This window comes from Somniosus microcephalus, chromosome 8, assembly GCF_052327205.1.
Source record: "Somniosus microcephalus isolate GS21.2 chromosome 8, FLI_Smic_1.0, whole genome shotgun sequence".
NCBI classification, from domain to species: Eukaryota; Metazoa; Chordata; class Chondrichthyes; order Squaliformes; family Somniosidae; genus Somniosus; species Somniosus microcephalus.
In genome coordinates, this window is record NC_140994.1 from 168508726 (window position 1) to 168580814 (window position 72089).

Sequence of the window (72089 nt, forward strand, 5' to 3'; positions counted from 1 at the left end):
TATCTGTAGAGGTTCAGCAAGTGTGCTCCTTTGTGCAGGCTGCCATCTTGACTACTGCCTTGTGGGTAGCCTAGTGCCTCATGGGTAATGTAGTCTTAATATACATACAGCTGGGTAGTGTAGTCTTATATACATACAGCTATATACAGCTCTACACAGCTCTACGGCTCCACCTAGTGTCCACTATAGAATGACATGTTATTGATCATTACACTCAGAGTCTTTGATGGTTGGCTTTTCCGTTGTGGGGGTAGGACCTGGGTGCATAGCTGTGCTGTGGCGGTCACTCTCACACTCCCTGCATCTCAACGCTATCCTACAGTCTCTTGCAGTGTGGGAAACGGAGGCGCAACACCTAAAACACATCCCATTATTATCTTTGAGGTAGGCTCTGCGTTCATCTATGGTCTTGTTTCTGAAGCCTCTACATTTTGCCAGCAGATGAGGCTTATGATGGATGGGGCAGTGTTTTCCGGGATCGTCTTCATTCTTTGCTGCATCTATGCTGATGTCGGTCTTTGCAGTGACATCTGTCTTATGCACAGATATAGGCATTCTTGTGCCTATGTACTTTGACATGGGCTTCTCATGCTTTGAGGGTCCACTACAGTAGCTGGACAGGGCAAAGCTTGGATCATTTCTAATTCTGGCTTCTCTGCAGATAAAGTTCACAAAGAAGGAAAATGCGGGAAACCACATGTGGTTGTCTTCTTTGAATTTTGAGCCTACGTTGATCCATTTTTCTTGGAGAGGGTGGGGCAACTTCTCCACTATTGGGTTGATGCCACGAGCAGTATCTAAATAGGGAGCCCAGGTAAGTATCCATCTGTTTTGGCTGCCAGTAGCTCCATTAAAAGGTCTCCGAGTTCTCTAAGCTTAAGGTAGTCTCTGTTACCTATTTTAGGAAAGTTTTCCAGCTTACTGAAGAGGGCCTTCTCTATCACCTCAGGAGCGCAGTAACACTCCCTGAGTCTTGCCCAGACCATTCTAAGGGCTGTGCTTGGGTCATTTGTGTACACAAACCGGATCCTACGGGCATGTTCTGACGATTCTTTGCCCAGCCATGATGACAATAAATCCAACTCCTCACTAGCACTCAGGCTCAAGCCACCAGTGGCATTAAGGAAGGATGACTGCCATGCTCTAAAACTCTCTGGCTTGTCGTCAAATTTTGTGAGGCCTGTCCTTACAAGTTCTCTACGTGCCAAATATTGGGCAATGCCTGTCATATTAGGAGTCTGTGCATGGGTTGCCAGAGTATGATCGCATCGGAAGGGCTGCGATTGGATGGGAGACTGCCATGCCGGATGACCTGTTCTAGCCTTTAAAAAGGGTTCTTTTTTGATGTGTGGAATTTTGGCATGAGTACCTTCCAAGTGGTTGGGAGCGGCGGATTGAGGCACAGGTTTCTTCGGGAGCACTGCAAACTCTCCTTCGTGTGACCAGTCGTCAATAACAAGGAAGGGGTCGTCATCAGTGTAGCGTGAATGATCCACCTGAGTGACCTCATGTTGGGCTGGTGATGGAGATTCTGTGTTCTCGTGCAACGGTTCAAAGTTTGGGAAGGAGGAGATGTCTGTGCGTATCCTAGCCTGCTCCTGGACATAGTCGCTTGTCCGCCTCTCAGTGCTTTGAGGTGATGCAGGACGAGCAATGCTGCGGTGCTCTCCCAACTCTGCTTCTAGTGCCGCTTCCCATATCTCCGCCTCAGCAGTAGCGGCAGCTGCTTCTTTCTCAATGTATAGTGCCTCCAGCGTGGCATCCAATGTAGCAGCCTTTGCTTGTAGTCAGACCTTCTCTTTCTCCAATGTAGCAGCCTCTGCTTGTAGTCGGACCTTCTCCTTCTTCACAGCCAGTTCCTGTTTAGCAAAGGTCACGCGAGCCTGTGCCGCTTTAGCTTTAGCCCAGGCTCTAGCTGCTGCTACACTGGCTGTTGATGATCTAGATGAGCATGTACTTCTTGAGCTGGTCACAGATCTCTGCTCGTCTTGGAAGCTCTTGCCGGCCATTGTTGCACCGTGCTGCACTGCGAATGTTGCTTGTTGCGCCAGCTGATGGCTTGCCTTTTTACTGTACTGTCCTCCCTACGTGTATGTGTCTGTACGCAGTTAGACAGCCAGCCAAACTCCTTTCAATAACGACATGGGAGTCAGGATGTAGCGGCCAATCTCTGGTGTTTAATAATGGCACACTTGCACGAGGTCAATGAAACAATACAAATCAGTTGCATTGGGTTGGAGTAAAACTGAGAAAGAAAAAAGAAAGAAATGCACCTTGTTACATACATGAGATATAACTAACATCTAAACATGAATATGTAATGAAACCATTCAACTCACAGGCAATGCTTTCGAAGGCGTAACAATGTAAGAATACAGCGGATTAACTTGCAGCATGCTCCATGCTGATATGACCTCTTTGTTTGCTATCACTATACTACTTCCTGTTGAGTGACCCTACTGGCCATTTCCATTTACTGCCACCTACTGGCGGCAACAAAACAAAACTCCTGCAATTATAAGGCAGAACACATTTTATTGCTGATAATTGTAGAGCCCATCCGCATGAATTCAAGTTGGTTTCGGGAAATATTTTCACCATTTATTTGCCACCAAATGTAACTTCTCTCATACAACCCATGGACCAGGGCATTATCCAAAATCTCAAGTGTCATTACAAGAAAGACTTCCTACGTAAACTGATAAGCCAAGATGACAATATTCACGCATTTCAGAAGGAATATAATCTTAAAGATGCCATCTTTAATGCTGCATGTTCCTGGAACTTGGTGAAAGGTCACACTATGAGACAAGCATGGCGTAAATTGTGGCCTTCTGTAATGTTTGCTGAAGGTTCTTCTTCAGAGGAGGAATTTCATGGGTTCAATATTCGTCCCAAGAGGAGTACAATAATGGAAATGGCTGGCATGGTGAAAAATGTAGGCCCAGCAAAGCCTCTACGTCACCTCAGTGAAAGTGATATTGAGCAGTGGGTTGATGCAGATAGAGAAGTTGCTGTTGTGCATATGCTAAGTGATGATGAAATAATGGAGAATGTTTTGAATCCAAAGAAAGAAAATGAAAGTGAGATGGAAAGTGAAGAGGATGAGATTTCTGAAGAGAAGAAGATTTCTTGGGCTAAAGCTGCAGAAGATTTTGCTTCATTCCTCAAATTTGCTGAAAGGCATCCTTGCTATTCTGCCCAAGAAGTTATGCACCCCCATATTCTGCATTCCACCTTTCTACCAAAAAGGCAAGAGTCCACTAAGCAAGCAGACATCCGGGACATGTTTAGGAAAGCTTCCAAAAGAGTTGAAGCGGTGGAAATGCCTGAAGAATCTGTTGAAGTGCATGATCCTGATGACCCAGCTGACACGAATATTCCTGATGAACCAGTTGACTTGGAATAAGTGTATAGTCAACCACAGTACTTTATACTGTACTATACAGTCGTTTGTAAGTTTTGTTTTACTGTTAAGTAATTAAAGAGTTATGGATTACCCTCAACTGGCAATACTGTACTTAATCAAGCATCTACCACCATCCATTTAACACAACATTCTGTAGGTGAGTACCCAATCACTGTATACTGCACATTTTTTGATTTTTTGATTTTTCTTTGTTAAAAATAGCCTCGATAGATAACCCTCTCCGTCACCCGGAAATTTTGATAAACCGGCAACATGCCGGTCTCGTCGGTGCCGGATAAAAAAGAGTTTCCTGTACAGACTTTGGTTCTGTCTTCACAAAGGAGGACACAAATAACCTTCCAGAGATTTCGGGGATAGGGTCTAATGAGAGGGAGGAATTGACTGAAATCAGTATTTTTAGGGTAATGATGTTAGGGAAATTGACGGGATTGAAGGCCGATAAATCCCCAGGGCCTGATAATCTACATCCTAGGGTACTTAAGCAAGTGGCCCTAGAAATAGTAGATGCATTGCTGGTCATCTTCCAAAATTCTATAGACTCTGGAACAGTTCCTATGGATTGGAGGGTAGCTAATGTAACCCCACTATTTAAAAAAGGTGGTAGAGAGAAAACGGGGAATTATAGACCAGTAAGCCTGACATCGGTAGTGGGGAAAATACTAGAGTCCATTATAAAAGATGTAATAACAGAGCACTTGGAAAACAGTGACAGGATCGGACAAAGTCAACATGGATTTACAAAAGGTAAATCATGCTTGACTAATCTACTGGAATTTTTTGAGGATGTAACTGGTAGAATAGATAAGGGAGAACCAGTGGATGTGGTGTATTTGGACTTTCAGCAGGCTTTCGATAAGGTCCCGCATAAGAGATTGGCGTGCAACGTTAAAGCACATGGGATTGGGGGTAAGGTACTGACTTGGATAGAGAACTGGTTGGCAGACAGGAAGCAAAGAGTTGGAATAAACGGGACTTTTTCCGAGTGGCAGGCAGTGGCTAGTGGGGTCCGGTGCTAGGACCCCAGCTATTCACAATATAAATTAATGATCTAGATGAGGGAACTAGATGTAATATCTCCACGTTTGCAGATGACACAAAGCTGGGTGGGCGTGTGTGCTGTGAGGAGTATGCCGAGAAACTCCAGTATGATTTGGACAGGTTGGGTGATTGGGCAGATGCATGGCAGATGCAGTATAATGTGGATAAATGCGAGGTTATCCACTTTGGTGGCAAAAACAGGGGGACAGATTATTATCTGAACGGCAATAGATTGGGAAAAGGGGAAGTGCAACGAGACCTGGGTGTCCTTGTGCACCAGTCGCTAAAGGTAAGCATGCAGGTGCAGCAGGCGGTTAAGAAGGCAAATGGTATGTTGGCCTTCATAGCGAGAGGATTCGAGTACAGGAACAAGGATGTCTTGCTGCAGTTGTACAGGGCCTTGGTGAGACCACACCTTGAGTATTGTGTGCAGTTTTGGTCGCCTTATCTGAAGAAGTTTGTTCTTGCCGTGGAGGGAGTGCAGCGAAGATTCACCAGACTGATACCTGGGATGGCAGGAATGACGTATGAAGAGAGATTGAGTCGATTAGACTTCACTAGAGTTTAGAAGAATGAGAGGGGATCTCATTGAAACATATAAAATTCTAACAGGACTAGACAGACTAGATGCAGGAAGAATGTTCCCGATGGCGGGGGAGTCCAGAACCAGGGGTCACAGTCTAAGGATAAGTGGTAAGCCATTTAGGACTGAGATGAGGAGGAATGTCTTCACCCAGAGAGTGGTGAACCTGTGGAATTCTCTACCACAAAAGACAGTTGAGGCCAACTTATTAAATATATTCAAGAAGGAGTTAGATATATTTCTTAAGGCTAAAGGGATCAAGGAATATGGGGAGAAAGTAGGGACAGGGTACTGAATTTGGATGATCAGCCATGATCTCATTAAATGGCGGAACAGTCTTGAGGGGCTGAATGGCCTACTCCTACACCTATCTTCTATGTTTCTATGTTTCTAGGAGAGTGCCAGTTCAAACTGTCACAGGACAAGAGAGTGCCAGTTCAAACTGTCACAGGACAAGAGAGTGCTTCCTTTAAAACAATCTTTAAAATCATGGTCTCTTCTGCCATTTGACCCTTATTAATACAAAGTCCAATTTTGTGAATCCTACAGAGGGGTCAATAACCAGGGGACATGGTTTCAAGGCAAGGGGCAGGAGGTTTAGAGGGGATTTGAGGAAAAACTTTTTCACCCAGAGGGTGGTTGGAATCTGGAACTCACTGCCTGAAAGGGTGGTAGCGGCAGGAACCCTCACAACATTCAAGAAGCATTTAGATGAGCACTTGAAGTGCCATAGCTTACAAGGCTACAGACCAAGTGCTGGAAAATGGGATTAGAATAGACAGGGCTTGATGGCCGGCATGGGCACAATGGGCCGAAGGGCCTCATTCTGTGCTGTATAACTCTACGACTCTAAGAGAGTGCCAGTTCAAACTGAAGGAAGACAGAATGGCCCCAGGACAGAGTTGAGTGCTGGTACTGTGCCTTTGGGCTCTTGGAGTTGCTCAGATCGGTGGCAGAGGCTGTGGCTTATTTTCTGTCCAGCTATCGATTGTGTCCACCTCCTGGCTCTTCATTTCCATGGAAATACCTCCGGCAGTGCTTTCTCCAGTGCTCTGCCCTTTGATTAACTTTTGGGCTCACTTGACCGCCACATCTGTCTCCGATTATTACCAGGACATTTCTATCCTCATCTTCCACACGTACGTAACTTGAGTTCCCGGGTCCATTCACGTGCACCTTTTGGCTGCCACTCCGGACCCGAACCCATCACTTCTATTTCCCCTTTTCTCTCCCCTTTTTTCTTCTTTTTCTTTACCCATCTTAGACCCCTCTCTCTTGTTGTCATGCCTCCTTTCACTTTTCCCCTTTCGGGTACTCTGCTCTTCCAAATTGCTACCCCAGCCTTTCAGCACTCCTCAAACTTCCTACTCTCCTGCTGCTGTCCCAGGCTTGAATCCCTCTTAGATAATCCTACAGCTTCCCTCTGTGCCTCTCTTGGCATTGTCTAAAGGTCCCATCGATGCACTCGTCGCTGCCTCCTTACGAGGAACAACCCCAACTGCCCCATCCTACTCTCACTGACCTTCCCACCCAGTGCACAAGCTGAGGGATAATCTTGCCAATCTCCTTCTTGCCCCATTCACCCCTCCCAGTACTGACCCCATGGACTCTGGCAGCAGATCGGCTATCACCACCCCTCCCTCCAGAATGTCCGTTCACTTGTGAACAAGGCCCTTGCCATCCATAAGCTTATTGTGGATGATTGTATCTACATCATGGCCTTGACGGAAACCTGCCTGAGGGGTGATGCTTTGTTGCCTGGCTAGACCTTCCACCACTTGCCCCGCCCAAATTGCCATGGTGGCGGTGTGGCTCTTAGCACCAAATCACACCTTGGTCTGTCCACCTACTCCTCTGGCACCTTCTCCTCCTTTGAGCACCTCATATTATTCCACCCCTCTCACCTCTCATTTAAAATGCTCATTCTCTACTGACCACCCAAGTACCAAGCCATGTTTTTCACCAAGATATCTTCACTGCTTTCCTCTCTCAGGCTCTGCACCGAGCGACTTCTCCTCCTCAGTGATTTCAAACTCCATCACAACTTATCATGTCCTCTCCAATTTATTGCCCTCCTATCCAAACTTAATTATTAACCCCCCTATGCACATTCATGGCCACCCCCTTGACCTTGCCATCTCACATGGCCTCACTACTCCCATCGTGGCAATCACAGATAAGGCCATTTCTAATCACTTCCTTCTATCCCTCTCCACCCATATCGCCCTCCCAACCCCACTTTCTTCTGTGTCTGCCACTGGAAAGAAACTCTCTCCCAAGTCACTTATAATGGCACTTTCAAATTCATAACTGTCTCACCTTTGGCCCTCCATTTACCATGACATTTCTGCAGCTACCGACCTGCTCAATCACACCCTAACCTCCACCTTTGATGCCCTTGCCCCTTAAAACCAATACTCTCTCTCAACCTGGCTGTTCCCCTGGTAGAGTGCTCATCTCCACTCCCTTAAGTCCAAGGGACACAGACTTGAATATCTATGGCAGACAACTGGTTTAACCATTCATTGCCTGATCTGGCTGGACCACATAAAGCGCTCCCGGATTCTGCTCTCCTCTGCAAAACCACTCACTATTCCAGGATCATCCTGGAATGTAAAGAAAACCTCCGGCTTCTCTTCTCCACTACAAACTAGCCTTTAAACCCCTCTCCCATGCCTCCTCCACCCTCACCTCCAACAACAAGTGTGAGGAACTCATGGACTTCTTTGTCATAAAGATTGAAACAATCCATTCAGATTCCTCTGCCACTTACCTCCCTTCCACCTGTCCAAACTTCTCCTAAGGTTCCCCCCTGCCCTGGCCCTGAACTTGCATTTTTGTCTCATTTTTCTCCAATCTCCCCTCATGCGCTCCATGAGACCCACCTCCTGCTCCCTCAACCTATTCCCAGAACTAGCTGCACTTCTGGCCAAGCTGTTCCAGTATAGCTACAACACTGGCATCTACCCGACAAAGTGGAAAATTGCACAGGTATGTCCTGCCCACAAAAAGCAGGACAAATCCAATCCAGCCAATTACCGCCCCATCAGTCTATTCTCAATCATCAGCAAAGGGATGGAAGGGGTAGTCGACAGAGCTATCAAGCGGCACTTACTCACCAATAACCTGCTCACTGATGTTCAGTTTGGGTTCCCCCAGAACCACTCGGCTCCACACCTCATTACAGCCTTGGTCCAAACCTGGACAAAAGAGCTGAATTCCGGTGGTGAGGTGAGAGTGGCTGCCCTTCATATCAAGGCAGCATTTGACCGAGTGTGGCATCAAGGAGCCTGAGTAAAATTGAAGTCAGTGTGATAAGGGGGAAAACTCTCCACTGGCTGGAGTCATAACTAGCACAAAGGAAGCTAGTTGTGGTTGTTGGAGGCCAATTATTTCAGCCCCAGGACATTGCTGCAGGAGTTCCTCAGGGCAGTGTCCTAGGCCCAAATATCTTCAGCTGCTTCATCAATGACCTTCCCTCAATCATAAAGTCAGAAATGGGGATGTTCGCTGATGATTACACAGTGTTCAGTTCCATTCATAACTCCTCAGATAATGAAGCAGTCCATGCCCACATACAGCAAGACCTAGACAACATTTAGGCTTGGGCTGATAAGTGGCAAGTAACATTCGTGCCACACAAGTGTCAGGAAATGACCGTCTCCAACAAGAGATAGTGTAACCACCTCCCCTTGACATTCAATGGCATTACCATCATCGAATCCCCTACCAGCAACATCCTGGGTGTCACCATTGACCAGAAACTTAACTGGACCAGCCACATAAATACTGTGGCAACAAGAGCAGGTCAGAGGTTAGGTATTCTGCAGCGAGTGTCTCACCACCTGACTCCCTAAAGTCTTTCCACCAACTACAAGACACAAGCCAGGTGTGTGATGGAATGCTCCCCACTTGCCTGAATGAGTGCATCTCCAACAACACTCAAGAAGCGTGACATCATCCAGAACAAAGGAGATCACTTGACTGGCTTCCCATCCATCACCTTAAACATTCACTCCCTCCACTACAAGATGCACTGCAGCAACTCACTAAAGCTTCTTCGACAGTACCTCCCAAACCTACGACTTCTACCACCTAGAAGCACAAGGGCAGCAGGCGCATGGGAACACCACCACCTCCGTTACCCTTCAAGTCACACACCATCCTGACTTTAAATCATATTGCTGCTCCTTCATCGTCGCTGGGTCAAAATCCTGGAACACCCTACCGAACAGCACTATGGGAGTACCTTCACCACACCACTGCAGCGGTTCTAGAAGGTGGCTCACCACCACCTTCTCAAGGGCAATTAGAGATGGGCATTAAATGCTGGCCTTACCAGCAATGCCCACATCCCTTGAATGAATAATTTAAAAAAATCACACCAAACTGCTGACCAGTGATCACCCAACTTCCCTTCCTGTACCCCATGTTAGCTGATATTATTAACGGTTCACTCTCCTCAGGTAATGTCCCCCTTCCCTTCAAACCTGCTGTTATCACCCCTCTCCTCAAAATACCCACCATTGACCCCCCGTCCTAGCAAACTACCGCCCCACCTCGAACCTCCCTTTCCTCTCCAAAGCCCTTGAATGTGTTGTCGCCTCACAAATCCGTGCCCATCTTTTCCGCAACTCGATGTTTGATTCACTCCAATCAAGTTCCCGCCCCGGCACAGCACTGAATCGGCCTTTATCAAAGTCACAGAGTGGCATCCTATGTGACTGTGACCGTGGTAAACGATCCTTCCTCGTCCTGTTCGACCAGTCTTCAGACTTTGACATGGTTGACCACACCATCCTCCTCCAATGACTCTCCTCCGTCATCCAGCTGGGTAGGTCTGCCCTCGCCTAATTCCATTCTTATCTATCAAGTCATAGTCAGAGAACACCTGCAATGGCTTCTCTTCCCACTCTCGCACAGTTATCTCTGGAGTGCCTGAAGGATCTATCCTTGGCCCTCTCCTATTTCTCACCTACATGCTGCCCCTCAACGACATCATCCAACAACACGTCAGCTTCCACATGTATGCTGATGACACCCAGCTCTAACTCAGCACCATCTCTCTCGACGCTTCAATATCTATGATTTGTCACACTGCTTGACAGCCAGTACTGGATGAGCAGAAATTTCTTCCAGCTAAATATTAGGAAGGCCAAAGCCATTGTATTCAGTCCCTGCCACAAACTCTGTTCCTTATCACTGACTCCATCCCTCTCCCTGGCAACTGGCTGATGCTGAACTAGACTGTTCACAACCTTGGTGTCATACTTGATACCGAAATGAGTTTCCGACCACAAATCCGCTCGTTCACCAAGAACGCCTACTTCCACCTCCGTAACATCGTCCGACTACGCCCCGCCTCAGCTCATCTGCTGCTGAAACACTCATCCATGCCTTTGATACTTCTAGACTTGACTATTCCAGTGCTCTCCTGGCCGGCCACCTATCTTCCACCCTACATACACTTGAGCTCCATCAAAACTCTGCTGCCCATATCCTAACTCACACCAAGCCCCATTCACCCATTACCCCTGTGCTCGCTGATCTACATTAGCTTCTGGTTTGGCAATGCCTCAATTTTCAAACTCTTATCCTTGTTTTTAATTCTCTCCATGGCCTCGCTCCTTGCTATCGCTATAACCTCCTCCAGCCCTACAAGCTTTTGAAATCTCTGTGCTCCTCCAATTCTGGCCTCTTGTGCATCCCCGATTTTAATCACTCCACCACTGGTGGCCCTGCCTTCAGCTGCCTAGGCCCTAAGGCCTGGAATTTTCTCCCTAAACCCCTCCGCCTTTCTCTCCTCCTTTAAGACACTCCTTAAAACATACCTCTGAGTTAACATCTCCTTATGTGGTTCATTAATAGCTCCTGTAAATCACCTTGGGATGTTTTACTACATTAGGAGCACTGTATAAATGCAAGTTGTTGTTGATATCACAAACCATTACAGAAAAATGTCCCCATTCAATCCATGTGAATAACCTAGGGTATTGCAGTTTGGCTCTTATAATTGCTCATTACACACATCGGGCTGGATTTTGCAGGGGCCAGCAGGCACGATTGGCGATGGGTCGGGTGGGAAAGTGTATTTTTTCCCCCAGCATGTCAGGACCCTGCTGTGAACCTGCAGCCATGCTCCTTTTCCTAATGTCAGGTCTGTCAGTGCTGAGCAGACCTGACATGCAGTGGCGGGTTCACAGCAGGGGACCCGATTCAGGTAATTAGTGGCTTATTTAGAGCTTCTTAAGAATGAATTTCAGTTCACCTTCTGCATTTGACAGCTCGCCCACGGGGTCCACGCTGGTCATGGACCATGTCTATCAAGCTGAGGCGGGAGTTCAGTGGCCATTGAATCAGCTGTTGAGTTGACAGCTTCAAATGTACAGTAAAAGCTCCCACCTTACAGAAATATCTTCCCTCTGCCACAAACTCTTCCTCACTGCATTTCCACAACATATTCACCATGCCACAAGTCTTTACACAAGTCTTTACACAAATCTTCATCCTGTCTGACCTAATTACCTCTCCCACCATTGACAGATCGCTTCTGTCATCTCTACTTCACCTGCCATCTATTCCATCTTCAAGGGTGCCCTTTATACTCTTTCACCTTTGTCCTCAGAATCCCACCATGATCAGCCCCAACACCAGCAGCATCAGGCACACCAGCAGCACCAACAACAACACCAACCTTCTCTGCAATCAACTGATACTGCACAGGACACAGGGCATCAGCACCCGGCCACATTGCTGCCCGGGAAGCCAGGGATGGCCTCACCATGGTTAGATTTACTTCACTTGACACTGTACACCCTGGCTGCCACATGATGTGCCAGGTTGGCACCACGCCACACCAACATCATACAGCATCCCTACAATGCCCAAGCCATTACGTTCACACTCATCACCATTACGGGGGGTGGGGTAACGTTATGTCTCACCATTCACTGCAACTCTTGAAGTCACACAAATCTGTTCAAGAATGCAAAGTGTTGAAAATAAAGGATTCAATATATGATACCACATTAACAGAAACTGTATATGAACATTGATGAAACACCTAAGTGGCTACCCTTGTGTGTTGTTAGTTAGTATGATTGCACTAAGATGAGGGTGAATGTGAGGGGTGGCTCGTGAGATGGGGATGAGATAATATAGATAGAGAGGGATGGGTGGAGGTCCAAGGTAGGTTGGTGTGAGTAAGGATGTGCAGGAGTAGGATAGGGAAGGCAGAGTGGTGGGGATGTGATCAGAGGCACAGCAGGATGAGTTTGAGTGCAGCTTTGTACTAACTTTTCGTGATCTACTGAGATCATTGAAACATTTGCGGCACTGCACCCAGGTCCTCCTGACCACATCCCTGCTCGTGCCCTCCTCTGCAATGTGCAACCAGGCTGTGTTGGTCTCCTGGGGAGGTCTTGTGAAGGAATAGCCATGATTCAGAGAAATGCACGATACTATGAACAGATTTCTAATATTATTAATAAAAGTCATACTGGATTTAAAAGACACAAGTCTCAGCAGACAAGGCTGTGAACAGAAAACAGGCTCCTGAGATAAAGATCAGTTGATAACAAAGTTGTAAAACACCACAGGCTTTGAAATGGGAAAGAGATATTGACCGAGAAACTAAGGCTCTATTGAAAAGCAAAGACTTGCTTCCGAGGAGGTAACACAATGAGAAGACCCAGTTTAAGTGTTAAGAGCTAACACATTGAAACAGAAACACAAACATTAAAAGAGGCATGTGCCTTTGAAACATGACATCAAGTAAAAGTAACATCAAATAAGACAGGAACCATAACATTAAATATGCAACCAATTGAGATAGCTAGAAAACAAGTAAACACACAGTTAAAGTGGTTTTGATTTAGATATAGTAAAAACCATACCAACAAGACTTTGAAGATATGACTTCAATAGAGACATCAAGCAATTGCATTGTTTTTGTATTAAACTTGGAGCAGAACGGGGTCACAGTGTCTGCAAAAAACTGGTAAAGCCAATATTAAGAATTGAATGGAAAGCATTTTGTAAGAATGACATCAAACAAAAACCATTGCTGTCATTGTTTTTATGATGGCTTTTGGAACACCTAAAGGTAGAGAAATAATTATGCATGCAATAATTGAATTGATAGTAAGAATAGAAAGCATTTGAAAGAGGTCTCAATAAAGACAATTAGCTAACATCAGCAGAGAACATCAAAGGAGAAACCACTGCCAAAAGGGTATAAAAATAAGACCTTTTCAACAGAAGGTCAGAACACGCTGAACGGGCAAAGCATTTCTCAACTTTCCAGAGGCATCTCTGTAAGTCTTTAACTATGAGTCTCGGGAAGTCAGATTGATTTTGGTGGATGTTCTGGATTTAGAAATAAGTAAGAAATAAGAAATGTAATGAAGTAAAGATTTGAGAATAAGGATCACTGAGAAATAAGAAATGTAAGCTAATTGTATTTTGAATTGTTAATGTTGCGACTGATTCAACAGATGTTAACTGAATGTCAGCTCTTAAATAAAACTATATGGCCTAGAAATTCAGTATAGCCACTTTTGGGGCGGTAAAGTCGGGTGGGCGCTAAAGTTTGCGCCCGCCGGAAAGTGGAGGCCACTTCGCCGATATTCAGTAGCTTTGGCCAAGGAGTTTGCTCGAGCGCTAAAACTGGCGTTGCACCCCTATCTTTAGGCGCTAAGCCGGCGGTGCAGACTGATACCGCCGAGGCCGGGCGCAGCGCAGGTGCGGTCATGTTTTGATTGACAGCAGACACCCTGGCGCCGGCCAGCTCTTAAAGGGGGAAGGGTCGACTTGGCCTGCTGCCACGCCCTGGATACTGCAGCCCTCCAGCTAGGCCTAAACACTGCTGCTGGAGAGAAATAGCGCCAGCAAGGATGCAGAGGGCCCGTGAGCGAGCGCAGCGCTTCTCTGCCCATGATTTGAAGGTGCTGGTTAGGGCTTTGGAGAAGAGAAGAGATATCTTGTTCCCGGACAGTGGCAAGAAGGCTCCCAAGAGGCTGTACAGGAGAGCCTGGAGGGAAATCGGCCAGAGGGTCACAGCCAACAGCCAACAGTGATGTCCCCAGGACTGGTGACCAATGTCGGAAAAAGTTTAACGACCTCACTCGGTTGGTCAGGGTGAGTACCCTTTCCAGTGTCCTCCTCATCCTTGCATGTGCACCTCACATTATGGGCAAAGGGACCTCAAAGGCCTAATGGCTAGCCCTCCTCCAGCAGCTATGGCACTGGCATGAACATCAATAGCACTTTCTGCACTTTACACACTGGCCAAGCTATTCAACCATGGGAGGCAGTGCACACAACAACAGGGCACCACACTGGCCAAGCTATTCCACCATGGGAGGCAGTGCACACAGCAACAGGGCACCACACTGTACTTAGAAGCCGTCCTTTCTCTTGCAGGCCAAGCTGGCCGAGAATCTGAAGAGCCGGACTGTCACCGGGGGAGGCCGTGCCCAGTTCCAGGAGCTCAGTGACCTGGAGGAGCATGTGGGTCGACTCATGGGTGCCCGGGTGATTGGCCCCGTTGCAATTGGAGATGCCGACCCTGTGCTGGGCCCCAATGGTAAGGACATGACCGTTTGGACCTCTCTCGTTCCCCTTGCGCTTCAGATCTACATCCTTTGCCACTGTCCGACCAATGCGCATAATGCCACCACTCATGCCTCCCTCGCTGACGCCCTGTCCTCACTCTAAAGCTACTCTTGTGCCTTCCTGCTTTCAGCTGGTGAGGAGGAGGTCCCTGAAGCTGCGAGTGTCAGTCCCTCGGAAGAGGAGGACGACGAGGAGCAAGAGGAAGGCGGCACATCGGGGGAACCCTCATCCGCGCCAGGGGATGGCAATGGAGGGGACACGTCTTGCCTGGAGGAGAGCCAGGGGGAAGTGTTGCAGGGGGGTGTAGCTCCTGTGCCCAGTGGCGTCCAGCCACGCGGGAAGGGTCGGGCAGCACGGCTGCCTTCTCCCCAGAGGGGGGAGGTGTTGCAGGGGAGTGTAGCTCTTGTGCCCAGTGGCATCCTGCCACGTGGGAAGGGTCGGACAGCTCGGCGGCCTTCTCCCCAGAGGGGGGAAGTGTTGCAGGGGAGTGCAGTTGCTGGGCCCAGTGGCGTCCAGCCACGCGGGAAGGGTCGGGCAGCTCGGCGGCCTTCTCCCCAGAGGGAGAGTCCGGCCTCCAGTCCGGAGACGGTCCTCGCCCAGGAGGTGCGCCTCCTTGATCAAATGTCCGCGGACTCGGATCGTCGTCACACCGAGTTCATGGGGGTTGTGGCACAGTTGCCTGAGGCCATTGAGTCCCTGGCTCATAGTGTGGCCGATTTCGGGGCCTCACAGGCCAGGGGTTTCGAACAACTCACGGCAGCACAGGCCAGGGGTCTCGAACAATTCGGGGCATCACAGGACGCGAGTCGGGCAGAATTCAGGGCATCACAGAACGCGAGTCGGTCCGAATTCAGGGCAGCACAGGCAACGAGTGGAGAGTTGATGAGTGGTGCCGTGCAGTCACTGGCTGGTCTAATGCGGGCAAAGACCAGGGCAGTACGGGCACTCACTGCTGCCACACTCGCTGTGTCACGCACGCATCGCCAGGGCACCCGCCGCGCTGCTGCAGCACAGCGGTCTGGCCTTCACCAGATTGCTGCGCTTGCTGCAGTGCCAGCCCGGCCAACTGCCAGTGTCTCTGGCGACCAGCGAGCGCCTGGCATCAGCCAGCTTGCCCCCATTGCTGCAGCCGCCACTGCCACTCCCCCAGCAAAGCTGCGATGAGCTGCTGGAGAGACTGATGCTGCCCAGCCACAGCTGCAGCAGTCAGCAGCCGGCCCCTCCAGGGCCGGATCTCGTCTAGGCCGACCCCCAAGGGCATCTGCTGTCACGCCATGTGCCCCTCAGGAGCCTTCCCCCAGCCTTGCAACACCCACAGGGCCCAGGTTGAGGCGGAGCAGCAGGTCGGCCAGGGGCCGGAAAAGCCTGGACAAGGACTCGCCCTCTCGGCACACAAAGTAGAGTGTGTTGCCAAATGTTTTTTTATATGGGGGTGTTTGTGTTCTGTATGGGGGGGGGTTTATTTTGGTAAGGCCGAAGATGAAGGCAAATGTTTTTTTATATGGGGGTGTTTGTGTTCTGTATGGGGGGGTTTGACTTGGTAAGGCCGAGGATGAAGGCCATTTGGATGGACAAGTTTTGTTATTCCTCCCCAGGTTGTGGGAGTGAGATATGTTTTTGACTGTTTTTTGGGGGTCTTGTCTGTTTTTGGGTTTCATGTGGGAAGGGCCCTGAGTTTGTTCAATAAAGCTTTTTATTTATTCAGCTTGTCCATGTGTGATGTTTCAAGTGGTTGTTGCGTTAACCAGCTGAGGGCTTGCGGAGCGGCTGCATTCATGTCCCTTCATTGCCACAAGCCATTCCCTGACAGGGGGCCTAGAAGTGTCGTTCAATAAGCCGCCGACGGACGGCCCTTGGACCTTGTGGCTCCCTCCTGGGCTGGTACTCCTCCTCCTCCTCCTCCTCCTCCTCATGGTCCTCCTGCTCGTCCTCCTGAGGTGGTGGTCCAACGTGAGGTGACAGTGCCTGAGTCCTGCGGATAGCCAGGTTGTGCAGCATGCAGCAAACGACGACGAACTGGGAGACTCTATCCGGCGAATACTGTAGAGGTCCGCCGGAACGATCCAGGCAGCGGAACCGTTGCTTGAGGACGCCAATCGTTTGCTCTATGATGTTCCTTGTGGCTTGATGGCTTTCGTTGTATGCCTCCTCAGCATGGGTCCTGGGCGCGCGGAGCGGGGTCATGAGCCATGTACACAAAGGATAGCCTTTGTCCCCGATAAGCCATCCTCTTGGGGGAGGCTGTGCCTGGAACATGTCAGCCACAGTAGTCTGGCGCAGGATAAATGCATCGTGGCTGCTGCCTGGAAAGCGGGCATTGACAGCTAGGATGTGCTGCCTGTGGTCACACACCAGCTGTACATTGAGGGAATGGTAGCCCTTCCGGTTGCGGTAATCCTCGGCATTGTCGATAGGTGCCCGCATAGCCACATGCGTGCAGTCAATGGCGCCCTGCACCATGGGGAAGTCGGCGATCCTCGCAAATCCGACTGCACGCTGCTCCTGCCTCTCTAGGGTCATGGGGAAGGAGATGAATTGGTGTCTCCTTGCGAAAAGGGCATCGGTGACCTGCCGGATGCAGCGATGCACGGCGAACTGGGAGATGTTCGCTATGTCCCCAGCAGCGGCTTGGAAGGAGCCGCTTGCATAAAAGTTCAGAGCCACCGTGACCTTCACTTCCACCGACAGAGACGTCCTGCACATCAGCTGTGGACGCAGATCTCTGTGAAGCAGCTGGCAGATCTCTGCAACCACCTCCCTTCTGAAGCGCAGCCTCTTAACACAATGCGCGGCAGTCATGGTGAGATAGGACACCTGCTGGCGGTATTCCCTGAGTGGGTAAGGCCTACGTTGCCAATGCCTGATGGCCCCTCTGCGTCTAGGCATGGTTGCCCCTCTCACACAGCGTCTGCGAGCCCTTCGCACATAATGCTGGAACTGAGGGTTGGAACCCCATGCAGCCCCTATAATATACTTGCAAACAGTGAAATCACAATGAGTCAAATTTCCAAGCTCTGGCCAGAAGCCAAAAATACCTCTCCTATGTTGGCCCAAATCAGTAAGGTCTCTTCCTTGGTCTCTGTCCAGAAATCCGTAGCACTAAAGTCATTGCAGCAAAACGGCTGGCCTTTATAGTTCAGTCTAAGTGCCCTTTAATTAGTGCTCCCCGAGGCCCGCAGGGCCTCTGCTGCGTTCCACTTCACAGTTCTTAACAGCGCCACGCCCACATTGGGCGGGCGCCACTGAAGTTCTGGTTTGGGGCGCACAAACGGCGTTGCACGACGAAATGACGTCATAAGCTGTGCGCGCAGCTGAGCGCGCGCAAACACTTTGCGCCGGCGCTAAATGTCAACTGAAGTTGGGCGTAGGCGCAGATCGGTCTGCGCCCGGGCGCTAAGTGCCTAGCGCTCGAGATCTACTCCTCTTATGGCGCTAACGGCTGGCGAACGCAACTGAATTTCTCGGCCTATATTTTTAGAATTGTCTCAAAGAGTAAATCTGTATAAACTCACGAACCCACAAATTCTGTACACTCTTTTGTAAGGAGTTGCAGAATCCTGGGGGGTATTCCAGACCCTCATAATATCCGGAAGGTTACAGTCTAGTTCAACTTATTAAAAGTATTATCTGGAGGACGGTAACATCTTCAGTCATTCCGTTCCTTTAGGGAGAGATAGCCTGAACCTTTAGACCCATTTAAGCATCTTATGGAATTCGGCTATCTCTAACTTAAGTTGAGGGTGAACGTCTGGGGAATATGCCTGATCTGGAATAGCCCAAAAGGGCTAGGACTGTAATTAGCCTTCAGAGTCTCTTCCGCCCATGGGAAGGGAAGAGGACCTCCCTGTGTGCTGTGACTCCCTCCGTAATCATATGGAGGGAGTCATGTGGGAGAGCCTGGGTGCAGCCCTGTGCCTTTGTGCAGTCATTGTCAGGGTTTCCAGCACCTCAATGCTGTAGAACACTGACAGCACTAATGTCCAAATAAATTTGGATAAAATCCCTTTAAGGAACATATAAACACAGGAACAGGAGTAGGCCATTCAGCCCCTCGGGCCTATTCCGCCATTCGATGAGATCATGGCTGATCTGCAATCTAACTCCATATACCTGCCTTTGGCCCATATCCCTTAATACCTTTGGTTAACAAAAAGCTATCAATCTCCGATTTAAAATTAACGATTGATCGAGCATCAATTGCCGTTTGTGGAAGAGAGTTCCAAACTTCTACCACCCTGTGTGTAGAAATGTTTCCTAATTTTACTCCTGAAAGATCTGGCTCTAATTTTTAGACTATGCCCCCCTAGTCCTAGAATCCCCAACCAGCAGAAATAGGTTCTCTCTATCTACCCTACCTGTTCGCCTTAATATCGTGAAACTTTGATCAGATCACCACTTAACCTTCTAAATTCTAGGGAATACAACCCTAATTTGTGTAATCTCTCCTTGTAACTTAACCCTTGAAGTCCGGGTATCCTTCTGGTAAACCTACGCTGCACTCCCGCCAAGGCCAATATATCCTTCCTAAGGTATGGTGCCAAGAACTGCTCACAGTACTCCAGGTGTGGTCTAACCAGGGTTTTGTATAGCTGCAGCATAACTTCTACCCCCTTGTACTCTAGTCCTCTAGATATAAAGGCCAGCATTCCATTAGCCTTTTTGATTATTTTCTGAACCTGTTCATGACATTTTAATGATCTAAATACCTGAACCCCCAAGTCTCTTTGGACATCCACTGTTTTTAGCTTTTTACAATTTAGGAAGTACCCCTGTTCTATCCTTTTTAGGTCCAAAGTGGATGACCTTGCATTTACTTACATCGAAATCCATTTGCCACGGTTTTTCCCATTCACTTAATCTGTCGATATCCCTTTGTCTTCTTCTCTTCTCCTTCTTGGGCAGTCCCTCGGAAATGAGGATGACTTGCTTCCACATTAAAAATGAGTTCTCAGGTGACTGAGGAGTCCAACGCAGGACCTACAGTCTCTGTCGCAGGTGGGGCAGACGGTGGTTGAAGGGGTGGGTGGGTGGGGTGCTTGGGTTGACGTGCGCTCCTTGCGCTGCTTGCGCTTGGCTTCCGCTTGCTCCCGGTGAAGAGATTCAAGGTGTTTGGCGCCTTCCCGGATGCTTCTCCTCCACTTTGTGCGGTCTTGGGTCAAGGATTCCCAGGTGTCAGTGGGGATGTTGCACATTTTCAAGGAGGCTTTGAGGGTGTCCTTGAAGCATTTCCTCTGCCCACCTGGGGCCCTCTTGTCGTGCCGGAACTCCGAGTAGAGTGCTTGTTTTGGGAGTCTCGTATCGGGCATGCGGACGATGTGACCCGTTCATCGGAGCTGATCAAGTGTGGTCAAAGCTTCGATGCTGGGGATGTTGGCCTGAGCGAGAACACTGATGTTGGTGCGTCTATCCTGCCAATGGATTTTCAGGATCTTGCAGAGGCAGTATTGGTGGTACCTCTCCAGTGCTTTGAGTTGCCTGCTGCACATAGTCCATGTCTGTGAGGCATACAGCAGGGCGGGTATCACTGCTGCTCTGTAGACCATGAGCTTAGTGCCAGGTTCGAGGTCCTGGTCTTCAAACACTCTCTTCAACGAGCGACCGAGGGTTGCACTGGCACACTGAAGGTGGTGTTGGACTTCGTCATCGACGTCTGCCCTTGTTGACAGTAGGTTCCCGAGGTATGGAAAGTGGTTCACGTTGTCCAAGGCCTTGTCATGGATTTTGATAATCAGGGGGCAGTACTGTGTGGCAGGGGCAGGTTGGTAGAGGACCTTTGTCTTACGGATGTTTAGTGTAAGACCCATGCTCTCATATGCTTTGGTGAAGGTGTTGCCGATGGTTTGGAGTAATTTTATGCTTTCATCTACACTGCTCACAATGCCACCTATCTTTGTGTCATCGGCATATTTGGATATATGACTTCCTATGCCATCATCTATATCATTAATAAATATTGATAATAGTTGAGGCCCCAAGACAGATCCCTGCGGGACACCGCTAGTCACATCCTGCCAATTTGAGTACCTGCCCATTATCCCTACTCTCTGTCTCCTGTCGCTCAGCCAATTTCCTAAGCAGGTCAATAATTTGCCCTCAACTCCGTGGGCTTCTACCTTATATACCAGTCTCTTATGTGGGACTTTATCAACTGCCTTCTGGAAGTTCATATAAATAACATCCATAGACATTCCCCTCTCCACTACTTTAATCACCTCTTCAAAAAATTCAAACAGGTTTGTCAGGCATGACCTACATTTCACAAATCCATGCTGGCTCTCTCTGATGAACTGAAAATTTTGAAGGTGTTCAGTCACCCTATCCTTAATTATTGACTCTAGCAATTTCCCCACAACAGATGTTAGGCTAACTGGTCTATAATTCCCTGGTTTCCTTCTCTCGCTATTCTTAAAAAGCAGAGTGACATGCACAATTTTCCAATCTAAAGGGACGATACCTGAATCTAGAGAATTTTGGAAGATTATAGTTAGGGCATCTGCAATGTGCTCACCTACTTTCTTTAAAACCCTGTGATGGAAATCATCTGGCCTTGAGGATTTGTCACTCTTTAGTGCCATTATTTTCTTTATTACTGTTATTTTACCTACGTTAACTTTATTGAGTCCCTGTCCCCAATTCAATATTAGTTTCTTTGGGATTTCCGGCATGCTACCCTCTTCCTCTACTGTAAATACAGATGCAATGTAATTATTCAATATGTCCGCCATTTCCCCATTGTCATTGACAATATCACCACTTTCAGTTTTTAAGGGGCTAACATTGCTCCTGACCACCCTCTTTTTCCTAATGTAACTATAAAAATTCTTCGTATTGATTTTGATATCCCTTGCAAGTTTCTTTTCATACTCCCTTTTTGTAGCTCTTACTATCTGTTTTGTGACCCTTTGCTGCTCTTTGTATCTTTCCCATTCATCAGGATCTGTGCTATTTTTGCATGCCCTTTCCTTTAGTTTGATGCTGTCTTTTACCTCTTTAGTTGTCCATGGCTGTTTTTTGGCAAGTAGAGCTCTTGTCCCTCATGGGTATAAACTGGTTCTGTATCACGTTAAATTCTTTTTTAAACATCTCCCACTGATCTTCTGTCATTTTTCCCATTAACAGATTTACCCAGTTTACTTTGGACAGTCTCTGCCTCATCCTGTTGAAGTCGGCCTTACCTAAATCTAGAACCTTAGTAGCTGTTTCGCGTTTCTCCCTTTCATACGCTATTTTGAACTCGATCATGTTATGATCGCTATTGGATAAATGTTCATGCAGTTAGGCTGTTAACTAAATCTGGCTCATTACTCATTACTAATCTAATATGGCTTGCCCCCTTGTTGCCTCTAGGACATATTGTTGTAGAAAACGATCCTGGACACACTCAAGACATTCACTACCTTTCTGACAGGTGCTAGTCTGCTTTTCCCAATCTATATGAAAGTTAAAATCCCCCATTAAAACCCACACTGCCTTTACTACATGCTTGTCTAATCTCTGCATTTATACAATCTAGCACTTCAGAGCTGCTATCAGGGTGCCGATACACAACTCTCACTACAGTCTTTGATCCTTTCCTAGTTCTTAATTCAACCCATAAGGTCTCCACTGGCTGCTTACCTCTCTTTAAATCCTCACTTATCATTGAAGTGATTTCATCCCTAATCACTAAGGCTACTCCTCCCCCTCTGCCATTTCCCTTATCTGTCCTGTAAACCTGTCAAATGACGTCACCAAACCCGCATCCTCTAATTGGCTAGGAAACGTGCTGGGCGGGCTTAACAAGCCCAATCAGGGGAAATTCATTTCACAGAGCAGGATGGAGCCAACAGCGGGGTCGGGACCCGCCACCAACATCACCCGCCACGGACCTGCCGACTTGAGCAAAATCCTGGCCTCCAAGCCTGATTCGGATTTTTTGGTTATAATTGTATAATTCAGCCAGGTTACATACTATACTCTGTGTTGGGTGAAAATAAATTCACATCTAATCTGTGGTAAAGTAAAAGGTGCAGTTTATTGAAAACAGAGCTCTGGGAGAAGCGTCTCAGACCCCGCGGTCTGTGCGAGCACCTTCTCCCCGATCAACAAAATTCACAAGCTTATATACAGTACAAGACTGGAGCACATCGATAGCCTTGATTACATTACTTATTCCTTGGCCAGTCTGGCTTCGTGGCAACAGCCGCCCCCCTCCCCAAATATATTCCTTCAAAAACAACCTAATTATAACTTTACATCGTTAGCTAAGCCCCTTCTTTTAGTTCTGTCTTTTATCTAAGTTTGTCCAGTTATCTGGACAGCAGGGTCCTTTCTTACTTCATTGTGGCTTCGGCCAATCAGTGACTCGTGATTGGACATGGCTCAAAGGTTAATCAGCTTCTCATATCTCCACATGCTTAATCACTTTTGTAGTTCAGTCCATTGTGTTTTTAAACTAGTCTCGACTGAAACTAGGTTGTCATGCTGTGTCGCTCGACTGCAACATTCAACTGGTTCAAATCCCAATCCTTCAATCCCTCCTATTGGTCCCAGTACAAATTTAGATTTTGCCCCAGGGTACCAACTTCCAATGCCATTTCTTGCCATCCACCGGGTAGTCACCCTGTATTGAGGGTTGGGCTCAATTGTCCTGAGCTCGTCCTTCGTTGCTCATCATGTGACTCTTTACATGTGAGACTCGTTGTCCTCGTCGTCTTCTCCTGTTGCTTGCAGTTCGTCTGTCGTTGATAGCCAGGGTTTAATCGCATCTCCAAATGCTACTGGAATGCCAGCGAGGGCCAATTTACAACATACTTTCAAAATCGTTGTCATAAAACAACATATTGTCATCACTACAACAACAATTATAAATCCATGTATCAAATACGATCCCCATGATCCTCCGAAGAGCCAGTCCAACCAACCTTCCCCTGAGGTTTGGTGTAATTTCTTTACCTCCTTTTGTATATGCTCGGCCAAATTGGTTATATTCTCTGAGCTATCTGGTATGTAGGTGCAGCACTCAGCGCCTATCATTGCGCATGTGCCACCTTCTTTAGCTAGGAGATAATCAAGGGCCATCCTATTCTAGAGAGCTATTGTTCTCTTAGCCACCATTTCTGCACTTATTTCAGACAGGGCTTCAGCTGTGTCATTAGCTACTTTCTCTAATACCGATGCTACGAGTCGAATTTCCTTTATTGCCCTAGCCGTCCCATACCCGGGGAATAAAATAGCGAAGAACCGCTCTGTTTCTGTAATTGCCCTTTTGGAGCGATAATGGTGGTGATCTGCTAGAGAGGGCAAGTGATGGAAGTATGGCACCACATATCCCAAATAGCAGGGCCCAGTCCAATTTCGTGGAAGCCATGGGTGTTGTGTATGTACCTTTAAGAGAATAACTGGTCTCAGACTGCAGTACCGGCAGTGACCACCCCTGTATAAAAGGCGCTAGAGAGCCTCTGTTGGTTAGTTTCGTTTATGCCTTTCACCAGTAAAGACTTGTTTGTTTCTCTCCTGCTAGTCCGTGTCTCAATCCTTCACGGACTTAACACTGGCAACGAGTTAGAAAGGAACTTACCTGCAACTCAGCAGCAGCTCCGACGACGTGTTGAAGGTCGGAGCCAGAAGAAAGAAGAAAAAAAAATTAAAAAAATAGGCCATTGAAACTCGAGAAACGGGCGCCGACCGTCAATCATCGATTTCAAAACTTGCAGGAGAGACTGTCCAGAGCCAGGCTGGGTTCCTCGGTCTGTGGTTTCCCAGCTAATCGGGCTGGTGGCAGGTAGTGCTCTGATCCTTCCTGGGCTGCAACGGGGCCGGGCAGCGAGTCGGGAAGCAAGGAGAGAGAGAGAGGGTGGAGCATACAGGGCGCGGCCGGTGTTTCAAAGCTGGGCAGCGTTCGGACCTCAGAAGAGGGAGGGAAGTGTTCCAGAGGGCCCGCTCCACGACGGGAAAATAATAAAAGAAAAAGAATACGCGCAAGAAACCGTGGAAAGCAGCGCTAACAACAGCGGGGAAGAAGGAAAAGCGCGGGAGGCGCCATTTTGTTAAATCGGAGAAGAAGGCAAAGCGCGGGAGGTGCCTTTTTAGATTTGCAAGATGCCGAAGACTGGCTGTGTCACTGCTTTTGATAATACATTAGAGGACTGGACCACGTATGTGGAAAGAGTCGAGGTATATTTCGAGGCAAATGAAATAGCGGAGGGGAAAAAGGCATCAATATTGCTAAACGTAATGGGCGCTAGAACGTACGGCCTATTGCGGGATCTGATTACTCCAGCCAAACCGAAGGCGAAGAGTTTTAACGAAATTGTTGCTGTTCTACAGGAGCACTTAAATCCTGCACCGCTGTTGATAGCGGAAAGATTTAAATTCCACAGGAGAACTCAGCACAAAGATGAGAGCAATGCTGAGTATCTTACGGAACTACGCAAGCTATCAAAGCACTGCCAGTTTGGAGCAGGACTGGCAGATACCCTACGGGACAAATTTGTCTGTGGACTCCTGAGTGAAGGAACACAGAAGAAGTTACTCGCAGAAAAAGAGCTGACGCTAGATAAGGCTTTCAGCGTGGCAGTATCGTATGAAGCAGCAGCCAGGGGAGCTGCAGAAATTCAACAAAAACCACAGGAATACGGCACCCACAAAATGACACGGGGATTTGCAAAATGTTATCGCTGCGGCAGAACTAACCATGACCAGAAGGACTGCTGGTCCAAAGACAAAATATGCAGACAATGCGGGAAGATTGAACACATTGCACGAGTTTGTAGGTCTGGGAAGAAGACCAGTGACAACAAAAAGGCTACTAAGGAACCGTACAAGAAAGTACAAAAGATGACGGACAGTAGTTCCGAAGACCAGATGAGCGATAGTGAATCCGAGAACAGGAGATTAAGCTGTCTCAAACTTCACAATGTAATCGCAAAAGAGGATCACCGAACCATTTGGGTCACCCTCACGATAGCAGGGTCCCAAGTTAAAATGGAATTGGATACAGGATCAGCGCTAACCGTCATGAATCGACGAGACTATGAGCGGCTATTTTCACACATACCCTTGAGAGAGACATCCATCGTCTTGATGACGTATACGGGGCAAAAGGTATACCCCAGAGGAAAAATAAGGGTGCCTGTTGAATACAATGGCAAGAAAATACGGAAATTGTATCTCTACATACTGCCAAATGGTGGACCACCGTTATTGGGAAGGGAATGGATCAGGAAGATAAACTTAGATTGGCATTCCATTCATGCAATGACGGTGGACGGTAAAAAAGATGAAGACGTCACTCCTGGACGATTGTCAACAATCTTAGCTAACGCCAAAGAGGTATTTCAACAAGAACTGGGCACGCTTAAAGGCGTAACCACCTCGATAAAAATAGAAGAGAATGCAGTTCCCAAGTTTTTCAAAGCGAGACCGGTACCATATGCAATTCGTCCAGCCGTCGAGGCAGAGCTGGAGAATCTGGAGAAGGCGGGCGTGTTGTCTAAGGTCGACTGGAGCGAGTGGGCAACACCCATCGTTCCTGTCATGAAGAAAACGTTAAGCAATAAGTCCGGAGAGCCAAGGAAGATTCGCATCTGTCGGGATTTCAAGGTGACGGTGAACCCTGTCCTTCACACAGTACAATATCCTCTTCCAAGGATAGAAGACATCTTTGCCTCACTGTCTGGAGGGAAGCGTTTTACAAAAATTGACCTAGCACAAGCATATTTGCAGATGGAGGTTGAAGAGTCCTCTAGGAAGTATCTCACGATAAACACTCACAAAGGTCTTTACCAGTATCATCGATTGGTATTCGGAGTAGCATCAGCTCCGGCGATATGGCAAAGAGCGATGGAACAAGTCCTGCAAGGGATTCCGGGGACTCAGTGTTACTTGGACAACATCCTTGTAACAGGTGAAGATGACAGTGAACACCTTAACAACCTAGAACAGGTGTTCACTAGACTACGGGAACATGGGCTGTGAGCCAACCGCCCCAAGTGCAAATTTTTTAAGAAACAGATATCGTATTGTGGCCACGTGATTGATGAAGAGGGGTTACATAAGTCCCCTGACAAAATTGAAGCGGTTGTTAAGGCCCCAGCGCCTGAAAATGTGTCGCAACTGAGGTCATTCCTCGGGTTGGTGAATTACTATCATAAGTTTTTGCCGAATTTGTCGACAATTCTGCATCCACTGAACGCCCTGCTACGAACGGGGGTAGCATGGAAATGGAGCGATGATTGTAAACGTGCTTTTCAGAAGAGTAAGGACTTAATCACTTCGAAGGAAGTATTGGCTCACTACAACCCAGCACTGCCAGTCAGGCTGGCGTGTGATGCGTCTCCCTACAGCATTGGGGCGGTACTGTCACATAAATTCCTTGATGGTTTGGAGAGGCCGATAGCTTTTGCGTCACGCTCGTTAACTTCTGCCGAGCGTAACTACGCCCAGATTGACAGAGAGGCCCTCAGCCTAGTGTGGGGGGTGAAGAAGTTCAATCACTATCTGCACGGTCAAAAATTTACTCTACTAACCGATCATCAACCTCTTGTCTCCATTTTCAACCCTCAGAAGGGCATACCGATAATGACAGCACAATGGCTGCAGAGATGGTCCCTTTTCCTAGGGGCACACCAATATGACATCGAGTACAGGGGAACTAAACAGCATGGAAATGCTGATGGATTGTCACGTCTACCGTTGCCGACGGTGGAAGAAGAAGACCTTGCAGTGGATCCAATGGAGTTATTCCACTCGACCATAGTCGAATGTCTCCCTGTGACGAATGCAAACATAGAAAAGGAAACACGGAATGACCCGACAATATCACGGGTCTATGATTTAATGGTGAAGGGATGGCCAGCACATGGCGAACCACTGCTGCCAGCATTTTCGTCAAGAAGAGAACAGCTGTCAGTGTGCAGAGGAACCTTGATGTGTGGATCCAGAGTAGTAATTCCACCTAAGTTGATGGATAGAGTGCTCAATGAGCTTCATGAGGGTCATCTGGGCGGGGTAAAAATGAAGAGCTTAGCCAGAGCATTTGTGTGGTGGCCGGAAATCGATAGAGAAATCGAAGAGATGACCAAGAGCTGTGCAGGATGCCAGAAGGTCCAAAACGCCCCACCACAAGCTCCTCTGCATCCATGGGAGTGGCCCTCATCTCCATGGCAAAGGGTGCACATTGATTTTGCTGGTCCCTTCATGGACTCGATGTTTTTAATTGCGGTGGATGCACATTCAAAGTGGCCAGAGGTAATAAAAATGTCCTCAACCACCACGGAAAAAACTATCGCAGTTTTACGAACCATATTCGCCAGGAATGGGCTGCCTGAACAGATTTGTTCTGACAATGGACCACAGTTTGTGTCTGAAGAGTTCCGGAGGTTCTTAAAGAACAATGGTGTTAAGCATTACACATCTGCCCCATATCATCCAGCCACTAATGGATTGGCCGAGAGGTTTGCCCAAACATTCAAGAAGGCTATCAAGGCAATGTGTAATGAAGATATACCCCTACAACACAAGGTGGACAACTTCTTGTTTGCCTACCGGAATGCGACACATGCGGTTACCAACCAAACTCCAGCCATGATGTTCTTCAATCGAAGACTACGATGCCGCTTGGATTTGGTTAAGCCAAATGTCCGAAGAGATGTGGAGAACAGGCAGTTTCAGAATATGAATAAAAGGCCGACCAGGAGTTTTAAGATAGGTCAACCAGTTTTGGCCCGGGACTACCGCACTGAGAAATGGCAGCCAGGAACGATTTGTACACGACAAGGACCTCTCATGTATACCGTGGACGTTGGGTAGAGCATTGTAAGACGCCATGCTGACCAGATTCTAGAGTCACTGGAAAACGTCAACTCCACACCACGATCTGATACACCTGATAATGAAATCGACGTTCCAATTGCAGCTACCGCAGAACCGGTAATATTGGAAGCAGATGAACCAAACAACGACATTGATTCCGACTCAACATTGCCAGAAGAACCTGATACTCCAAAGAGGTGTTATCCAGACAGAATCAGGAAGCCTCCTCAAAGACTGAACTTATAATTGCTTAAACTTAACCAATGTATCTAGCAACAGTAATTGTGATTGTAATTCATTATCATTAGTTGTTAAATGAATGTTATGTACTGTTTATCTAAAAGGGGAGGAATTGTTGTGTATGTACCTTTAAGAGAATAACTGGTCTCAGACTGCAGTACCGGCAGTGACCACCCCTGTATAAAAGGTGCTAGAGAGCCTCTGTTGGTTAGTTTCGTTTATGCCTTTCACCAGTAAAGACTTGTTTGTTTCTCTCCTGCTAGTCCGTGTCTCAATCATTCACGGACTTAACAATGGGTATGCCTTATGTCCGCAAATAAAATAGGTCCCGTTATAGGCGGTTAGGTTCATATTCGTTGTGAATGTGGAAAAGCCAGACTCGCTGTTACTCCCTGTGATTCCGTTCCATTTCCTCCCACTAGTGAGGTTTGTTAAACCAGTTGTATTAAACCACCAAACTTCTAAGGGTGAACCTTGTTCGAGGGTTGTCCAATTATGTTTACAACGACTGTTTCCTGCTTCCAGATTCCCCTCTTCCCCTCTGCTTACATTCCTTATCCAACATATCGCCCCAACGGGTCTTCCTACCCCAGTTGTGTTTGTGAGGATAAGGTACGGTGGCTTTTCGCTTATATTATACACGGGTTTGTACCATCCTTCAAACATGTTTAAGGGATATCCTGCACTCCTGAACTGTACTCTTTGTTCCTCCCGTTTTCTGCTCTGGGTGTCCTTACCATTAGTACTACTGCTCGTATTGTTTCTACTAACTAACCACTCAGCCATTTGAATTACATTCAATGGTATTGGTCTAAGAGGGATTCCCCCTCTGGAGTGGATTGGGATATGGCTACATACCCAACATGCACTTTCTCCCTTGTCCCTTGCATACACATAACTCATATACAAAAAGGTATTAACATGTAATTCTCGCTTTTCCCATGCCGGGTGGCATGTCACTTTTGTAGTGTCCGTGTGTTGATAAAGACACTGAAGACAGAAGTTGGTTCATAGGTATTTACTAAGCAAAGTCTGGGGGGGGTTCTAACGGATATACACAATACACAGGCTTATATAGCCCGAGTGGCAATCACCAGCACCACAGCACACCTGGGGCTCTTAAAGGCACATACACTACAATTCCTCCCCTTTTCGCTAACCAGTACATCATATTTAAAGTAATTATTAATTACATGTTATATGCAAAATAATATACATTGCTGTAGTTAATTAATTATAAGTCAGTCTCTCAGGAGGCTTCCTGACTCGGTCCGGATAACGCCTCGGGGGTGTAGTAGTTTCTGGTGGCGTAGTAGGTTTTTCTGGCAAGGCTGATTCGGCTTGAATGCCAGTGTCGGGTTCATCGGGTTCCAGTATCACCGGATCGGAGGTAGATATGGGTATCTCTACTTCATCGTTAGATGTATAGAGTTGTGGTGTAGGTTGTCCCTTTTCAGATGACTTTATGATTTGGTCAGCATGGCGCCTTATTATGCTTTCTCCGATGTCCACGGTATACATCAGTGGTCCTAGTCGTGTGCAGATAGTTCCAGGCTGCCATTTCTCGGTACGGTAGTCCCGGGTTCAAAACTTGTTGACCTATCTGGAAGGTTCTAGTTGGCCTTTCATTCATGCCTTGAAACTGCCGGTTCTCCACGTCCCTTCTGATGTTGGGCTTGACCAAATCCAGCCGGCATCTTCGGTTTCTATTGAAGAACATCATGGCGGGAGTTTGGTTGGTAACCATATGTGTTGCATTCCTGTATGTGAATAAGAAGTTATCCACCTTGTGCTGAAGTTTTATGTCTTCATTACCCATGGCCTTTATGGCCTTCTTGAAGGTCTGGACAAACCTTTCAGCCAATCCATTGGTGGCGGGATGGTATGGGGTGGACGTGTAGTGCTTAACCCCATTGTTTTTTAAGAACTTTCTGAATTCTTCGGACACAAATTGCGGTCCATTATCAGAACAGATCTGTTCCGGCAGCCCATTCCTGGCAAATATGGTCCTTAATACTGTGATGGTTTTTTCCGTGGTGGTGGAGGACATCTTTATTACCTCCGGCCACTTGGAGTGTGCATCAACCGCGATTAAGAACATTGAGTCCATAAATGGACCAGCAAAGTCGGTGTGTACCCTTTGCCAGGGAGATGAGGGCCACTCCCATGGATGTAGAGGGGCTTGTGGTGGAGCGTTTTGGACCTTCTGGCATCCTAGGCAGCTCTTGGTCATTTCTTCGATGTCTCCATCGATACCTGGCCACCATACAAACGCCCTGGCTAGGTTCTTCATTTTCACTCCACCCAGATGCCCCTCGTGAAGCTCCTTTAGCACTTTATCCTGGATTTGGGTGGAATCACCACTCTGGATCCACACATCAAGGCTCCTCGGCACACTGACAGCTGTTCTCTTCTTTGCGAGAATGCTGGCAATAGTGGTTCGCCATGTGCTGGCCATCCCTTCACTGTTAAATCGTAGACCCGTGAAAGAGTCGGGTCATTTCTTGTTTCCCTTTCAATGGCAGAATTTGTTACTGGTAGACTTTCCACTATGGTAGAGTGGAACATCTCCATTGGTTCTACTGTAGGTGCCTCTTCTACCATTGGCAACGGTAGGCGCGATAAACCATCAGCATTCCCATGCTGTTTTGACCCTTTGTATTCTATGTTGTATTGGTGTGCCCCTAGAAAAAGGGACCACCTCTGTAGCCTTTGTGCTGTCATAATGGGAACACCCTTTTTAGGGTTGAATATGGAGATGAGGGGTTGATGGTCAGTCAACAAGGTAAATTTTTGTCCGTGTAGGCAATGGTTGAATTTCTTTACTCCCCATACCAGGCTGAGTGCTTCCCTGTTGATTTGGGCGTAGTTACGCTCAGCTGAGTTCAATGAGCGTGACGCAAAAGCTATCGGCCGTTCCGAGCCATCAGGGAATTTATGCGATAATACTGCTCCTATGCCGTAAGGGGATGCATCGCATGCCAGTCTGATTGGCAGTGATGGGTTGTAATGAGCCAAAACTTCTTTGGATGTGATTAAGTCTTTGCATTTATGGAAGGCACTTTTGCAGTCTTCGTTCCATTTCCAAATTACTCCTGTTTGTAGCAGTTCATTAAGAGGGTGTAGAAGAGTTGATAAGTTCGGTAAAAATTTATGATAGTAATTTATTAATCCCAGGAACGACCTTAATTGTGAAACATTTTCAGGTGCTGGGGCTTTTATGACCACCTCAATTTTTTCAGGTGACTTATGCAACCCTTTCTTATTTATTATGTGGCCACAATATGATATTTGATTTCAGAAAAATTCGCACTTGGGGCGATTTGCTCGTAGGCCCCGTTCTCTCAGCCTAGTGAGCACCTGCTCTAAATTGACAAGGTGCTCGTTGTCGTATTCTCCTGTTACAAGGATGTCGTCTAGGTAGCATTGAGTCCCCGGAATCCCTTGGAGGACTTGCTCCATAGCTCTTTGCCAGATAGCTGGAGCGGATGCTACTCCGAAAACCAGTCGATTGTACTGGTACAGACCTTTGTGTGTATTTATCGTGAGATATTTTTTAGAGGCGTCTTCAACCTCCATCTGTAGATATGCCTGTGCCAAGTCAATTTTGGTGAAACGTTTCCCTCCGGATAGTGAGGCGAAAATATCTTCTATCCTCGGAAGAGGATACTGTACCGTGTGAAGGACCAGGTTTACAGTCACCTTGAAGTCTCCACAGATGCGAATTTTTCTCTGTTCTTCAGATTTATCATTCTTCAATGCTTTTTTCATGACTGGGACGATGGGTGTTGCCCACTCGCTCCAATCTATTTTAGATAATACGCCTGCCTTTTCCAAATTCTCCAGCTCTGCCTCGACTGCTGGACGAATTGCGTATGGCACCGGTCTTGCCTTAAAAACTTGGGAATTACTGCATCTTCCACTTTTATTGAGGCGGTGATGCCTTTCAAGGTTCCTAGTTTCTCTTGAAATACTTCCTTGGCGTTGGCCAAGATGTCTTTTAATCGTTCAGGTATGACGTCATCATCATTTTTTTCCTTACTGGTCACCATCAGTGCCTGAATGGAGTGCCAGTCTAAACGCATTTTTCTGATCCATTCACGTCCCAACAGCGGTGGACCACCATCTTGTAGAACGTATAAATACAACTTCTGTATTTCCTTGACGTTGTATACAAGAGGCACCCTTATTTTTCCTTTGGGGTATACTTTCTGCCCCGTATATGTTTTCAAGATAATGGATGTGTCTTTTAAAGGTATATGCGGAAATAGCCGCTCGTAATCCCGTCGATTTATGACGGTCAGAGCTGATCCTGTATCTAGCTCCATTTTAACTGGGGACCCTGCTATTGTGAGGGTAACCCAAATGGTCTGGTAATCTTCTTTGGCAATTACATTATGTAATTTGAGAGAGCTTAGTCTCTTGTTCCCGGAGTCGCTATCGCTCTTCTGGTCTTCGGAGCTACTGTCAGTCATCATTTGTACCTTTCTGTGCTTTTCCTTATTGATTCTTTTCCCGTTAGTGGATTTTTTGTTTTCAGATTGGCACACACGTGGAATGTGTCCCATCTTTCCGCATCGTCTGCATGCTTTTTCCTTGAACCAGCAGTCCCTCTGGTCATAGGTGGATCTGCCGCAGCGATAACATCTCTCGAAACCCCGTGTCATTTCATGGGTGCCGAAGTCCTGTGGCCTTTGCTGTATCTCTGCAGCTCCTATTGCACTGAAAGCCTTGTCCAGTGTTAAATTTTTCTCAGAAGATACCTTTTTTTGTGTTTCTATACTTAGGGGATCGCAGATGAATTTGTCTCGCAGAGAATCTGCCAGTCCTGCCTCGAATTGGCAGTGTAGGGTATCAACAATCTCCTCAAAATTCTTGTCCATCGGTTTGGCTGGAGTGATTAAGTTTCGTAACAGCTTGTATGTCTTTGCGCCCATTAGATCCAGAAGTACTGAAGCTTTTTTTTCATCTTCTATTCCATTTGCGGTGCAATATACCTCCACTCTTTCCACATATGTGGTCCAATCCTCTATCTTGTTATCAAAAACATCAATATTGCCAGAATTAGGCGTCTTAGAAAAGATATGGCGCTTCCCGCGCTTTTCTTTCTTTTCTGTAGAAAAGATATGGTGCTTCCCGCGCTTTCCCGTCGCTGCTGCCGATGACAACGCTGTTTACTGCGGTTTCCGTTTGTTTTATTTTTTTATTTACTGTTGGAGACTCGTTCCCACCGGAGTTTCTCTCCAGGTCTGAACGCTGACCTGCTTGCTGCGCCGGCCGTCTCCCGAGTGCTCCCTCCCAGTCCGTTATTGCTTGCCTCCGATTTCGCTGCCTGTCTCAGCTGTAGAGCCAGCCGCTGGAGCCCCAGCCTGACGCCCAGGAAGGATTAACGCAGTACCTGCCACCAGCTTGGCCAGCTGGTGAAACCACAGCTTCTCTCACTTCCTTGAGTCTTCAGGACGCCCGAGGAATCGATGTCCTTGAGGTGCTGCCGAATTGCAGGTAAGTCCGTTTCCACTTCGTCGCCACTGTGGTGTCCGTGTGTTGATAAAGACACTGAAGACAGGAGTTGGTTCATAGGTATTTACTAAGCAAAGTCTGGGGGGGGGTTCTAACGGATATACACAATACACAGGCTTATATAGCCCAAGTGGCAATCACCGGCACCACAGCACACCTGGGGCTCTTAAAGGCACATACACTACAACTTTGGTCAATGCCACACATATTCCACAAAACAATACTATAGTCAAATACATTTTAAAGACGTATTAACAATTTTCCAAAGGGTTATTAAGATTGATTGCAGGTATCACCTGTTAGATATACAAATATGTATTTTAGTCCTTGTAGACCTTCAGTTGAGTCCAGTGTTTCCACCGCCCCATCCCCTTTATATCTATATACATGCGCACGTATCCCCACTAATAAGGATTTGATGCGGTCCTGACCATTTTGGGGCAAAGCCTGGTTTTTCTGGTAAAATTTTAACCATTACCTTAGTTCCCACTGGAGGGATATGTGGAAGTGCAGTCAATTCCAAATCTTTATCTCTTTCCTCCTGTCTATCCCTAGTTTGCTGTCTCATTTCCTTTAACTGGTTACTTAGTTCCAAGACGTACCTACGGACTCTATCTCTCAGAGGGCCTATATCCTCTCCTCCTGTTATTATTCCATGGGGGAGTTGCATCGCTCCCCCCATCTTTAATTTGTAAGGGGACAAACCCGTCGTTCGGTTTGGGCTCGCCCTTAACTTCATTAACACGGTTGGTAATACATTTACCCATTGCTGTTGCTTTTCCCCTAACGCCTTGGCTAAGGCTGTTTTCAAAGTCCGGTTCATTCATTCCACTATTCCCAAACTCTGTGGATGGTAGGGAATATGGAATTTTTGCTTTATTCCCATCCATTCGCATATCTTTTTCATTACTATCCCTGTAAAATGTGTCCCCTGATCTGAATCGATTTGGATTGGTACTCCCCATCGGGGAATTATTTCTTCTGCCATTATTCTTGCCACTGTGGTGGCTGTGCAGTCCCTAGTAGGGAAGGCCTCAACCCATCGAGTAAACTGGTCTATAATTACCAAGCAATATCTCTTCCTCCTGGAACTTGGTAATGGTCCGGTGAAATCTATTTGTATCTTTTCCCAAGGGCCTCTAGGTCTCGGCTGGTGGGCCATTCGTATTTTTACTGGCCGTCCTGGGTTATGCTGGGCGCATGTCAGACACTTTTGACAATACTTTGCTACATCCCTTCCTACACCTGGCCACCACCTTTCTTGTCCTACCAGATGGGTCATCGCCCCTCTGCCCGCATGATCTATGCCATGGTGTAACTCCAAGAGTGTTTGTCGAATACAAGCGGGGGCTATTACCTTCCCGTTCTTTCGCCAAACCCCCTGATCATCTGCTCTACCTCCTACCCGCTACCATTCCTGCCTTTCTCCCGGCGCGGTATCCTGGTGCAACCTTCCAATGTCTATCTGGTCTACCTGTGTACTTGCTACCGGTAGTTCCTGTTCTAATGCCTGCTGCGCTGCCAAATCCGCGGCCCGATTGCCCTCTTGTTGGCGGGTTTCTACCTTCTGATGGGCTTTAATTTTTACTACTGCTGCCTGCTTTGGTGCTTTTGCAGCTTCCAAGAGGGCCCCTATTCGCTGTTGATGTCTGATAAGATCTCCTCCTGCAGTGACAAATCCCCTTCTTCCCCAAGCTATCATATAATCGTGCACCACTCCAAACACATATCTACTATCTGTGTAAATATTTACTGTTTTTCCTTCTGCCAGGGTCAGGGCCTCAGTGAGTGCTACTAATTCTGCCACTTGGGCTGATAATGCCCCATCCAATCTGCCGGACAATACTGTTTCTAATTTTTCATTTACGACTGCCCACCCAGTTCGGGGAGACCCGTCAACATATTTTCTGGAGCCGTCCACGTACAGGGTAAGCTGTGGGTCTTCCAGAGGATCTTCCTCCAAAGGGTCTCCATCTACTTCCTCATCTACTTCTGCACATACGTGGGGTTCCCCTGATCCCAGGATCCCTTCCGCGGGATTCTCCCCCGTATCCCTAACAGTTACCACTGATTCGTCCTTAGGTATTAGGACCGTCTCCCAACGTGCCCTTTGCATGTTAGATACTGACCGTAGCTTATTATTATTTAACATTGCTACTATCGTGTGTCTGGTATGGAGGATAATGTCCCCGGTCATTACTGTGGGCTCGCTAACCTTTACCGCCCACGCTGCGCAATCCAGTGCTGCTACACATCGTGATAATCCAGCGGCTATGGATGACTGTTTAGTGGAGTAATATGCTACCGGCCGTCGCCTGTCCCCATGTTGTTGGGTTATCACGGCGGCGTAGAACCCTCCTTCGTTTTCACAATGAACGTGGAATGGTTTCCTCATGTCGGGTAGACCGAGGCCAGGGGCCACTATCAGCGCTTGTTTTAAACTCCCATATGCCTGCTCCTGTTCTGGTCCCCACTCTACCGGGGTATTACCGGGACTCCCCACTTTCACCAATTTCTGGATGGGTTCCGCTATAGCTGCAAAGTTCGCTATAAAATTCCTACTATAATTAAAGAGACCTAAAACCTTCCTGACTCCTCGTACTGAGACCGGTCGGGGCATCTCTTGTATGGCCTTCCGTCAGTCACCCGGCATGGCACTGGTCCCCTGTGACAATTGTTGTCCCAGGTAAATAACTGTGCTCTGCCCGATTTGAGCTTTCTTAGGGTTTATCTTGAACCCTCCTATTTCCAGGGCTTGTAGGACTTCAGTTAACGCAGCTGCATGTCCATGCTCATCTTCCGAGGCGATTAACAGGTCATCCACGTATTGCAATACAGTGCTGCGGTACGGGTTGAGGTTCACTGTTTCTAACAGTGAACTCATTACCCGGTGGAATACCGCCGGGCTGTTATGGAACCCCTGAGGTAGCCTAGTCCATGTATACTGTCTTTCCCCGACCGTAAAGGCAAACTTATTCTGCGATTCTTGGTCTAAAGGTAAAGACCAGAATCCATTAGCTATGTCCAAAACTGTAAAAATCTTGTGCTCCGAGTTCAAGGCATTTAAGATTGTGGATGGGCTGGCCACTATTGGGTGCAATTTGGGCGTTACCTTGTTTAATTCCGTATAATCAATAGTCAGTCGGAATGATTTATCCGGTTTGGTGACTGGCCATACGGGCGAGTTGGTCGTGCTTTCGGTAATCCTAATTATGCCCCTTTCTTCCAGATCACGCATTATTTCTTGTACTGCTTCCCGGGCTTCTGGTTTAATAGGGTATTGCTTATGGGGCTTGTGTTCCGGACCTGGAACCGTGATTGGCTCCATTTTTACCTGTCCGGTGTCCTGTTTTGTCTTAGCCCAAATCCCTTTCATAATTTTGCATATGGTCCCGTATGGTTTCCGTTCTAGTTCCCAATCCCTGCTCAAAGATGCTGCACTCCCTACCCTAGCCAAATTGGTGCATGGTTTATCTATACTGACCTTGAACCCATCTCCTTTGGACCAAACAATTTTATTTTGCGCGGAGTCCACCAATATGTTAAATTCTTTTAGCAAGTCTATTCCTAATATGGTACCTTTGTTATTTGGACACACATAAAATTGGGCGGGGAGGAGTTTTCCTGTTAACTCTAAAACTTGTACCTCACTTTTATAAGCCTTAATTTTTATACCCCCTAATCCTACTATATATATATATTCCTTGGTTGTTGGAAGGAGCAAATCAGTCAAGGATACTGATGCTCCTGTGTCAACTAACATTTCACATGGTCGGCCCCCTAATAATGCTGCTACATAGACTCGGTTATCCGAGCCTCCTTTTACAGGGGCCGCCTCCCGTCATTGACTCTTCCCTTTCGACTTGAGGTACTCAAGAAAGTCCCTTCTATCCTCCGGACTGAGATAAGCACCCTGTGTCTGGTCCACGTTTCCTTTCTTCTGCCAACAGCTGTAACTCTGGTGTCCTGGCTTACCGCAATAGTCACATCCCCCTTTCTTTCCACTCCTGCAATCCTTTGCCATATGTCCCATCTTCCCACAATTATAACAGTTCCCCTGAATCCTCTTGTTTGATTGTGGTGCCTCCCCTGCTGCTACCCTTTCCTGTTTAACTTTTACACCTCCCTTTTCGGTGTGTTCAGATTCCTTTGCGTCTATCTGACATGCCCATTGAACTGCGAGATCATACGTAGGGGCGGCTACTACCCCCATTTTTAGGATGGCTTGGTGTGCCGATGAGAGTCCATTCTTAAACATCTGGATGAAAGGCTGGTCTGTTCGTTGTGGGTTTGCTTGCCCTGACGATTCGCAATAGGCGTCAAACAATCGTTCTCCATAATCACTACCAGATTCTCCCTTTCTTTGCTTTATTGATTGGATTTTTCCCTAGTTTATAGTAGGGGCCCCAAGTGCCGTTTCTACTGCGATCTTAAAGGGCCCGTACGCTGCCCGCTGTGCCGCCAGTGCGGCACCCGCAGGTACTGCATCCGCCCACGCTCCGTCTTGCATGCCTGCAGCGGGGTTTACATTTCTCCATTTGTCGGCTGGGCATTTCGCCCTAACTAACTGGTGGATGTCTCGAGGATGTAAATCATGGATTTCCCATATTTCCTCTAAATTCCTCCAGAACTCTGAGTTCTGACTACGGGGTTTAAGGGTTCCTAAATCTTTAAGAATGGCTTGTTTTTCAAGAGGGGAGAAAGCCCGATATCAACTTTGAGCTGGCACTGGGTGTCGTATTACGGGTGCCATCGGCACTACTGGAATATCATTTTCGTCTCTAGGTGGAGCCGAGGCGTACGGCGGGGGGTTTTCTTTATCCCGTTCGTCTCATTATCCCTTGCCTGTCAATTCCATCCTTTCTACTAAAGTTTCTAATTCTGCTATTCTTACTTCTTGCTCTTCCATCTTACTGGTTTGTGTCTTAACCCTTTTTGTTAACATTACTACCTGATGTATTAAAATTACTCCTGCTTTCTTAGTGTTCTTTTGATTCTGCTTTTCCCACCACTCCCGCTGTGTTATTGGTTTTTCTAGTGGATCCCACCCATCTTTCTTCATTTTATCGATCAAACCCTTTTGGTCGTCAGAATAGAGCCAACTCATCGATCCTGGCGGACCCCAGTCTGGGCCTCCGCCTTCCGCCATAATGTATTAATTTTTTTTTTCACTAGTTTACCGTGTTCCGGTCCACCCTAGTAACTCGTTCTCAGAGGTCTTACCTATCGTCCACCACTAGGTGGTGGCGGTCCTGACTTGTAACTATCCCTGTCAGAGGTGCTCGTCTGGCACTTGCAGGCTCTAATACATTAGCACAATACGTCACTTAATACAATCCAACAGATCCCACAACGCAACACAGCAGAGAGACTTTTAGTCTGTCTCGGATTCCCAACTAACTCTGGCCTTCACGTGGGGCCCAGTCGCCCTCTTAATTCCGGCTCAGTATGGGTCCTCGAGACATTTACATTCCGAAATAACACATCAGGTTTCAATCAACTTAACTACTATTTAAACTGCATCTCTCACCCGTCACGGATACCAGATTCTTTCGATACTGCATTGCTGTCACACCGCCCTTCCGAGTGATCCAATTTCTGGACGGTCAAAGATCTGACTACTCGCCCCGCTCACTGGTGCAGGCGGTCTTCCAGCTCTGCAGTACCCTGCTCACAGCGCCAATTTGTTGGGTGAAAATAAATTCACATCTAATCTGTGGTAAAGTAAAAGGTGCAGTTTATTGAAAACAGAGCTCTGGGAGAAGCGTCTCAGACCCCGCGGTCTGTGCGAGCACCTACTCCCTGATCAACAAAATTCACAAGCTTATATACAGTACAAGACTGGAGCACATCGATAGCCTTGATTACATTACTTATTCCTTGGCCAGTCTGGCTTCGTGGCAACAGCCGCCCCCCTCCCCAATTATATTCCTTCAAAAACAACCTAATTATAACTTTACATCGTTAGCTAAGCCCCTTCTTTTAGTTCTGTCTTTTATCTAAGTTTGTCCAGTTATCTGGACAGCAGGGTCCTTTCTTACTTCATTGTGGCTTCGGCCGATCAGTGACTCGTGATTGGACATGGCTCAAAGGTTAATCAGCTTCTCATATCTCCACATGCTTCATCACTTTTGTAGTTCAGTCCATTGTGTTTTTAAACTAGTCTCGACTGAAACTAGGTTGTCATGCTGTGTCGCTCGACTGCAACATTCAACTGGTTCAAATCCCAATCCTTCACTCTGAAACTTGGGTGTGTCGCCAAGGGTATAAAAGTAAACACTATCTGCTGACGCACAGGGTCGTCTTAAATGGAGTACACGTAAGCAGAGTGTTAAAGTTGGGAATTTGGAGAGTGTGGAGCTGGGTGAGTCTGGCTGAGTACTAGCTGCAAAAACTGAAATTTAGTTTAATATTATGGGGGAGAAATTCGGTTGGTTAGCACTTCCCATTAGCGACTCCGGGAGTGCTAACGGGGCGCTAACGACTTACTGCCTGGGCGCAGTGATGTTAGCACTGTCAGCGAAATTCAGCTGGCAGTTTGCGGTGGTGCTAAACATTACCACTACGAACTCCTGCGTCTGGAGATCGTGAGGTCATCCAGCCACGCATTGCCCCGGACCGGAAATTCTTTCTCGCCCCCTGCCTCAGTGCCTGCCGTTAGGAACAACAGGTAGAGGAGGCGGTTTGCAGTTGGTTGGGAGCTGCACGAGCGCTATTTAAAGGCGTGCACTTCCTAGGTTTTTTTTTGTTGGCAAACAATGCTGCCTTGTCACTTTGACAGAAGCAGACAGGTGTTCTGACCCATTTGAGATTTTCCTGCTTGAAGGAGTTTTGCTCCTGAGAAAAATTTATCAGGTTCCTTTGTCTTACTTTTGATACTGCAACATTTCCAACACTTAATGGGGGCTATACTGGCATGGGACCGCGCCCTACAGCTTCACCGTCGGAGGCAGCGGAGGCAGAGAGAAAGATTGGAAACCGTGGCCAGAGGGAGGAGGGCCAACAGGGCTCTCAACAGGAGACCAGCATATTCTGGGAGCAGTTCTCCTACATTCATCTCTCAGAGGAGCAGTGCCTTAGGAGGCTCCGCTTCAACAAGGAGGTGGTCACAGAGCTCTGCCACCTCCTGCAGCCAGAGCAACAGCCTCAGTTCAGGACCAGGACGTCTCTCTCAGTGGCAGTGAAGGTCACAGTCGCTCTCAATTTCTACACCAGCGGTTCCTTCCAAGCTTCAACAGGGGATTTTGCAAATATTTGACAGTTCGCCGTCCATTACAGCATCCGGGAGGTCACAAATGCTCTCTACAGAAGGAGAAAGGAGTACATCTCATTCCCCATGACCAGAGACAAACAGCATGAATGCTTGTGTGGCTTTGCAAGGATAGCGGGCTTCCCCATGGTTCAGGGCACCATTGACTGCACCCACGTGGCATTGTGGGCACCGCATCACAATGGAGAGGTGTTCTGCAACCGCAAAGTCTACCACTCTCTGAGTTGGTGTGTGACCACAGACAGTGCGTCCTCACCATCAATGCCCGCTATCCTGGCAGCAGCTACGATGAATTCATCCTGCAACAGACCAGTGTGCCAGCACTGTTCCACTCACCACATGAAGCTCGCAGCTGGCTGCTCAGAGACAAGGGTTATCCACTCACCACCTGGCTGATGACACCCCTGCATAACCCCAACACTCCTGCTGAGTTCACATACAATGAGAGCCATACCGCCACCAGGAACCTGATCGAACAGACTATCAGGGTGCTAAAGCAACTGTTCCACTGCCTTGACCGCTCTGGAGGAGCCCTGCAGATCAAGTCTCTGTTTTCATTGTTGTGTGCTGCATGCTGCACAACCTCGCCATTCTGAGGGCCCAGCCATTGCCACCAGGGATTGGTGCACCACCTTAGGAGGAGAAAGAGGGACAGGAGGAGGAGGAGGCAGAGGAGGAGGATGAAGAGGAGGAGGAGCAGCACCAATGTAGGAGGGAGCCACTCAATGTTGCTTCTGCAAGGGCAACACCTCATTACGCAGTGCTTCCAATAAATGAGAGAGCTCATGGCATTTGCGCAGATCAACCACATCCTTACAGCCAGCTCGCAGCCCCTATCACCGGGCAAAGCTCAAATGAGAAACATCACAAAAGTTGCTATGTTGAAATAAACATTTATTTTTCTGCACAACTCTCTTATCAACCACAACCAATAATAAACAAACACAACAATTTATGAACAAACACAACTGGTTCTTAGCAAACAGAACTATTTCTTACCAAACTGAACAATATATTTACAAACACATCAACTTTTGTATACACACTCCCCCCATTTGCTATTAGCATTTTATTTACTGGGCCTTCCTCAATGATTTCCCTCCACTTTGTAATTCCCCCCTCCCAACCCTACTGTTCCTCCATAATGTGGCCCCAGTGGCTGCAGCAAGGCTGGCAGAGGCTGCTGAGTCTGGGAGCCAGAGACTACAGATGACCTGCACAGGCGGAGCAACAGAGGCAGGCAGGAAGTGCAGGGAACCCCTGCGGACATCCCCCTTTCAAACAGGTATACCAAGTTGGATACTGTTGAGGGGGATGACTCACCAGGGGAAGGCAGCAGCAGCAGCCAGCTTCCTGGCACCAGGGACGCTTCTGCTGCTCAGAAAGGGAGGAAAAAGAGTGGGAGAGCAATAGTGGTAGGGGATTCTATCGTAAGGGGAACAGATAGGCGTTTCTGTGGCCGCAAACGTGACTCCAGGATGGTTTGTTGCCTCCCTGGGGCCAGGGTCATGGATGTCACTGAGTGGCTACAGGGCATTCTTAAGGGGGAGGGTGAGCAGGCAGAGGCCGTGGTCCACATTGGGACCAACGACATAGGTAGGAAGGGGGATGAGGTCCTGCATCAAGAATTTAGGGAGCTAGGTAACAGATTAAAGAGCAGGACCTCAAAGGTTGTAATCTCTGGATTACTCCCAGTGCCACGTGCTAGTGAGTATAGGAATAGAAGGATAGAGCAGATGAATGCGTGGCTAAAGAGTTGGTGTAGGGGGGAGGGTTTTACTTTCCTGGATCACTGGGCCTGCTTCTGGGAAAGGTGGGACTTGTACAAGTCGGATGGGTTGCACCTGAACCAGAGCGGGACAAATATCCTTGCGGCGAGGTTTGCTAGCACTGTTGGGGGGGGTTTAAACTAACTTGGCAGGGGGATGGGATACAGAGGGGAGCTGAAATAGGGGGTGATGTGCTGCCAATTATAGAGAAAAAAGCAAGTCAGCTTGGTAGACAGGGCAAATATATAAGGGCAAGGCTGGATGGCATCTATTTTAATGCAAGGAGTCTTGCAAATAAGGTGGATGAACTGAAGGTGTTGATAAACACATGGGAGTATGATATTGTTGCTATCACGGAGACATGGTTGAGGGAGGGGCAAGACTGGCAGCTCAATATTCCAGGGTACAGAATCTTCAGGCGAGACAGAGGGGGAGGTATAAGAGGAGGGGGTGTCGCAATATTAATTAAGGAGTCAATTACTGCAGTAAGGAGGGATGATATATTAGCAGGTTCCTCTAATGAGGCCATATGGGTGGAGCTTAAAAACAAAAAGGGGGCAAGCACTTTGCTGGGAGTGTACTATAGGCCTCCAAACAGTCAGGGGGAGATAGAGGAACAGATATGTAGGCAAATCTCAGAGAAATGTGCAATTAATAGGGTAATAATAATGGGGGATTTCAACTTCCCCAATATTAACTGGGATAGTCAGAGTGTGAAAGGCTCAGAGGGTGTAGAATTCTTAAAGTGCATCCAGGAGAGCTTTTTGAGCCAGCATGTAGAAAGTCCTACAAGAGAGGGGGCGGTACTGGACCTAATTCTAGGGAATGTGACCGGCCAAGTGGAAAAAGTGCTAGTAGGTGGGCACTTTGGTGACAGTGACCATAATATGGTGAGATTTAAGGTGGTCATGGAAAAGGACAGGGATGGGCCGGAAATAAAGGTTCTAAATTGGGGGAAGGCCGATTTTAATAGGATAAGGCAGGATCTGGCCAAAATGGACTGGGATCAGCTACTTGTAGGAAAATCCGCATCGGAGCAATGGGAGGCTTTCAGAAGGGAGATTGAGATCATACAATGGCAACATGTTCCCGTAAAGGTCAAGGGTGGTTCCAAAAACCACAGGGAACCTTGGATGTCAGGGGATATACGAGAATGGATTAGGAAAAAAAAGGAGGGCTTTTGGCAGATACAAAAGGCTAAAGACGGAGGAAGCCCTAGAGGAGTACAAAAAGTGCAGGGGGATACTTAAAAAAGAAATTAGGAGATCAAGGAGGGGCCATGAAATAACACTGGCGAGCAAAATAAAGGAAAATCCTAAGGTGTTTTATAAGTATATTAAGGGTAAGAGAATAACTAGGGAAAAAATAGGGCCCATTAGGGACAAAAGTGGCAATCTGTGTGTGGAGCCGGAAGATGTAGGAGGGGTTCTAAATGAATTTTTTGCATCTGTTTTCACTATGGAGAAGGACGATGTAGACATAGAAATAGGGCGGGGGGACTGTGATATGCTTGAACATATTAACATCGAGAGGGAGGAGGTATTGGCGGTTTTAGCTGGCCTAAAAATGGATAAATCCCCAGGCCTGGACGAAATGTATCCCAGGCTGCTGTGTGAGGCAAAGGAAGAGATTGCGGGGGCTCTAACACATATATTCAGGACCTCTCTTGCCACAGGGGATGTGCCAGAGGACTGGAGAATCGCTAATGTAGTACCATTATTCAAGAAGGGAAGTAGGGAAAAACCGGGGAACTACAGGCCAGTGAGCCTAACATCAGTGGTAGGAAAATTATTGGAAAAAATTCTGAGGGACAAAATTTGTCTCCACTTGGAGAGGCAAGGATTAATCAGGGATAGTCAACATGGCTTTGTCAAGGGAAGATCATGTCTGACTAATTTGATTGAATTTTTTGAGGGGGTGACTAGGTGTGTGGATGAGGGTAACACAGTGGATGTGGTATACATGGATTTCAGTAAGGCCTTCGATAAAGTCCCGCACAGGAGACTGGTCAAGAAGGTAAGAGCCCATGGAATCCAGGGTGCCTTGACACATTGGATACAAAACTGGCTTAGTGGCAGAAGGCAGAGGGTGATGGTCGAAGGTTGTTTTTGTGACTGGAAGCCTGTGGCCAGTGGGGTACCACAGGGATCGGTGCTGGGTCCCTTGTTGTTTGTGGTCTACATTAATGACTTGGATATGAATGTAAAAGGTATGATCAGTAAGTTCGCGGATGATACAAAAATTGGTAGGGTGGTGTGGTGATTATTCCTTGTTTAGTAAAAGTATTGTGATTGGTTGTTTGTTAACTGCCTTGGGATATATGTTGTAATCTCATTGGTAGTTGATGTCACATGATGTGTGGTGGCCATCTTAAATTCAGTTCCTTTCCAGCTTTGGTTGGGACTGGATGTGGACAGATGTGCTGCAGATTTTAAAGTTAATAAAGCCTAGCTTTGGAAGGCAAATCTATTCTTTATTTCAATTTATTAACTTTATGTTAGAATGGAGCGATATCTTCAACCAGAACGATTCAAGGCTGACCCCAATTCTGCTGGAGTGGATGATAAATGGAAACATTGGTATTGTACATTTAAAAACTTTTTGGGCGTGTTGGATCAAGAGTCTCTAAATAAGCTGAATATGCGATCAACTACATTGCTCCGGATGTATATAAATATATTTTGGACTGTAAAACTTATGAAGTGGCTATTTCTACATTGGAAAAGATTTTTGTTAAACCAAAGAATGAGGTATTTGCACGTCACCTTCTATCTGCCCATAGGCAGCAGGTGGGAGAATCTTTGGATACTTATTTACAAGCACTTCGGTGCCTTCGTGTTAACTGTAATTATAAGGCCGTGACGGCTGAAGAATATAAGGAAGAATCGGTACGGGATGCTTTTATTAATGGATTACTGTCTAGATCAATTCGTCAGCGGTTGTTAGAAAATAAGACTTTGGATCTTAAAAGTGCTTTTGAGCAAGCTTCTACATTGGATGTGGCTCAGAGAAGTTCGGATTCTTATGCTCTTTTTAATCGGCCTGCGACTATGGTTTCGGCAGTTTCGGATGAAAAGGAATTATGTGGACTTAATGGGAGTGGTTTACTAGATTCTGAAACAGTTTCTACTTCGGCGGCTGTTGCCTCTAGGATTCAGAAGTGTTATTTTTGTGGGAATATCCGGCACCCTCGTCTGAAGTGTCCTGCTCGGGAGGCTGTGTGTAGTAAATACGGCAAGAGAGGTCATTATGCACGTGTGTGCAAATTATCAGGTTCAATTACCTCCTCCTCTCCTAGTGTGGGAGGGCCCTCCTCTGCCACCTCCTCCTCTGTGACTATTCAGCCTTTAGATAGGGTGTTTATTGCATCAATTTCTGCTGCATTTGCTCATGGCCTAAACAAAGCTATAGTTACGGCTCAAGTTAATGGGTTGGAAGTGAAGGCCCTTATAGATACGGGCAGTACTGAGAGTTTTATAAGTTTTCAGTTTGCGAAGGAGAAGCATTTGAAAATTTCGCCTGTTACGTATCAGGTGTGTATGGCTCAGACGACCCTTACTTCACAAATAGCTGGTTGTTGCTTTGTGAAAATGATTCTTTTAGGTAATACGTATACTGATATACGCCTATCTGTTTTGCCTAATCTCTGTGCGGATATTTTGATTGGACATGATGTGCTTCAGTTACACGAGTCTCCTAGTCTTTCATTTGGAGGGACTAAGCCACCTTTATCTATTTGTGGATTAACCTCTTTATCCATTTCTCCATTATCACTTTTTTCCAATTTGATGCCGGATTGTAAGCCAATTGCTACCAAGTCAAGAAGATATAGTAGTCAAGATAGAGAATTTATTAATTCTGAAGTTCAACGTCTCTTATTGGAAGGAATCATTGAACCTAGTTGTTCGCCTTGGCGAGCACAGGTAGTTGTCACGACTAACGAGAGACACAAGAAACGAATGGTGATAGACTATTCCCAAACTATTAATAGGTATACTCAATTAGATGCGTACCCTTTGCCTAAGATTGATGAGCTTATCAATAAAGTATCTCAGTATAAGGTTTTTAGCACTATTGACTTAAAGAGTGCTTATCATCAGATTCTTATTGTTAAGAAGGATCAACCATATACGGCCTTTGAGGCTGGTGGAAAGCTGTATCAGTTTTGCCGAATACCATTTGGTGTTACTAATGGTGTTGCTTGTTTTCAACGGGCAATGGATGCTTTTATAAGTGATAACTCCCTCTCTGACACCTTTTCCTACTTAGATGACATCACAGTGTGTGGCAAATCAAGGGTGGAGCATGATTCTAATTTAAAAAGATTCCTTCAAGCAGCGGAAAAAGTTGGTTTAACTTTTAATAAAGAGAAATGTATCTTTTAGACTACTGAGGTAAATCTATTGGGGTATATTATCTCGGGAAACAAGATTAAACCAGATCCAGAACGTCTGCAACCATTGATTGATTTACCTTGTCCTACTAATTCTAAGGCTTTGCAACGAGTTGTTGGACTGTTTTCTTATTATTCTAATTGGATTGCAAATTTTTCACGGAAGATCCGGCCTCTTATTCGGGTTACGACATATCCTCTATCATGGGAGGCCAGGACATGTTTTGAGAATTTTAAAAAGGATATTTTAGGAGCAGTTGTGCATTCTATTGATGAGCAGGTTCCTTTTGTGATCGAGACGGATGCTTCTGATTTTGCAATTGGGGCTACTCTGAACCAAAATGGAAGACCTGTGGCCTTTTTCTCACGTACTTTGAACAATAGTGAAAAAAGACATTCTTCAATAGAGAAAGAGGCATACGCAATAGTAGAAGCATTGCGTAAATGGAGACATTATTTATCGGGGCGACATTTCACATTGGTAACTGATCAAAAATCTGTGTCCTTTATGTTTGATGTTAAACATTTTGGAAAGATCAAAAATGATAAAATAATGAGATGGAGGATTGAGTTGGCATGTTACCATTTTGACATAGTTTATCGTCCGGGGAAGGATAATGTTGCTGCTGATGCACTGTTGAGGGCTTATTGTTCTGTGATTCACGGCGATACGCTTATTAATCTTCACAATGCCTTATGTCATCCTGGGGTCACGAGGATGATACACTTCGTAAGCAGTAAGAATTTGCCCTTTTCAGTTGAAGATGTCAAGCGGATGACTTCATCATGTTCTATCTGCGCTCGGTGTAAACCGAATTTCTTTATGCCTCAACGAGCTCATCTTATAAAGGCTACTTCTCCTTTTGAACGTTTGAGCGTCGATTTTAAGGGGCCTCTTCCTTCAACTACTCAAAACCGATATATTTTTACTGTTGTGGATGAGTTTTCAAGGTTCCCTTTTGCTTTTCCTTGTGCAGATGTATCAGCTGCTACAGTTATCAAATGTCTGACTCAACTTTTTGTCATCTTTGGGATGCCTGCGTATATCCATTCGGATCAGGGAAGTTCTTTTATGTCTCCCCAGTTGAAGGAATACCTTCAGAGTCGGGGAATTTCTACTAGAACTACCCCGTATAATCCCCAGGGTAATGGACAGTGCGAACGATACAATGGGGTGATCTGGAAGGCAGTTATGTTGGCTTTGACATCCCGGAACCTTAAGAATACACAGTGGGAAATGGTACTGCCTGATGCCCTGCATTCCATTAGATCATTGCTTTCAACGGCTACTAATGTGACCCCCCATGAAAGGCTCTTTAACTATCCGCGGAGATCTACTATGGGACATTCGGTACCTTCATGGCTTACTATGCAGGGACCTGTGCTGCTTCGACGCCATGTTAGATTGTCAAAATATGATCCTTTAGTGGAGGAGGTGGAGCTGTTGGAGGCAAATTCCCAATATGCTCATATTCGATTCCAAGATGGGAAAGAAAGTACCGTTTCAATTAAAGACTTGGCTCCTTGTGGTGGCCAGCCCTCTTCTGAGGATATTAACAATAGTCATGATTTAGATAATGTGGATGCTGTTACAGATACTACGAATGTCTCCAATCCGATTGCAGATAATTATACTTCTATTAGTCAGCCCTTGATGGATGTTTATGACCGTCCTAGTTTACCTTCTGATGGGATTTCTAATCCGGAAACCGTTGAAAATCGGGATATGGATAGCCTTCCTGCTGAAGATACTTCTGTGCCTTCTGGTGTGGGAGGGCAAGGAATTTCACCAAGGTTAAGAAGGTCGACACGAACAAGATATCCGGTCGACCGATTGAAAATGGACTTTTAAATTGATAGTAATGTTTTAAAATTGTTGAAATATTATATTATATTGTTTTAGTTGAAAGATACTTAATACTTATGTGCAATGTTATTACTTGTTGTTGTTCACTTAGTATTGTGTCATGTAAACAGTTTTACTCTTGTTGTGCATAGTTTTAGTTGTAAATAATTAATTATAAATTGTAAAGGTTATTTAGGTTGGAGTATATTTTAAAAGGAGGGGTGAATGTGGTGATTATTCCTTGTTTAGTAAAAGTATTGTGATTGGTTGTTTGTTAACTGCCTTGGGATATATGTTGTAATCTCATTGGTCGTTGATGTCACATGATGTGTGGTGGCCACCTTAAATTCAGTTCCTTTCAAGCTTTGGTTGGGACTGGATGTGGAAAGATGTGCTGCAGATTTTAAAGTTAATAAAGCCTAGCTTTGGAAGGCAAATCTATTCTTTATTTCAGGTGGTAAATAGCGAGGAGGGTAGCCTCAGTCTGCAGGACGATATAGATAGGTTGGTCAGATGGGCGGAACAGTGGCAAATGGAATTTAACCCGGAAAAGTGCGAGGTGATGCACTTTGGGGGGACTAACAAGGCAAGGGAATACACAATGAATGGTAAGACCCTAGGCAAGACGAAGGGTCAGAGGGATCTGGGTGTGCAACTACACAGATCCCTGAAGGCGGCGGAACAGGTGGATAAGGTGGTAAAAAAGGCATATGCGATACTTGCCTTCATTAGCCGAGGCATAGAATATAAGAGCAAGGAGGTTATGATGGAGCTGTATAAAACACTGGTTAGGCCACAGCTGGAATACTGTGTGCAGTTCTGGTCGCCACACTACAGGAAGGATGTGAACGCTTTGGAGAGGGTGCAGAGGAGATTCACCAGGATGTTACCAGGGCTGGAGCGCTTCAGCTATGAAGAGAGACTGGGCAGATTGGGTTTGTTTTCCTTGGAGCAGAGGAGGCTGAGGGGGGACATGATTGAGGTGTACAAAATTATGAGGGGCATAGATAGGATGGATACTGAGGAGCTTTTTCCCTTAGTAGAAGGGTCAATAACTAGGGGGCATAGATTCAAGGTAAAGGGCGGGAGGTTTAGAGGGGATTTGAGAGAGAACTTTTTCACCCAGAGGGTGGTTGGCATCTGGAACTCACTGCCTGAAAGGGTTGTGGAGGCAGGAACCCTCACAACATTTAAGAAGCATTTGGATGAGCACTTGAAATGCCATAGCATACAAGGCTACGGACCAAATGCTGGAATATGGGATTAGATTAGGCAGGGCTTGATGGCCGGCGCGGACACGATGGGCCGAAGGGCCTCTATCCGTGTTGTATAACTCTATGACTCTATGACTCTATGACTCTATGACCTAGCAGGACGTCTTCGACCCGCTCTGGGCCTGGAAGGCCCGGCCGCAGACTGCACCAACTCTGCATGGGTAGCAGCAGTCTGGGCTGGCTGTGTTACAGGCTGTGGCAAGTGCAATGGTTGACTGGCAGTGGTGGGAGCAGGAATGCTGTCATCCTGAGAGAAAAAACACCTTCCTGCTCGACCGACACACTGCCACTTCCCCGGGGCAGAACCTCAGCATCCAGAGCAACCTGCTCGAGCACAGATTGCTGGCCTGCTGCGGCACTATGAGATCCCCAGTGGACAGTGGGTGACTCAGAGACCATGAGCGTGATCTTGCCAGCCCTGGGGAGGCGGGTTTGGAGGTGGGACTGCCGGGAAAATGGCAAAATTTGGGGGCGAGTGCCCAACCCGCCCCCAACCCGCCTCCATGCCATCTTCCCAGGAGGCGGGTAGCTGTCCTGCGCCAGGTCCCGTCTCCTTGGAGGCGGGAAGGGATTAAAACCAATTAACTGCCTGTTAACAGGTAGTTAACAGGCAGAAAATAGGATTATCCCCTTTTTGCCCTCACAAGTGCGGGCTTCCCGAAGGCTCCAAAACCCGTCAGCTCAGCTCAGCGAGTAGTGGGTCTGTGGGGGTGCAAAAGTGTGCTGTGAAGGTAAATGATGGGTGCAAGTGTGGATAGGTGAGTATCTGAGGTAAGAGCAAAGTGTTATAAAAGTGTACTTCCCTTTGTTTCTTCCTGCAGGCTTCAGTCGGTGGGTATGCGGAGAGTCTCGCGCCTCCGCGGTAGAGATGACAGATGGCTGTTGCATTCTCCAATACAACAACCATCTCATTTCTGCAAAAGAAAGAGGTTGAATTCAAGACCTCATCAAACTACAGAGAATGTCACTGTTTGACAGCTTCACAGAGCTGTCAAACGATGACAATTCATCTGTCAAAAAGTTTTGACAGATGAAACATCATACTTTGATGTTCTCTGCAACCGGCTTTCCCTTAATTGGCCTGCTAAGCCCGCTGGGTGACAAGTGAGAGTCCCACCTCCAAAGGCTCCCCATTGGCAAAATCACCCCCTATGAGAGCAGCCTGAGATTGAATGCCATCAACCACTGACTCCATTACAGCACGAAGCCGTTGCGTTGTCTCGGCCTGTGCTGCAATAGATGCTGCCTCCTCACCCATTACACGCAGCATGAGGTCTGGGTCCCCGCAGTCTCTCTGCGAGTCAACCAACCTCTGCAAAGTTCCAGGGATGGGTTCGAAGGTTTGCGCAGAGAAGAGCAATGCTGGAGGCAGACTCCTCCACACTCCCAGCCAGTGCATCCATATTATCAGGCACCCTTGCCATTGCACCCATCAGCTCAGTATACATGCTCATCGCCTGTGTGGTCATCGCCTCGACATCAAGGTCCTCATACGAGTCCTGTGCAGCAGAACTTGTGCGTGCACTCAACTTCTTGGGAGATGGCTCCCAAGCTTTCCTTTCCCCAGGGTGTTGATGCAGCCCGCTGGCTCCCGGAGCTTCCCCCTCATCAGTGCCATTTCCTCTGCTCCCTTCCAGCGACCGTGTGGCCCCATTATTGGATGTCTCACCCTCGGGAGAAACAGGTACTGAGGCTCCGGTTTGGTGTTCCTCTTCCTGTCCTGCGTCGCTGCCACTGGGAGGCTGAGGGACAGGCTGGTCAGGTGGTGGCTGATTATCTGAAAGGCCAAAGAATGCGTTTAACATCAGGGGAGGGGGCAGGAAGGGAGCAAGGAATGGACAACAGTAACTGTACTGGCCGCGCTAGACGTGCTCCTATCTAGCTATCCAGCAAGTTAAACACTCATTCAAAAATAATTCTTCTGAAGCGGTTGCTGTTTTGAAGCTTTACTTGAACAAATTTGTGAAACTGTAAACAAAGACAAAGTATGTTTTGTACATAAACTGAGTACTATACATTCGATATTACATAAGATATAACATATTTACAACAGTAGAATAGACTAATTGTATAACTAACTAACATTTGGACTAACTTCTATAACTATCAAATATTAACCTTTTATAAACATAGTATTATCAAAATATTACTCTGACAACGTTGCTATTATGCTAAGGAACAAAGATACTCACAGATATTGCGCTTGGCCTAACATATGAAATCAGATTACATTGGATTGTAAATGGAACCTCTCATGGCAGATTCTCCATTACTCAAGTCAGGTTCTTCCTAGCAAAACTGCTTCCTGGGGTCAACAGGAAGAAAGATAGGAAGGTCAAATGACCTCTCACAGGAAGAAAGGAACAAAGGTCAAATGACCTCACACAGAAAGAAAGGAACAAAGGTCAAATGACCTCACACAGGAAGAAAGATCAGATGACCTTTCCAGCATACAAACTGTTAACACAATAACCGCCACCAGAGGGTGCTATCTGCACACATAAAATGTTCATTGGTCCAGAACAGTAACTTAGATGGAAAGTGGGAAAGGCTTGTGTTGTGAGGGGGAAGTGGTATTAGAGAAGAGGGAGAGGTGATGAACATAGCGTTGTTGTCCCCAAGGAAGTCGACCTCTCCGACTGCCACAGCGCCCACGACCTGGGCATTGATGATGCTGCGCACTCGCTCCTCCAGCTGTGTAAGAGTGTGCAGCTCCACCTGGCCTCCTCCCGTGCATTGCTGCTCCCTCCTGTTATGAGCAAGCGTGGCCTGCAAGAAAAAGTACAGTGTGTGAGTGAGTGTGCAGCCATGTGTTTGGCAGATGTGCCTACCATAGTTGAATAGCTGTTAATGTATGCAAGACGTGAGATGTGGATGAGACCTTTAGTAGATGGGCACAGTTGGTGGGTGAGTGTTGTGTATTTGGCAGTTTATACTATCTCTGCACAGAGTGAGGTTGAGATGGTGGGATGTAAAGTTTTTTGAAGCATGTACTCAGCCTGACCACGCGAGTGAGGTCATTGAACTTCTTGCAGCACTGGGTGTGAGTCCTTTGGACCACGCTTCTGGCTGAGATGTACTGGGCCACCTCCCTCCACATCCTTCTGAACTCCTGTGGCAATGGCCTTATGCTAGTGTTTGGGAACAGCACTGCCCGTTGGCATTCCACAGCTGCAACCAGAGCCTCCAATGCCTGATCGCTGAACCGATGAGCTCGCTCCCTGGGCCACTGTTCAGTCATGAGATTTGTGGTTGATGGATTGCCGTTCCTGCAGGCCCAGGTCACAAGCAGCAATGATCAGAGTGAGGCTGTGTGACATGATTGAACCTCACCTTTAAGAACTGGAAGGCACCAATCTGTCTGAGTACTTGTAATTGACAGCACCTGAGCTTGAGTAGCCCTCTGCGGTAGTGCACCACTCCCTGATGTTAGCACCCTAAGAGATGTGTGTAACGCTTGATTTTGCACTCCACTTCCCTCTCGTGGCACTAAAACTGAATTTTGCGGTCGCTACTGCTAATTAGAGCCAGGCGCTAAAGTTTATGCCAGGTGGATCGTGACATCAGTGAGTGTACAACGCTCACTGACTGCCCGGCCCGACCTGCTAAATTGATTCTTGCCACTTACCTTAGCGCCTGGAGTAAATACCAACAGGAAGAGCTGGCATGAAGCACCAGGATGCCGACTCCAGTGTTATTTAAAGTGATCATCAGTAATCACTGCAACTGTCAGGTTAGTGCAATTTCTGTGGTTTCCTGTCAGTTTCACCCACTGCAAGAATTTCATTCAGTAAGTTGAAGGTTCTTTTGTATCAGGAGTCTTGTGGCAACTAAAAAGTAGCTACATTTATTTTTCAAAGAATCAAACTGCTACACCTGGTAACATTAATGGGGGCTGTACTGGTATGCCACCTCGCTCTCTAGGATCTACGGCAGAGGGAGCGTAGGCAGCGGAGGAAGTGTAGAGTGTGAGAAAGACGGTAACATGTGCACAGGGAAATGAGGGGGGACATCAGGGCTCGCACCAGGAGGCCTTACCCTCTGAGGGTATTTTGAGAGCACTTCTCCTACCTTCAATGAAGCGAGGAGCAGTGTAATAGATGGCTCTGCCTCACCAAGGAGGTGGTCACAGAACTCTGCCACCTCCTCCAAACAGACCTCCAGCCTCCCACCAGATGACTTAAAGGTCAGACCCCTTTTGCTCACCACATCCTCACCATTCCATTCCTCTCACAAGCCATTTTGCACTGCAAAGCTGAAATGACAGACACCACAAAAGAATGGTTAGTGAATTCATAAATTTATCAAAAATCAGTGAACTTATATTTACACCAAAAATATTAACTATTCACGCTTGTGCAATCCCTTAGTGCCTGTCATTACTGTACCAGCAGGGGAGAGCATGACAAGGGAGTATAAGAAGCGATTAGGAGAGAAGTCAAAAAAACTATTAGGAAGGCAAAGAGGAACTATGAAATTAAATTATCAAGGAACATAAAACAAAATAGTAAAATATTCTAAAAGCACATAAATAAAAAAAGGAAAGTCGGGTGGGAATAGGGCCACTAAGGGACAGTTAGGATAAAATCACAGGCAGCGTTAGCAAAATGGCAAAAATATTAAACAATTACTTTGCTTCAGTATTTACCAGGGAGACAGATCAGGTGGACATGACATCGGAAGATGAGATTAGAAATAATATAACCATATTTAAAATAAAAAGAGGAGAAATATTAAATAAACTAAGCAAACTCAAAGAGGATAAAACCCCCGTTCAGGACAGATTACATCTGCACATTTTAAAATAATCTAGGGAAGAGATAGTAGAGGCACTATTACACATATTTAATAATTCGTTAGACAAAGGTGTAGTGCCAGCGGACTGGCAGATAGCTAACGTAATATCAATATTTAAGAAGGGAGATAGAACATGTCCAGGGAACTATAGACCAGTCAGCTTAACATCGGTAGCAGGAAAAATAATGGAATCCCTACTAAAGGAAAAATAGAAGAACATCTAGGAACCAAAAATATAACAATGAATAGTCAGCATGTATTTCAAAAGCAAAGGTCTTGCTTGACCAACCTCATTGAATTCTTTGAAGAGGTAACAGAGAGACTAGACAAGGGTAATGCAGTGGATGTAATTTATCTAGATTTCCAAAAGGCCTTTGATAAGGTACAGCATAATAGACTAATGATTATGGTCAGAGAATGTCGTCAGGGGACAAGTAGCAGAATGGCTAGCTAGCTGGCTTCAAGACAGAAAGCAGAGAGTAGGGGTAATGGGTAGCTATTCAGCATGGCAGAAGGTAGAAAGTTGGGTCACACAAGAATCAGTGCTTGTTATTCACAATTTATGTTAACGATTTAAACTTTGGAATCAAAAACACAATTTCTCAATTTGCGGATGACACCAAATTGGAGTGGTGGGGGGGGGGGATAGTCAATACCGAGTAGGACTGCAACAAATTACAAGAAGACATTAATAAACTTACAGAATGGGCATATAATTGGCAAATGAATTTCAACAAGATAAATGTGAGGTATTACATTTTGGTAAGAAAAATAAGGAGGTCTCATGTTATTTGGAATATAAAAATCTAAATGGGGTAGACGAGCAAATGGATCTTGGAGTACAAGTAAACAAATCAATAATAAGGGCATAAAAAAGAAAACCAACAATTAGGGTTTATTTCTGGAGGGATAGAATTGAAAAGTAGAGAAGTTATGCTAAACTTGTATCGGACCCTGGTTAGAGCAGACTTAGTGTACTGTGTACAATTCTGGTATTATAAAAAAGATATAGATGCACTGGAGAGGATACAAAAAAGATTTACAAGGATGATATCAGAACTGCGAGGTTATACCTATCAGGAAAGGATGAACTGGCTGGATCTCTTTTCTCTTGAAAAAAGAAGGCTGAGGGGTGAAGAAATAGAGGTCTTTAAAATTATGAAAGGTTCTATAGGGTAGACACAGAGAGAGTGTTTCCACTTGTGGGAAGAGCAAAACTAGAGGCCATCAATATAAGATAGTCACCAAGAAATCAAATAGGGAATTCAGAAGTGTTGTGTCCGTGTATAATAAGACACAGACTGCGGAGAACGGTACAACAGGTGTTTACTCAACGTGGCTCACAGTGGAACTGATCTGTACAGATTACTACTCAGGGTTATATACAGGTGTGGTCACTGCCGGTACTGCATTATACATGAGCTGTAAAAGATAGTTCCCCACTTAAAGGTATATACATTACAATTCCGCCCCTTTTAGATTAACAGTACCATAACACTCATTTAACAATTAAATATCAAACTAATTACAATTAACACTTTTAACATGCAACATTAGCTGAAAATAGTCTATTTATATATTCAGTCTTTGGGGAGGCTTCCTGATCCTTTCTGGCTAGCGCCTTTCCCGAGTGTCTTGCTCTTGGTGCGGAGGCGATTCTGGCCCCCTGTCGTCGGTTGGTTCATCAGCTTCCGATGCTACTGTTTCTGGGGTAGATGCGACCTGTACGTCGGATTCATCACCAGGTACGTATGGGCGAGGCATGGGGTTGACTCGTTCTTGTGACGCTAGGGTCTGGTCAGCATGGCGTCTCACGATGCTCTCCCCAACGTCCACTGTGTACATTAGTGGGCCCTGCCGTGTGCATATCGTTCCTGGCTGCCATTTTTCTGTTCGGTAGTCGCGGGCCAAGACTGGTTGCCCTACATTGAAGCTCCTTGTTGGCTTCTCATGGATGTGCTGCAATTGCTTACTCTCAACATCTCCAGGCGAGATTTTAACCTTCGGTGAAAGAACATCATGGCTGGGGCCTGATTGGTGACTGCATGTGTCGCATTTCTGTAGGCTAACAGGAAATTGTCCACCTTATGCTGCAGTGGAATGTCGTCATCGCACATGGCCCTTACTGCCTTTTTAAAGGTTTGTACGAACCTCTCAGCCAATCCATTTCTGGCTGGATGATACGGGGCGGATGTGTAATGCCTTACCCCATTCCTTCTCATAAATTTCCGAAACTCTTCGGACACAAACTGTGGTCCGTTATCAGAGCAAATCTGCTTTGGCAAGCCGTTCCTGGCAAATATGGTCCGTAGGACTGCAATCGTTTTCTCTGTAGTGGTGGAAAACATTTTGATCACCTCAGGCCATTTCGAGTGTGCATCCACTGCTATTAAGAACATTGAGTCCATGAATGGACCAGCAAAATCAATATGCACCCGTTGCCATGGAGAGGAGGGCCACTCCCATGGGTGTAGAGGGGCATGTGGTGGTGCATTTTGGACCTTCTGGCATCCTGAGCAGCTCTTTGTTAGGTCCTCGATTTGTTGATCGATCCCCGGCCACCACTCATAAGCCCTAGCAAGACTTTTCATTTTCACCCCTCCCAGATGGCCTTCGTGAAGCTCATTGAGCACTCTCTCCCTTAACTTGGGTAGAATTACCACTCGGGATCCACACATCAATGTCCCCCGGCATACTGACAGCTGTTCTCTTCTGGATGAGAATGCTGGCAACAGTGAGTTGCCATGTGTTGGCCATCCCTTCACCGTCAAATCATATTCCCGAGACAATGTCGGATCATTTCGGGTCTCCTTCTCTATATCCGCGTTAGTTACTGGCAAGCGTTCAATTATAGTTGAATAAAATATTTCGACAGGGTCCACTGCTGGTACTTCCTCCGCAGTAGGCAGTGGCAGGCGTGGTAGCCCATCAGCGTTTCCATGCTGTTTCGTGCCCTTATACTCTATTTCATATTGGTTCGCCCCTAGTAAAAGGGGCCATCTTTGTAGCCGTTGCGCAGTCATCACCGGAACGCCCTTCTTTGCTTAAAGATGGAGATAAGTGGTTGGTGGTCAGTCAGCAAGGTGAACTTCTGCCCATGCAGATAGTGGTTGAACTTTTTCACTCCCCATACTAGGCTGAGGGCCTCCCTGTCAATCTGGGTGTAGTTGCGCTCGGCTGAGGTTAGTGACCGAGACGCAAAGGCTACTGGCCTCTCCAACCCGTCTGGGAATTTGTGCGACAGCACCGCTCCAATACCATAGGGTGATGCATCACACGCCAACCGAATTGGTAGTGCTGGGTTGAAATGAGCCAACACCTCTTTTGATGTGATCAATTCTTTGCACTTCTGGAAAGCTCGTTTACATTCGTCATTCCACTTCCATGGTACCCCCATTTGCAGTAGGGTGTTCAGTGGGTGTAATACTGCAGACAGATTTGGTAAGAACTTATGATAGTAGTTCACCAGCCTGAGGAACGACCTCAGTTGTGACACATTTTCCAGTGCTGGAGCCTTGACTACTGCCTCAATCTTTTCAGGGCACTTATGTAACCCCTCTTCATCAATAACGTGGCCACAATACGAGATCTGCTTCTGGAAAAACTCGCATTTGTGGCGATTAGCTCGTAGCCCATATTCCTTCAATCTAGTGAGCACCTGCTCCAGGTTGGCGAGGTGATCACTGTCATTTTCACCCGTGACCAGGATGTCGTCCAAATAGCACTGGGTCCCTGGAATCCCTTGCAGGACTTGTTCCATTGCCCTTTGCCAAATAGCCAGAGCTGATGCTACCCCGAACACCAGCCGGTTGTATTGGTAGAGACCTTTGTGAGTGTTGATCGTGAGGTATTGTTTCGAAGCTTCTTCTACATCCATTTGCAGGTACACCTGGGCCAGATCAATCTTAGTGAAGCGTTTTCCTCCAGATAGCGAGGCGAAAATATCTTCAATCCGCGGAAGCGGATATTGTACCGTGTGAAGGACTGGGTTCACTGTCACCTAAAAGTCCCCACAGATGCGAACCTTCTTTGGTTCCCCAAGCGTATTACTCAACGACCTCTTCATTACAGGAACGATGGGTGTAGCCCACTCGCTCCAGTCCACTTTGGACAGTACTCCTGAACGTTCCAACCCTTCCAGCTCTGCTTCGACGGCTGGTCGGATTGCATAAGGCACCGTTCTGGCCTTAAAAAACTTTGGGCTTGCATTTTCCTCTATTTTGATCGTCACTGTTATGCCTTTTAGTGTTCCGAGTCCCTCCTGGAACACTTCTTGTGCGTCAGTTAGCATTTTTGACAGTTGTCCAGGTGTGACGTCGTCATCCTTTTCGGCCTCTACCGTCAGTGCCTGTATGGAATGCCAATCTAACTGTATCTTCCGGATCCATTCACGTCCTAGTAGTGGTGGTCCTCCACCTGGCAATACATATAGGTCCATTTTTGGTGTTTCCTTGCCGTTGTATATCACGTTCATCCTTATTTTTCCTTTGGGGTAGAATTTTTGCCCCATGTACGTCTTCAAGACAATCTCTGTATCTCTCAAGGGTATATGTGAGAATAGCCGCTTGTAGTCCCTTCGGTTTATGACTGTTAGGGCTGATCCTGTGTCCAATTCCATTTTCACTTGGACTCCGTCTATCTTGAGCATGACCCAGATAGTTTGGTGATCCTCCATTTTGATTACATTATGTAGTTTCAGACAACACAGCTCCTTGCTTCCGGAGTCTGTATCACTTTTCTGTTCGTCTGAACTACTCTCCGTCACCTTATGTACCTTTTTGTACTTCTCCTGTGGAGATTTCATGCTGCTGGTTTTCTTTCCCGACCTGCAGACTCTTGCTATGTGTCCTGCTTTTCCACACTGTCTGCACACTTGGTCCTTGAACCAACAATCCTTCCGATCATGTGTTGTTCTGCCGCAGCGATAACATTTCACTGCTCCATATGACATTTCATTGGTGCCATATTCTTGCGGTCTCCGTTGTATCTCTGCAGCGCCCCATGTGGCTGCTTCATGTGATACTGCCATGCTGAAAGCCTTGTCCAGCGTAAGATCCTTTTCTGATAGAAGCCATTTCTGGGTTCCTTCACTTTGAAGCCCACACACAAACTTGTCCCTTAACGTATCTGCTAGTCCCATTCCAATACTGGCAGTGTTTCGAAAGCTTGTGCAGTTCCGTTAAATACTCAGCATTACTTTCGTCTTTATGCTGGTTCCTTTTGTGAAACTTAAATCTTTCTGCTATCAGCAGCGGTGTGGGGTTTATGTGGTCCTGTAGGATTGCCACCATGCTTTCGAAATCCTTATCCACTGGCTTCTCTGGGGTTACTAGGTTTTGCAGTAAGCCATACGTTTTTGCACCCATGGAATTCAACAAAACCAGTGCTTTCCTGGCATCTGGCACTTCATTCGCCTTGCAGTACACCTCAATGCGTTCCACATATGTCGCCCAATCTTCGACTTCATTGTCGAACGCTGTGACACTGCCACTCTTCGGCATCCCTGGGTGTGGTTAGACTGGCTAAAATGGCGTCTCCCGCGCTCTCCCTTCTTCTCCGCTGGCTCAAAATGGCGTCTCCCGCGCTTCCCTTTCTTCCCGTGCTCACCCTTCTTCTCCGCTGCGGCTTCAAAAATGGCATCTCCCGCGCTCTCCCTTCTTCTCCGCGGCTCAAATGGCATCTCCCGCGCTTCCTTTCTTCCCCCGTGGACGCTGCTCAGCCCTTGAGCCCTGGCTGCGCTCTGCGCGTTTTCCTGTGCGCCTCTCTCGTTGCCGTCGCTCGGTCCTGAACCCCGGCTGTGCTTTACCCTCTCTCTCTTTTTGTTTTCCGTCGATGCCACTCGGTCTTCAACCTCCGGCTGCGCCCTGTGTGCTTTACCCTCTCTCTTACCCCGTCGACGCTGCTCGGCCTTTTCTGTGCCGTCGGTCGGCTCCAGCCGCCGCTGTCCGGGAAGGGTCTGCGCCGTACCTGTTGCCAGCCTGTTGCTGGATCGTCGTGGCTGGGAAACCAAGCCCAGCTCTCAACAGCCTGCCCTGCGATGCTCACTCTCTGCCCGATGACTGGGCGGTTGCTCGTGGTCGACGCCCGTGCTTCTGGCCTCGACTTTCTTCCACTGTCCTCCAGGAGCGAATCCCTGGAAGGAAATGCAGAGTTGCAGGCAGGTTCGAATCGACCTCGTCGCCACTGTTAAATCCGTGAATCTTAGGTATGGTGTTCTTCAATAAATAGACGGAGACTGCAGGTTAACAATCAACAGGTGTTTACTGTATGAGGGTAGACTAAAAACGAACAGTACAGATCCCTGCTCAGGGCTTATATACAGGTGTGGTCACTGCTGGTACTACAGCATACAGGAGCTGTAAAAGTAGTTCTCTCTTAAAGGTACATACACTACAGCCCAGGTGTGACGTCGTCATCCTTTTTGTCAGCCACAGTCAGTGCCTGTATGGAATGCTAATCCAGTTGTATTTTCCAGATCCATTCATGTCCCAGTAATGGTGGTCCTCCATCTTGCAATACATACAGGTCTAGTTTTGGTGTTTCCTTACCGTTATATATAACGGTCACCCTTATTTTTCCTTTGGGGTAGACTTTATGCCCCGTGTACGTTTTCAAAATAATTTTTGTGTCTCTCAAGGGTATGTGTGAGAATAGCCGCTCATAGTCCCGTCGGTTTATGACTGTTAGGGCTGATCCTGTGTCCAATTCCATCTTTACCTGGACTCCTGCTATCTTGAGAGTGACCCAAATGGTTCGGTGATCCTCCGTTGTGATCACATTATGTAGTTTCAGACAACTCAGTTCCCTGCTTTCGGAGTCGTTGTCACTCTTTTGTTCGTCTGAACTATTCTCCGTCATCTTATGTACATTCTTGTACTTTTCTTTGATAGGTTTCTTATTGCTGGTTTTCTTTCCCAACCTGCAGACTCGTGCTATGTGTCCTACTTTTCCACACTGTCTGCACACTTTGTCTTTGAACCAGCAATCATTCTGGTCATGTGTTGTTCTGCCGCAGCGATAGCACTTCTCTGTTCCATATGACATTTCTTTTGTGCCATATTCTTGCGGTCTCTGTTGTATCTCTGCAGCGCCCTGTGCTGCTGCTTCATATGATACCGCAATGCTGAAAGCCTTTTCCAGTGTAAGGTCCTTTTCAGATAAAAGCCGTTTCTGGGTTCCTTCACTTTGAAACCCACACACAAACTTGTCCCTTAAGGTATCTGCCAGTCCCGCTCCAAACTGGCAGTGTTTCGATAGTTTGCGCAGTTCTGTTAAATAATCAGCATTGCTTTCATCCTTATGCTGGTTCCGTTTGTGAAACTTGAATCTTTCTGCTATCAGCAGCGGTGTGGGGTTTAAATGTTCCTGTAGTATCGTTACTATGTCTTCAAAACTCTTTTCCATTGGCTTCGTTGGGGTTACTAGATTTCGTAATAAACCATACGTCTTTGCACCCATTAAATTTAACAATACCGACGCTTTCTTGTCATCTGACACCTCATTTGCCTTGCAGTATACCTCTATTTGTTCGACATATGTAGTCCAATCTTCGACTTCATTGTCAAATGCGGTGATACTGCCACTCTTCGGCATTTTGGGTGTGGTTTAAAATGGTGCCTCCCAATGGCTTAAAATGGCATCTCCCGCGCTTTCCTTCCTCCCCCCGCTGCTGCCAACGCTGCATTCGGCGGTCCTCGTGGCAATGGCGGCGCCTCGCGGGTTTCTGCACGTCTCTTTCCCCCTCTCTCCGACGCTGCTTGGCCCCTGAACACCGGCTGCGCCCTGTGCGCTCTGCCCTCTCTCTCTCTCCCCCGCCGATGCTGCTCGGCCCTTTGCTGTGCCGCTCGGTCGGGCTCTAGCCCGCCACTGTCCGGGAGGGGTCTGCGCACTACCTGTTGCCAGCCCGTTTCGCTGGACCACCTTGACTGGAAAGCCAAGCCTGGCTCTTGACAGCCTCCCCCGCAATTCTCGAGTCTCTGCTGGATGACTGGGCGGTTGCCCGTGGTCGACGCCCGAGTCTCTGGCCTTGACCTCCAATCCACTGAACTCCAGGAACGAATCCCCGGGAGGTGATGCAGAGTTGCAGGTAGGTTCGAACTTGCCTCGTCGTCAATGTTGTGTCCATGTATAATAAGACACAGACTGCGGAGAACGGTACAACAGGTGTTTACTCAATGTGGCTCACAGTGGAACTGATCTGTACAGATTACTACTCAGGGTTATGTACAGGTGTGGTCACTGCCGATACTGCAGTATACATGAGCTGTAAAAGATTGTTCCCCACTTAAAGGTATATACATTACAAGAAGAATCTTCTTTACCCAGAGAGTGGTGAGAATGTGGAACTCGCTACCACAGGGAGTGGTTGACGTGAATAGTATGGATGCATTTAAGGGGAGCATATGGGGGAGAAGGGAATAGAGGGTTATGCTGATAGATTTAGATGAGGAAAGACGGGAGGAGGCTCGAGTGGTGCACAAATACCAGCATGAACTGGTTGTGCCGAATGGCCTGTTTCTGTGCCGGATATCCTATGTAATCCTATGCAATGTACATACACTGATCTCCATTTAGTTTAATAGCCTGTTTTATATTGAACAGAATGGTTTGTGAAAACTCAAATTGGCTGAAAACAGTCCTGAAGACTCAATCAATTTGACTACATTCTGCACCTTCAAGATTTAACCGAGTCGTCACCATTATAAAAAATCTCCCCAGGTTAGGTCTGGTAGTGCCATAAGTAAAATAACAGTATATCATATGACTCCTAAATAAAGTATTAACTTTTACTTTACTATTTGATTGCTAGTGATCTGATAACTTGTACGTTGCATGAAGAGAATAATGGATACCTGGAATAAATTCAAGGTAAATTCAATGGTTTAAATAGTAGAACAACTCAAGAGCAAAGCATTATCCAGGCCTGGAGATTATATAGTTAACTTGAAATCAATAAATGGTAGATGTGAGTTTTATTCTTTATGTAAGTGTGGAACGGGAGCAGATGTCAGTACAGATGCTGGGAGCTAGTATGCTCCAAAAGAGAGAAACATTCACACTGAAGAACTAATGCATTTGTCATTATTACTGCAAATTTGTTGAGAAATTGCTTGCAGGTGTAATCAATGAAATTTAAGCCAGTAATCAATGCAACTCATTATACTTGGCAGTTAATAGGAAACTGTGGTTGAATGAATGTACAGAACCACTTAGAGCTAATGACGACAGTTGAGAACCTGGCACCAAACATCACAATGACTGTCCTGCTGTATATGCACTGCAGATCAATTCTGTCAGCACCTGTACACTCCTAATCAACCAGCATCTGTTTTCTCTGTTCATCGTCTGCATGAAGTGATTCTGTTCACTATTTCACCCATTAAATAAGATTTACTGCAAAACAGACTTGTTACTCAAAGTTTTAACCTTTGCTACATTTTTGGGTACCTTCATTTATTTTACCAAGACACCTTAGCTGAATCTTGGTGAAAGGAAAAGCTGTTTTGCGACTAAATATTTGGTCTGAATTAAGATTAATGATGAACTTACATTTTAAGTTGCTAATGAAATTACATTATAATTCCTACATTACAACAGTGACTACACTTCAAAAGCATTTCATTGGCTGTAATGCACCTTGGGGATGTCCAGTGGTCATGAAAGGTGCTATATAAATGCATGTCTTTCTTTTTTCTTTCTTTTTAATATCTGTACCTTAGCTCTTATTACATTTGATGTAATGTTTTCCTGACTAACCTGTTTGGGCACCATTCACACCTTTGATTGCTGTGATTATCTCTCTGCCGAGGTGTGATAAATGGCAGTTAGAAAGATTACCTGTAATCATCTGGCATTATTCTCTGACTATATAAGTTGTGTCTTTATGCATTTCTCCACTTCACCTGACGAAGGAGCAGTGCTCCGAAAGCTTGTGATTTCAAATAAAACTGTTGGACTATAACCTGGTGTTGTGTGACTTCTTACATAAAATCTATAGATCAGCAGAATTTCTGGCTGAAACACTTAGGTAATATTTAGAGGTGATTAAACTCTTCCAAATGTTTGTGCCACTGACATATCCGTATAATGGCCCAAACATTGTTGGAATGGCACATTTTCTGGTGAGCAATGTGAACTAGACCTTTACCATCACCCTTCAGATCGCACTATAGTTGCGCCACAAATGACTGGTAATGTGAATTGATAATGACGCGGTGATGTCAACATCACATCTGGGACCTCATGAATATCATGCCGAATTTTCCAACTCCTTAACCAATGAAACAAAAAGATAGAAAAAGCAACAGAGTCAACAACCGAGAAGGAAATAGGGTGTATTAGAATCAAATTAGAGACAGTGTAGGAGTCTACGTACTCCTAGCAAAAAATACTGAACTCGGAGAGGTTCAACAGAAAAGGTTTAATTGTTGAGGCTGCATGCTGAACACAAAATGGAGTCAGAGACTACACAAAGTACAACTCTCTTTCATCAGTGCACAGCTTCAACTGCTCCTCCCCTGCTCTGGGCTTAACTATGTTGCAGATCGAGTTTCTTAAAGGTGTGAACCTTCTTAAAGGCATGACGCCTGATTTATAGTCTATGGACCGGAAAGTGGATTGTGTCCGTCCTGTGATCGGTACGCCACAACAGAAAGAGAAATAAAGAGAGTGAAAGGAAGAGAGTGAATTAAGAGAGAGAGAGAGAAAAAAGAGATAGAAAAGAAAAATAAGAAAAAAAAGAAAAAGAGCATACAGAAGAAGAGGGCATTGTAACCTAGTTGTGTTTGGGAATTGTATTGGTGCTTGAGAAGTTACGACTGAATGGCAGGGTAGGTGCCCCCTGGTATGGCCCTAATCTCCGTTCCCTTAAGTCCAAGGGACACAGACTTGAATGTATATGGCGGACAACTGATTTAGCCATTCACCACCAGATCTGGCTGGACCACATGAAGCACTATCGGGTCCTTCTCTTGTCTGCCAAAACTGTTCACTATTCCTGGAATGCAAAGATAACCCTCCCAGCTTCTTTTCTCTACTGCAAACTGTCTTCTTAAACCCCTCTCCACTGTCTCCTCCACCCTCACCTCCAGTTAACTGATATTGGTATCAAATCTGCTATCATCACCCCTCTCCTCAAAAAAACAACCCTTGACCCCTCTGTCCTTGCAAACTACTGCACCATCTCCAACCTCCCTTTCCTCTCCAAAGTCATTGAACCTTCCAAATCTGTGCCTATCTCTCCCAGAAATCCATGTTTGAATCCCTCTAATCAGGTTTCCAACCCTGCCACAATAGCAAAACGCCTCTTATCAAAGTCACAAATGACATCCTATGTGATTGTGACAGTGGCAACCTATCCCTCCTCGTTCTTCTAAACCTGTCTGCAGCCTTTGACATGGTTGACCACCAATGCTTCCTGTAAACTGCGTTTTGTTCTGCGCGGCCTGATTCCTTTAAATTTCTGCGCATTGATGGTATTTACAATGTAAAAGCCAGTGAGTGACCTGCATGGGACCTTTGAAATTACTGCACCACTGCGCACCTTAGGAGGAACATTGTTGACCACACCATCCTCCTTCAACGCCTCTTCACCATTGTTTAGCTGAGTGGGACTGCACTCGCCTTGTTCCACTCTTATCTATCCAGTTGTAGCCAGAGAATCACCTGCAATTGCTTCTCTTTCCATTCCCGCACCGTTACCTCTGGTGACATGCTGTCGCTCAGTGATATCATCCAAAAATACAGCGTCAGTTTCCAAATGTACGCTGATGTAGGATTCACAAAATTCCCACATTCCCCCAAGGTTATTAATAAAAGGGACCCTCCATGGACATTAAAAAGGGTACCCAAAAGATGGCGTCCGCACCTCGTGACCAAAAGCCTGCAAGATTTTAAAAGCTTGGACTCTGTGGCAGCACAAGCAGCTTTGGGAAATCGAAACTTAAAATGCATTTCTGTGAAAAGGACTTTTGTGTTTGAAGGGCCAGACAGCTAAGCAAACATTTGAATATGCATTTTCGTCAAATTGGAACAGATCAACCCAGTTAGGCCTAAGCATGAGGCCATTAGTTTGTCCGCATAAATAATCAGAAACAGCTTACGGGAGCCATCAAGGCTGGACAGGCCGATTAAAATGCATTAATGACAATACAGCCCGGACATCAGGCCATTAGGTGCGATAAACGGCCATCTAAAGACCCCGACCCCCACCGACCCCCACCCCCGACCCCCTGCTGACCCCCCCGCCGAACCCGACCCCTGCCGACCCCCCCGCCGAACCCCACCCCCGCCGACCCCCACCCCCGACCCCGCCGACCTCGCCTCATTTCGGATAAGATATAGTGTACCAGCCTTTATCCGCACATGTACAGGTATTTAGCTTAGTTTGTACCTGTACATGTTTGAAGTTTTACTGAATGTTTTCCTTACAAATAAACTGTACTACAGTATTTATCCCTGTAACTACAGTATTTATAGTCTATATTTATCCCACTCAGGTATTCATAAGGTCCGCCGACCCCCACCCTTTCGGATAAGGGATAGTGTATCCTTTATCCACACTCCCGAAAACCGAATTACTCTGAAAACCGAAGTGTTTTCGCTCACCTTCCGAAATCCGAAATTTTCCGAAAACCAAAACACGGCTGGTCCCGAGGTTTTCGGATAAAGGATAGTCTACCTGTATTTGTTCACATATTTATAGCACTTGGAAATGTTAAAAGGGTAAGAAAATTCCAACTCAAATATTGTGACCGCGATTTTACTAACTTCGGCGGGTCCGTGGCAGGCAACGTCAGTGGCGGGACCCAACCCCGCTGCTGGCTCCATCCTGGCCTCTGAAATGAATTTCCCTTGATTGGGCTTGTTAAGCCCGCCCAGCGCGTTTCCCGGCCAATTAGAGAAAGCGGGTCTGGTGACGTCATTTGATGACGCGTCATCAGCCGGTTTCCTTAAAGGGACCACGACCAACTTTATTTTGACATTTGTGCTGTCAGTGTTCAACAACATTGAGGTGCTGGAAACACTGAGAAGCACTGCACAGAGATACAGGGCTGCAACCAGACTCTCCTATGACTCCCTCCATATGGATATGGAGTGACTCACAGCATGCTGGGAGGTCATCTTCCCTTCCCATGGGCGGAAAATACCTCCCCAGCAGATCAACACAGCCTGGTTGCACATTGCAGAGGAGAGCACAAGCAAGGATGTGGTGAGGAGGACCTGGGTGCAGTGCTGCAAATTTTTCAATAACCTTAGTAGATCATGAAACGTTAGTACAAAGCCACACTTAATCTTATCCTGCTGTGCCTCTCATCACATCCCCATCACTCTGCCTTCCCTATCCTACTCCTGCACATCCTTCCTCACACCAACTTACCTCACACCTCCACCCTTCCCTCTCTATCTACATTATCACTTCCCCATCTCACTAGCCAAACCTCACACTCACCCACATCCTCGTCCAATCATGTCAACTAACAACAAACAAGGGTAGGCACTTGGGTGTTTTATGCAATGTTCATGTAAAGTTTCTGTTAATGTGGTGTCAAACATTGAAACCTTTATTTTCAACACTATGTGTTCTTGGATAGATTTGAGTGCACCTTTGGAAGTGGCTTAGTGAGTTGTAGTGAATGGTGAGACATAGGCTACCCCCCCACCCCCACAATGGTGATGAGTGTGAAAGGAATGGCTTGGGCATTGTAGGGGTGCTTTATGGTGTTGGTGTGGGCGTGGTACATCATGTGGCAGCCAAGGGAAGTAAATTTGACCATGGTGAGGCCATCCCTGGCCTCCTGGGCAGCAATGTGGTCGGGTGCTGATGCCCTTTGTCCTGTGCAGCATCAGATGATTGTGGAGAAGATTAGTGGTGTTGTTATTGGTGCTGCTGGTGTGCCTGGTGCTGCTGGTGTTGGGGCTGATCGTGGTGGGATTCTGAGGACCAAGGTGCTGCTGGAATAGATGGCAGAAGCAATCTGTCGATGGTGAGAGAGGTAATGAGGTCAGACTGGATGGAGACGTATGTAAAGACTTGCAGCATGGTGAATCTGCTATGAGGAAGGCCGCAATTTTGCCACAGGAGGCGGGTTGGCGTCGGATTGGCTGGTGGGCAGGTTCAGGTCCTGTTGCCAGTTTCAGCTGCTCCCAAATAACAATTTTGATTTAACTGGGCTCATTAAGCCCGCCGTGCACGCTACCCGGCCCAATCAGTGGGTGCGGGTCTGCTGCTCGCTTCTGCTGACGTCATCGATTCAGTTGGTTTTAAGGGGTCCATGTAGCCTTTGCTTTTCATTTCCTTTGTGCTGCTCCTGAAAACGGCCCACTGCAACATGACTGCTCCAAGATGTAAGGCTGCTCCTCGTTTTGATGATGACTCCCTCCATGCTCTTGTGGAGGGAGGTTCTGTTCCCTCCTGATGGCCGGAGGAAGCCTCCCCAGCAGACAAAGGCAGACTGTCTGCAAATTGCTGAGGAGGTCAGCGTAAGGTCCTTGTGCTCATGCACCTGGGTGCAGTGCCGGAAAAGGTTCAATGATCTGCTACGCTCAGCAAAAGTGAGTATAACATTACATTTACATTCAATCTGCTTCCCATCTGTTCTCATCACCAGTACTCTGCATTGTCAACCTACTCCTCCACATCCCACCTTACCCTTACATTCCTTGCACCCTTACCTATCCCTCTCTCTCTATGTACAGAATAACTTCACCATCCTACTATGCACCCCTCACACTCGCTCTCACTGTTATGCAATGACAATGTCTAACAACGCACAGAGAGGCACCTTGGTATTGGCACCTCACTCCATCTTTGTCTCCCTCTAAGCTTCTATGTTATGGATTCTTCACACTCACTCCATCAATCTTGTTGAAACTCCACTTGTGTGCCTCCCTGCAGGAAAAGAGAGCCCACAATAAGAGGGAGAGAGCGAGGGCAGGAGGAGGCCCACCATCCCTGGCCACTTTAACAAGCGCTGAGGAGGCTGCTCTCAACATCATTGGAGGAGCAGAGGAGCTGGAATTGGGGGACGGAGAGGCAGGTGCAGTACAGCAAGCTGGGGACAGAATAGATTTGCAACCCTCTCATTTAGATTTCATGAGTGACTGATATGGCATCTCATGTTCGTACAGATTGAATTCTGACCATCTGCACAATAGGATGTTTCTGGTACCTAAATATCACATGTCTAACTCATGCCTTTACTCCCCCACAGAACCATCGATAGCCCCCCTCCCCACTGTCCAGGAGGAAGAGCAGGAGAACTCCTTAGAGGAATCTGGAGCCTCTGAGGGAGCAGTGTCAGCAGAAATCAGCGCACCCAGCTCCAGCGCAGAGATGCACACCTCGGTGGGTCCTTCGCGAGATAGATTAGTGTTGTCACCTGGTGTATCACAGCTCACAAGTGAGCATCAGCAGATGGTGGAGACAGGGACAGCAGTGGAGAGTCCTCGTCAGAGGTCGCAACATGCTCCTAGCTCTGCTCAGCTGCATGCAGACGCTGTGCCTCTGGGGCCATCCAGAATGAGAGCGGTGCTGGAACTTCAGGAACAAGTACAGGAGTCTCTGACAGGATTTTGCATCCATGGTAACTGTGAGTGCGCAGAGAATGGAGGAGTTCATGTCAAACATGAGCACTGCCGTGGTGGAGGCAATGGCGCATGAACGTGCTGCCATGGAGAGGGTGGCAACCTCCTTGGAGGACATAAGTTGCCAGACTCAACAGAGCATGGTGACTCTTCTAAATAGATGGTCTGCTATGGAGGATAGATGGGCATCTATTGAGGAGAGGAAGCAGAGGTACATGGACGTCCCCATTATGAGGAATGTCAGTACAGAGACGGGTCCTCATGGCCCCACTGATGTGCAGCAAGGTGCTCTCCAGCCACTTGCTAGCAGTGAAGTGCAGGTGACCCATGAGAGGGATGTTGGTGGTCAACCACAAGGAAGTGTGGGCTCCTCGCTAAGCGCTCACATGACCATGCCACTGTGGAGCCCTCGGTCAGAGCCCCTGATTCCGCACCCAACTGAGATGGCTGTCTCAGCCCCTGCACAGCCGCAGGAAGAGCAGACTGTTGCAGAGCCCTCCCAGGCTCCCAAACCCAGAGGATGCCCACCAAAGGCATCTAAGCAAGCGCAGTATCAAAGTGAGCAAGGTGCCTCTACATCTGCTGAAGGCACAGGAGAAGCACAATGTAGAAGCACACGTAAGAGAAAGTCAACACACAAATAGTCACAAGGGAAGTCACTTGGATGTTTTCTTATCTTACAAAGTAAACTTTGTCACCCTGATTGCCATCACTTTTGTTTGAGAAAGTTACAAAGAATCAAAGATTTGGCCTATGGATGCTCAGAAATGGAAGTTGCACAGTGAGGGGTCAGGGCGCCAGAGTGATAGGAAACCACAGTTTATTGTACAGATGATGTATGGTGTGTTAAAAAGGTCATCCAGACATTCATTTCCATGTGCCAGCCACATGTGGTTGACGCATAAACTTATGCGAATCTGACATGGATGAGTGCA